The sequence below is a fragment of the Miscanthus floridulus genome, chromosome 12 (assembly GCF_019320115.1).
Source record: "Miscanthus floridulus cultivar M001 chromosome 12, ASM1932011v1, whole genome shotgun sequence".
Taxonomy (NCBI): domain Eukaryota; kingdom Viridiplantae; phylum Streptophyta; class Magnoliopsida; order Poales; family Poaceae; genus Miscanthus; species Miscanthus floridulus.
In genome coordinates, this window is record NC_089591.1 from 3,366,443 (window position 1) to 3,427,390 (window position 60,948).

Below are 60,948 nucleotides of genomic sequence, written 5' to 3' on the forward strand. Positions count from 1 at the left end.
ATCTTGGGTACTTAGTGCCAAATGGATGGTGAATATGTTTAGGATTTAGTTACGCCAGGTGGGTCTGCCACATTACACGGCTAACAAGGTTCCATTGCCGTGAAGCGGCATTTTATTACAGCGCGGTGGTAGCTACTATAGCGAAAATCTATAGTGTAACAATACTTTAAACTATAGGCATGCTAGAGTGCGGTCGAAACCAAGATCCAAAGACTCCTTCGCATGATTCCTAGTCCTCATGGTACGTCTCTTCGTTGTCGTGGTAGTCCTCCTCAGCATTAAAATATGTGAATCAACAACGGGGTTGGTGGGTGGATGGTGAAGGCTTGTGTGGTGGACGGTTGGTGGTGTGGTGGATGGTAGTTGATGGTGGAGTAGTGGGTAGTATGGTTGAGTTGAATATAAAGTTGGGTCCTAGGTGAAAGGTCCTAATGGCTAGAGGGGGGTGAATATCCTATTAAAAATTTCTACAACAACACTTAACAAACCGGTTAGATAATTATGAGGCGAAGCAAGTGTTGCGCTAGCCTACTAAAAATGTAAGCCACCTACCACAATTCTAGTTTATATAGTTTCTATCCACACAATAGCTATGACACTACACTAAGTTAGTGTGCTCTCAAAAGCTAACTAAAGAGCCACACTAACCAAACTAACAAGCTCTCACAACTAGCTACACTAAAGAGCTTGACAACTAGTTTGTGGTAATATAAAGAGAGTGAGCAATTTGTTTATACCGCCATGTCGAAGGAGTCAATCAATCATAAGAATGAATACCAATGAAGACCTCATAATCAAATGATGAACACAATGATTTTTTACCGAGGTTCACTTGCTTGCCGGCAAGCTACTCCTCATTGTGGTGATTCACTCACTTGGAGGTTCACAAGCTAATTGGCATCACACGCCAAACCCTTAATAGGGTGCCGCACAACCAACACAAGATGAGGATCACACAAGCCACGAGCAATCCACTAGAGTACCTTTTGGCTCTCCGCCGGAGAAAGGTCAAGAACCCCTCACAATCACCATGATCGGAGCCAAAGACAATCACCACCCTCCGCTCAACGATCCTCGCTGCTCCAAACTGTCTAGGTGGCGGCAACCACCAAGAGTAACAAGTGAATCCCGCAGCGAAACACGAACACTAAGTGTCTCTAGATGCAAACACTTAAGCAATGCACTTGGATTCTCTCCTAATCTCACAAAGATGATGAATCAATGATGGAGATGAGTGAGAGGGCTTTGGCTAAGCTCACAAGGTTGCTATGCCAATGTAAATGGCCAAGAGAGTGAGCTTGAGCCGGCCATGGGGCTTAAATAGAAGCCCCCATGAAATAGAGCCGTTGTACCCCTTCATTGGGCACAACACGGGGTGACCAGACGCTCCAGTCATATTGACCGGATGCTGGACCTCAGCATCCGGTCACGCGATGCATGCCACATGTCCCTTCTCTTCAAATGTTGATCGCCCAATCTCAACGGTCAAGTGACGACTGGACACGCTGCTGTGAAGTGATCAGACGCTGAACCCCAGCGTCTGGTCATTTCCAGTAAGCATCCAAAGACAACCTTTCATGACTGGACACACCCAGCGTCCGGTCACTCGATGACTCATCTATCCACTGCCACATCAGCAAGACCGAGCGCACCCTATCAGCGTCCGGTCACTAAGTGACCCAGCGTCCGATTAGAGACCGACGCTACGTGCCCCCTACTACCACTGACCAGATGCGCCGGTCCAACCGAGACCAGCGTCCGGTCACTTACAGTGACCTCTGTCTTTTCTATCTAGGGCACTTCCGCCGGTGAAGTATCTTAACCCTTGCTCAAATGTGCCAACCACCAAGTTTATCACGTTGTGCACATGTGTTAGCATATTTTCACAAACATTTTCAAGGGTGTTAGCACTCCACTAGATCCTAAATACATATGCAATGAGTTAGAGCATCTAGTGGCACTTTGACAACCGCATTTTGATATGAGTTTCACTCCTCTTAATAGTACGGCTATCGAACCTAAATATGATCACACTCTCTAAGTGTCTTGATCACCAAAGCAAAATAGCTCCTACTATTTATACCTTTGCCTAGAGCCTTTTGTTTTTCTCTTTCTTCTATTTAAGTCCAAGTACTTGATCATCACCATGGCATCACCATCATCATGTCATAATCTTCATTTGCTTCACCACTTGGAATGTGCTACCTATCTCATGATCACTTTATAAACTAGGTTAGCACTTAGGGTATCATCAATTCACCAAAACCAAACTAGAGCTTTCAATCTCTCCCTTTTTGGTAATTGATGACAACCCTTTCACAAAGATATAAATTGAAATTAAATTGAATCCATGTTACTTGCCCAAGCATATTTACCATGTGTAAAAGGATATGGACAAGTTTCATGAACCCCAAATGGTAGCAATTGCTCCCCCTACATATGTGCTAAGAGTTTGGATTATAGCTTGCACATATGCTTAGATAGGAAATATAGGAGACATTGTCTACCAAATGATGCTAAGGTATAAAAGATGGACCTTTGAAGCGTGATACCAATCGGAATGCACCATTATACCATCCTTAGCACCATGGTTAGCTCAATACCACTTGGAAACACTTAGAAATGAAATCACTAGATAAACTTATGCATGCTAGATTTTCATTTCATCATTCAAACCTATAACTAGCATACACCACACAAGCATGAATATTGAAATTTAAAACTTGTGCCATGCAAGCAAACATATGAAATACACATTCAAATGCACCATATAAGTTCATGAGCTTGCTCCCCCTACTTGTGTGCTCTAAATCTTAATTGATCCCTTTCCTTTGTCATATCTCTCCCCCTATGTCAAGTTCTCCCCCTTTGTTATCTTTTCATAATCTTAGTACACTAATATCTTTGTTTTTCTCCCCATGTACCAATATCTTTGTTTTTCTCCCCCTTTGTCATCAATGACCACAAAGGTTCAAAATATATATAGGTTGAGATTATCAATGTCAATCAATGGGGTGAGGATCATTTTTCCAAATTTGGTTCAATCTAGAATACTTGCCAAAGACATTTAACTCGGTTTGATCCAAGGACAAGCTTCTTCACACCTCCAAATAAGGGTTATCTTGTACCATGAACACTTAGAGCTTATTTTCTAGATCAAACACTAGGTTTACAAGCCCACAAACATGTCATATGCTACCACTAGATCAAAATAAGCATAGAAGCAATAGTGGTACCATATAATCATCAAATTCATTTGATTTTCATGAATGAGCCTATCAAATGTGAAATATGTCTAGATGCACTAAATATGTCCTTAGCAAGGATGTATGCCATGCCAATCAACTTTTACCTTAGATTGTTCGAAGGAGAGGCATGTCATATAAGTGGGGGTGCATCAACACATATTTGAGAAATCCAATATGTTCAACTCATTCCTTAGCTTGCAAAACCTTTTCTCATCTAATGGCTTGGTGAATATATCAGCAAGTTGATCTTCGGTGCCAACACTCTCAATGCAAATGTCCCCTTTTTGTTGGTGATCTCTTATGAAATGGTGGCAGACATCAATGTGCTTTGTTCTTGCATGTTGAATCGGATTGTTTGTCAACTTGATTGCACTCTCATTGTCACATAGCAATGGCACTTTCTTGAACTTGATTCCAAAGTCACTCAAAATGGCCTTCATCCAAAGTATTTGTGCACAACAACTACCGACGGATATGTATTCGGCTTCGGCGATTGATAATGCAACACTATTTTGTTTCTTTGATGACCATGAAACAAGTGATCTTCCCAACAATTGACATGTGCCCAAGGTGCTCTTTCTTTGAACCTTGCATCCCGCATAATCCGAGTTGGAGTAACCAACTAGCTCAAACTTTGCTCCTTTTTGATACCACAAACCAACATGTTGGTGTATGTTTCAAGTACCTCAATATTCTTTTTAGTAGCCTTCAAATGACTTTCTCTTAGTGAGGCTTGAAATCTTGCACACATGCATACACTAAACATGGCATCCGGCCTTGATGCGATCACATAGAGTAGGCTTCCAATCATAGACCGATACAATTTTTGATCCACCATATTTCCACTTGCATCACTATCCAAGTTGCCATTTGTTCCCTTTGGTGTGCTAATGGCTTTACTATCATTCATGCCAAACTTCTTGATCATGTCCTTGATATACTTGCCTTGACTCACAAATATAACATTCTTCAATTGCTTGATTTGAAGACTAAGGAAGTAACTCAACTCTCCAATCATGGCCATCTCAAACTCATTAGCCATCATCTTTCCAAACTCATCACAAAAGTCTTGATTGGTTGATCCAAATATGATGTCATCAACATAGATTTGCAACACAAACAAGTCTTTTCCAATCTTCTTGACAAAAAGAGTGGTGTCAACCTTGCCCATCATGAACCCTTTAGAGAGTAGGAAGTCCCTCAATCTCTCATACCATGCTCTAGGTGCTTGCTTCAAGCCATACAATGCCTTCTTCAACTTGTACACATGGTTGGGCTTCTTGTCATCTTCAAAACCGGGAGGTTGCTCAACATATACTTCTTCATTGATGTAACCATTGAGAAATACACTCTTTACATCCATTTGATAGAGCTTAATGTTGTGGGCATAAGCATAGGCTAGCAAGATTCTAATAGCTTCCAATCTAGCAACCGGGGCATATGTTTCTCCAAAGTCAAGACCTTCAATTTGTGTATAGCCTTGTGCTACCAATCTTGCTTTGTTCCTTACTACTATCCCATCTTTATCTTGCTTGTTTCTAAAGACCCATTTGGTTCCAATCACATTGTGTCTCTTTGGTCTCTCTACTAATTCCCATACTTGATTTCTTGTAAAGTTATTTAACTCTTCATGCATAGCATTCACCCAATCAACATCCTTCAATGCTTCATCTATCTTCTTTGGTTCAATGGATGACACAAAAGAGAAATGCTCACAAAATGAAGCCAATCTTGATCTAGTTTGCACACCTCTAGAAATATCACCAATTATAGTGTCCAATGGATGATCCCTTACAACATTGGTTGGTTGGAGGATTGGAACTTGATTGCTTGCACTTGCTTGATCATTAGGTTGAGATGATGTACTAGCCACTTGATCTTGTTCATTGTCATGAGAGCCACTTGTACTAGCTTGATTTGTATCATCTTACACATTTGAGTTAGAGAGCACTTGCACTTGATCATCTTCATCATCATTTACTTGCCTAGGCCTCAATTCACCAACATCCATGTTCTTCATGGCATTTGAAAGTTGAATGCCTCTAACATCTTCCAAGTTCTTATTCTCTACTTGTGAACCCTTGGTTTCTTCAAATTCAACTTCATGAACTTCCTCAAGAGTACCACTATCCAAATTCCAAACTCTATATGCTTTGCTTGTAGTGGAATAACCAAGTAGGAATCCTTCATCACATTTCTTTTCAAACTTGCCCAATCTAGTGCCTTTCTTCAAGATATAGCATTTGCAACCAAAGACCCAAAAATATGCAATGTTGGCCTTTCTACCATTCAAGAGCTCATATGGTGTCTTTTCTTTCAATGGGTGACAATAGAGGCGGTTGCTACAATAGCAAGCCGTGTTGATAGCTTCGGCCCAAAAAAATTAACTAACATTATACTCACTAAGCATAGACCTTGCCATATCAATGAGTGTTCTATTTTTCCTCTCAACAAGGCCATTTGATTGTGGAGTGTACTTGGCCGAGAATTGATGTCTAATTCCAAATTCATCACACAACTCATCAATTCTAGTGTTCTTGAACTCACTACCATTCTCACTTCTAACTCTCTTGATGGTTGTTTCAAACTCATTGTGAATGCCCTTGACAAATGATTTGAATGTTGCAAACACATCACTTTTGTCCACTAGAAAGAATACCCATGTGTATCTTAGTATAATCATCCACTATCATAAAGCCATATTTGTTACCACCGATGCTAGTGTATTGTGTTGGCCCAAACAAATCCATGTGCAATAACTCAAATGCTTTACTAGTGCTCATCATGCTTTTCTTGGGATGGGTGTTTCCAACTTGTTTTCTGACTTGACAAGAGCTACAAAGCTTATCCTTTTCAAACACAACATCTTTCAAGCCTCTAACCAAGTCATGCTTAACCAATCTATTCAATTGTTTCATTCCAACATGACCAAGCCTTCTATGCCATAACCAACCCATGCTAGACTTAGTGAACAAGCATGTAGATAATCTAGCTTCACTAGCATTGAAATCAACCAAGTATAGATTCTCATATCTAAAGCCTTTGAAAATCAAGTTAGAGCCATCTACACTTATAATCTCTACATCATCTACACCAAATATGCATTTGAATCCAAGATCACACAATTGAGCCATGAATAGCAAATTGAAGTTCAAGCTCTCTACTAGCAACACATTAGGATATGCTCATATAATTGGATATTGCAATCTTACCAAGCCCTTTGACCTTGCATTTGCCATTATCACCAAATGTAATACTATCATAACCATCATTGTCATTGGTGTTGATTGAGTTGAACATTCTTGCATCATCGGTCATGTGTTGAGTGCACCCACTATCAAGAACCCAATGCCTTCCTCCAACTTTGTAATTGACCTACAAAAGAAGATCAATTCTATTTAGGTACCCAAACTTGCTTGGGTCCTTGAAGGTTAGTTACTAAGCTCTTTGGTACCCAAATGGCTTTCTTCTTTGAGCCCATCCATGGTTTACCAATGAACTTAGCCTTCACACCATTTGTACCCTTAGTAAGCACATAGAAATAATTAATCTTAATTGAGGATACATTAGCATTTTTGCTCTTGTTTTTGCATTCATGCTCTTTATGACCAACTTGCTTGCAACTAGTGTAAAACCAACCATTGTTCTTCACAAAACTAGTCTTGTGAGGAGCAAAGGCCGCCTTGCCTTTCTTAGGGGTATAGCCCAATCCCTCTTTGTAGAGAGAAGCTCTTTGGCTACCCAAGCACATAAGCAAGTAGTCCTCACCACCATAGGCCTTAGCCAAGGTGTGAGTGAGCTTATTGACCTCCTTCTTGAGGTTCTCATTCTCAATCATTAGTGAGGCATCACAAGTGATACCATCACTACTAGATGAGGTGGAAGTAGAAGTACTACAAGAAGGGTTAGTGGCAGCAACAATGATAGGCATAGATAATGATTCATCAATTATATCACAAGTTAAGCCTACATTGCAAGTTTCAACATGCTTCTTTTTATTTTGCTCATCAAGCAAAGAGGAATGAGATTTTTCAAGCTTCTTGTGAGCCTTGCCAAGCTTCTCATGGGCTTCCTCTAGCCTCTCATGAGTTGCTTTGAGCTCATCAAGGGCTTGCTTAAGGGCTTTTACCTCCTTATTCAAGCTCTTGCATTCCCTTCTCTTAATGTCAAAGTGTTCTTTAGCATCTTCTAGCATAGTCAAATAATTCATCTTTAGAAGGTTCATCATCATCACTATCACTATCATTTTCATTATCATGTTCATCATCACTTCCATCATCACAAGTTTGTACCTTAGTGGCCTTAGCCATGAAGCATGATGGAGTGTTGAAGAGAGAAGGCTTCTCATTGATTGCAATGCTTGCAAGTGCCTTCTTCTTGGTGGTCTTGTCACCTTCACTATCATCATCATCATTTGAGGAAGCATCACTATCCCAAGTGACCACATATGAACCACCCTTCTTCTTCTTGAAGGTCATCTTGTCCTTCTTCTCTTTCCTTTCCTTCTTATCCTTCTTATTCTTCTTGTTGTCATCATCATTGTTGCTATTGTATAGACATTGAGCAACAAGATGATCTTTGCTTCCACTATTTGAAGCACCTTCTTGACTCTTCCTTGTTCTTGGATGAAGATTTCTTTCTTCTAGCATGGTAGCCCTTCTTCACCATAAACTTGCCAAATCTCTTGACAAAGAGAGCCATCTTCTCATCATCATCATCATCCCATGAACCATCATCTTCACTTGATGTTTCTTTCTTTGCCTTGCCCTTGGATGATGTGGCCTTGAATGCCATGCTCTTCTTCTTCTCATCCTTCTTCTCCTTCTTTTCTTCCTTATCATCATCATCTCTATATGTATCATCGGTCATTATATCTCCCAACAATTGGTTTGGTGTCATGGTGTCCAAACCACTCCTCACTAGAATAGTGACCAATGTGTCAAATCTTGAAGGTAAGCATCTCAAGAACTTGTGGGAGAAGTCCTTGTCCTTCACCTCTTCTCCAAGTGCTTTGAGATCATTGACAAGAACTTGAAGCCTATGGAACATCTCCGGCACCCTCTCATCCTCCTTCATCTTGAAGCTTGTAAACTTCTCTTTAAGAATGTATGCCTTTGCACCCTTCATGGCTTGAGTGCCTTCAAATGATTCTTCCAACTTCTTCCAAGCCTCATGAGCCATCTCAATATTCTTGATTTGCTCAAATGTTCTCTCATCAATTGCATCATGAATGGCACTTAGAGCAATGTCATTGTTTTGGAGAAGCACTTCTTCGACCGTGGTGGGATTCTTCGGATCAACAATCTCAATTTTGGTTTCTACCACCTTCCACACTTTTCTATTGATTGACTTGATATGTGTGGTCATCTTTGATTTCCAATATGGATAATTTGTGCCATCAAATTGGGGTGGCTTCTTGGTGTTGTTGATTTGAGCCATTTTTACACCGAAGGTTGTTAAGCCTCAAATCACGGTGACCTCAGCTCTGATACCACTTGAAAGGTCCTAATGGCTAGAGGGGGGGTGAATATCCTATTAAAAATTTCTACAACAACACTTAACAAACCGGTTAGACAATTATGAGGCGAAGCAAGTGTTGCGCTAGCCTACTAAAAATGCAAGCCACCTACCACAATTCTAGTTTATATAGTTTCTATCCACACAATAGCTATGACACTACACTAAGTTAGTGTGCTCTCAAAAGCTAACTAAAGAGCCACACTAACCAAACTAACAAGCTCTCACAACTAGCTACACTAAAGAGCTTGACAACTAGTTTGCAGTAATGTAAAGAGAGTGAGCAATTTGTTTATACAGCTATGTCGAAGAAGGAGTCAATCAATCACAAGAATGAATACCAATGAAGACCAATCACCTCAGAATCAAATGATGAACACAATGATTTTTTACCGAGGTTCACTTGCTTGCCGACAAGCTACTCCTCAGTTGTGGCGATTCACTCACTTGGAGGTTCATGAGCTAATTGGCATCACAAGCCAAACCCTCAATAGGGTGCCACACAACCAACACAAGATGAGGATCACACAAGCCACGAGCAATCCACTAGAGTACCTTTTGGCTCTCCGCTAAGGAAAGGTCAAGAACCCCTCACAATCACCATGATCAGAGCCGGAGACAATCACCACCCTCCGCTCGATGATCCTCGCTGCTCCAAACCAGTCTAGGTGGCGGCAACCCCCAAGAGTAGCAAGCGAATCCCCTAGCAAAACACAAACACCAAGTGCCTCTAGATGCAAACACTCAAGCAATGCACTTGGATTCTCTTCCAATCTCACAAAGATGATGAATCAATGATGGAGATGAGTGGAAGGGCTTTGGCTAAGCTCACAAGGTTGCTATGCCAATGTAAATGGCCAAGAGAGTGAGCTAGAGCTGGCCATAGGGCTTAAAGAGAAGCCCCCCCTAAAATAGAGCCGTTGTATCCCCTTCACTGGGCACAACATGGGGTGACCGGACTGCTCTGGCCATATTGACCGGACGCTGGACCTCAGTGTTAGATCACTGCGATGTGTGCCACGTGTCCCTTCTCTTCAAATGTTGATCGCCCGATCTCAACTGGTCAAGTGACGACTGGACACGCTACTATGAAGTGACCGGACGCTAAACCCCAGCGTCCGATCATTTCTAGTAAGCATCCAGAGATGACCTTTCACAACCGGACGCGTCTGGTCATGCTCGACCAGGACACACCCAGCATCCGGTCACTCAGCGACTCCTCTGTCCATCGCCATGTCAGCAGGACCAAACGCACCCTGTCAGCGTCTGGTCACTGAGTGACCCAGCATCCGATCAGAGACCGACTGCTGCACGCCCTCTGCTGCCACTGACCGGACGCGTCGGTCCAACCGAGACCAGCGTCTAGTCACTTACAGCGACCTCTGTCTTTTCTGTCTAGGACAGTCGGTGAAGTATCTTAACCCTTGCTCAAATGTGCCAACCACCAAGTGTATCACCTTGTGCACATGTGTTAGTATATTTTCACAAACATTTTCAAGGGTGTTAGCACTCCATTAGATCCTAAATGCATATGCAATGAGTTAGAGCATCTAGTGGCACTTTGACAACCTGCATTTCGATATGAGTTTCACTCCTCTTAATAGTACGGCTATCGAACCTAAATGTGATCACACTCTCTAAGTGTCTTGATCACCAAAACAAAATAGCTCCTACTATTTATACCTTTGCCTTGAGCCTTTTGTTTTTCTCTTTCTTCTTTTCAAGTCCAAGTACTTGATCATCACCATGGCATCACCATCATCATGTCATGATCTTCATTTGCTTCATCACTTGGAATGTGCTACCTATCTCATGATCACTTGATAAACTAGGTTAGCACTTAGGGTATCATCAATTCACCAAAACCAAACTAGAGCTTTCATTAGAATAGTATTACCATTCTCGCCAGTCCCTGAGTTAGTAATAAGGATTTATTATTCACATTAGTCTAGTTTCATTACACATAAAAGTAAATCTAATCATAAGTGATCTCATCTTGGTGGTTGCCCATTCCAAGGACATCGCTATTCGAATAGATTCAATATGCTCTACAGAGGGTGTACAAATTTCCCCACATGATAAGCGCAATCCCATCCATGATCAGTGGACAGAATAGGCCTAACGAGACCCGTACCCAAAAGTATGCGACCTTAGATGTTTATATAATTCTACCACTGACTTCTTAGGGGTTGGAAATACACAACATTTTGGATGACCACACAACATCCAATTCATTAATCCTGGATGATACCGTATCATCCGATCAATAATATAAGGGGCTAGAACACCACCAAAATCAAGGGATTAACATGGAGGATTACATAGCAACCACGCCAACAGGACCATGAAAGACCACATAGCATCTGTGTTGTCTCCTGATACTCTGTTGCCACTCTGGCCTCCTAGTAGAAATTATACTTCTATCTAACAGGGTGTGGGATCTAGCCTACCCATATATACATGTGGTTGTATGGATGTCTGACCAGGCGAGATGGCCTATGAAGCAATCCTATGTGACTGAGGTGAGTATCTCCCAACAGGAACCCTCACTAGGCGATCCTGCCTAAGGTAACTTATACTGCATAAGTTACCCCTTACTCGCCCCCTATCGAAATCTTGTTTAGGTTTATCATTTTATAGTTTATGTCATCATAGTGATTATCCTCAAGTCTTTCATATCTTAGAGCTCATAAAGTATCACGAGATGCTTTATCATATTATCCATATCATAATTATATTAATCGAGCTCATAATTCATTATATTCCATATATTCAAAAAGGAAGGATATAATATTAAGTATATTAATGGAAGGGTGGAGGTTCATGGTAGAGATGGTAGGGTACGGTGATGGTGGCTGGGGTATCTAGGACTTGCCTTCATTGTTTCTCCTTCTGGTTTGTCCACGTAGTCCAGGGTCCTCACTTTCTTGGTACTCACCATCTATTGGTTGATGTTTAATAAATAATCTACTGCTAAATACAAACATGAAATAAGCAAACACATGCAAGCATAGAACAATATGGTGGTACTAGGTTGAATAAATAGAACTTGATTTTAGAATATTTTTTGGAGTGGTTTCACGTAAAACGGAGTTTGGATGGAGAAGATATGGTTTTTAGAAGTTTAATATATAGTTTGTGAATTAAAGAGAATTTTAAATACATTTTTGGTGTATGGAAAACGTGTGAAAATTATATAGGTAATTATTAGGTGCATGTAGTTTATTTACAAAATTTTTGGGAATTTTTCTAGGCTTGGAAATGGGATTTATAACCTCTTGTGTACACTAACCAGGTACCTATAGCATTTTCTATGCTATGTTGTGTGTGTGACATGTGGGCCAGCAATATGGGCCAGCCTAGCATCAGCATGGAGATAGCGAGGACGGCGTCAAGCGCCTGGGCCCATGCGACAGAGAGAAGAGGGAGGGGGAGAGGGTGACGGAAGGGGATGACGACCATGGAAACAACATCTTCGCCTAGTCCCACTCGGCAGCAAGAGAAGAAGGGGAGAGAGAGAGGAGACAATAGCCGAACAACAATGGTCGGCATGGCATTGGGGCAGAGGAGAGAGTGAGGGCTCGGCGGTGTCGGTGAGCGACGCAGAGGGGTGGACGACGTTTGGGAGGCCGAGCCGCAGCCGGTGGTGGGTGTTTGGCATGTCGGTGGTGGCTCACAAAAGCTCTCTCAATGGCTCCATGCATTGAAAACAGCCTTAGAGGCCTTAACTCTATTAACTGACTATGTGTATGTGAGCGTGGAGGTGCAGTGCATATGCTAGTGGTGGTGTATTGCCCAGCCGAGCCTCACTGAGGGCTAGCCATCATCCATGGTAGCTCGGCGGGGCTAGGCACTCAGTGAGCAAGTAACACAGAGGGAGAGAGAGAGAGGGAGAAATAGGTGTTGACAGTGCAAATCCCATGAAAATACACACTCAAAACATCCATCAACAACCTTGGATTAAAAGGAAGAAAGACATGTCATGAACATAGTTTATCAATAACAAGTTCCACTTGTGCCTTGAGATGTGTTTATGTAGGAGATGACAATTGGGAGAAAATGGGCCCAGGAAGGCTACATAAGGGGGTCTCCCAACCCCCTATGGGCCCACCCCCTTGCCAAGGTGGTAGGATCCAAGAGAAGCACCCCAAAGCCATTCTCAACCTTTTGATCAACTTTGTGTTTTCTCTAAACGACTCAAGATGAAGTCACATGGATTCATGGGCCCATAACGAAAGATCCAGCAAGAGAAAAGTGACAAAACTTCACTATGACACATGGGGACACCTTCTAAAAGAAGGAGGTAGGGCCCACAGGTCATAGTGGGGTCGTTCGACCCCCCATGTACCCTCCTGGCTCCCTACTTCACCCACCGACTTCCTGCATGCCTCCATGCATCTCCTCAATCTCCATCCTTGATCAATGACAGGTTATAATGACTGGGATAGCATTAAGAGGCACATGGATTGCTGACGTGGCACTAGAGTGACCCCTACTCCACCTCCACTATAAATAGAGGGTCACCCCCCTCTCCATCATGGTGCATTCAAGCTACAAGAGAAGATTAGTGTAGTTCCACTCTCTTAGTAGTGTAGTCTAGTGTGGGAGTTAGAGTCGAGTCGAGCTTGCTCGGGGTTTCTAGAGTTGTCTTCTGGAGAGTCTGGTATAGCTCTTGTACCTTTCCTTTTCTAGTAAGACTCTTGCTTATTTAATATATTACTCTTACTTTACTTTACTTAGTCTTTATTTTGTGCAATATTATACTAGTTATAGTATTGTTGTGTCTTGTCTTAGCATATAGTTGCTATATGATAGATTGTGATCCTGTAACCCACACTTGTATGCGATCATCGCCTGTCATAGGGTGCTCTAGTTGGCCTGATATCTCAATTAGAGTAGTGAGAGAAGGTGTCAGTGTGGTGCTTATACATTATCTTGCCTTTGGTTATGGCTTGTCGCACGGATAGCTGTGGTAGATAGCAGGAGGTGACAGCCATGTCTAGTCTCTGAAATCCACCACTGTGTGGAAGGCAAGTTCTTAAAAGGTAAGGCCACCATAACATGATAGCCGCCATGGATAGGGTTTCACTCCCTATTGTTTCGCCTATCGCCTAGCATACATGTTGTAAGGTAGCGATCTATTATATAACAATTATGTCTGAGTTAAGTTCATAGAGGTAAAGTTTGGATCATAGGAGTTCTTTACTCACTCATTGTCCTCCTGACCAAGCTATACTTACTAGTTATCTTTTAGTTATCTTTATCTTAGCTTGTTGTATCATCACCTTCCTGTCATATTTCAATTACTATCGATGAGATATGGTCAGTAGTCTACCGAGGGGTATACCCACGGTAGTAGATTGATCGGTGGAGGTGCGCATGATAGGAACTAGATGGTGACACAGGCGTAGAGATAGTGATTTAGACAGGTTCAGGCCATCGAGATGACGTAATATCCTATGTCTTGTGTCTTTGGTGGATTGTATTAGTTATGAGTTAATTTCAAGGGGTCCCTACCCACCTTATATAGCTTGGGGGTAGGGTTACAAGTCAGGCTGGATCTAACTCTAATCGGCTACATGATAAGTGTTTACAAGGAATATCATATCTAATATATCCGATCAGATCTTCCTTCATCGCCAAGATGTCTTCTCGTTGCCATGCAGTGCACGCTAAGCAAGGCCGAGCACCGTGGGCTTTGATCTTATGGGCTAGACCACCCCTAGCAGCGTGGCCCATGTGTCGCCCTATGGGTATTTGGGGTTGTACCCCCCATAGCTAGTCCCTGAGCACCTTGTATTCAGCTGAGCAATGCCATCTTGATGATGTTTGAGCAGTATGCCTTAAAGCCGATCAGCAGAGACAAGTGTCCGACCAGCTTAACTGGTCAGGCCAACCTCAGATTCATCCAAGTGAGGCTTTGCCAGAAGGATGTAAGGAGCTCAAGTTTAAATTTTGAAAATTCTTCACCTTAGGTGAAGTGTACACACTTAGGATCCGTTGGCGAAGTTAGATGATTACTATCTCTGACTTTGCTAGTACGGAGCCTCTTAATACCTGGCAGAGAGGCTAACTAAGTACCATCCATGACTTAGTCAAGAGATGAGGATAGTAAATCACTAATTGTAAATACATGCACTGCAAGGTGCAATGTATACACTGTAGTCCTCGAGCCTGACAGTAGGTGGAGAATACACCTGGTGACAGGATCAAAGAATTTAAAGTATCAACAAATAGTTGGTCAGATGACTAGTCCCAAGCTTAGCTAAAGGTATAAATAGCACACTCACCACTAGGTGAAGTGTACACACTTATTCTCCGAGCCTGCTGTAAGATAGAGAATCATCTTGTAGCAGGGTCCAAGAATCGATTAGAAGAAAATGAAAAAACATAGTGAAAAAATGGAGAGTGCTTAGCACTTAGCCATGGAGAGAAAATGGAGAGTGCTTAGCACCTAACTGTGTTGAAAAAATAGAGAGTGCTCAGCACTTGACCAGTGGAGAAAAATTGGAAAGTGCTTAACACTTACCCATAGAGAAAAAAATGGAAAGTGCTTAGCGCTTACCATGGAGTAAAAATAGAGAGTGCTTAGCACTTAACCGTGGAGAAAAAAATGGAGAGTGCTTAGCACTTAACCGTTTTAGAGAAGAAATGGAGAAAGGTTAGTAAGCAGGCCCTTCCTTTCAGCATGGCCCAAGGCCCACTTAATCAGCCTAGTGAAGATCTACAAGGAATTCAGAGGGGCGAGAGCCACATGGCGTAGTGCGGTTTCCCAAAAACCCTGAAGACAAAAGGTCGGGTCGAACCTGTATAAATCTGCCTACCGTGGTGCACTCCATCCATTTCATCGATGCTTCTTCTTCTTTGCATTCCTGCCTCTACATCTAGAGCCACTCCGCCATTGCTTTAACCAAATCAAATCGCAAAACTCCTCCCAAACACCAGATCTGATCCGATGGCGCCAAAGTGGAGCTGCAGTGAGTTCGAAGGAGGCATTGGCGGTAGGGAAAAGGACTCCAAACTAGGCACACCATAATCAAGAGTGGGTCAAATCGATGAGCTCAGAGGCAGGAGATCAACAAGTTGGTGTTCGATGGCATTCTCCCTGATAGGCAGACCGCTGGGTGGTGCCCTGCCACTGTTGAGCCATTTCCCACTCCAATGACCCATGAGCTCGTCCTCTTCAAGGCGTACTTTCTTCATGGATTTGGAATTCCCATTCATCCTTTCCTTCGAGATCTAGGTTGGCTACTATGGCATCAGTCTATGCCACCTGCACCCGAATAGCATTTTTCACATCTCCATTTTTATTCACTTTTGCGAAGCTTTCCTTGGAATTTGCTCCCACTTCAATGTCTTCTGGTATTTCTTCAATCTGTGGGCATACGCCGGCCCTAGGTCACCTAAGGTGGTTGGCAGCGTATATGTGCAACTGAGGGATGGAATGGCGAATCGGTACATCAATGTGTCCGCTCAACACTTCTCTAAAGGGATGGAACTCGAGGTGGTTCTACATCAGGGATCTAGAGCCATATATGCCGTGTGAATTTGCTTGCTATGTGGTGGTTAACAAGAACTGGTCGGCAAGATAGAGCAGTAATGATATGGCCTAGGTGCGAGAGCTCCTGACATTATGGAGGAAATCAATCTAGATGGCATCAGAGTGGCCACTGAACTTTATCAGCCAATAGACCTAGTCATGCAAAGAGAGGATACATTCTGCATACGAGTATGTAGGGTTAGCTGACACCACTCGAGAGGCGCCCGAAGAATTGAGGAGAGGATATCACATGTCGCACTAGGGAGTTCTTCGCTTCTAGGATGAACTTGAGGAATAGAGGGCAACAGTCAGCGTACAGCTTGATAAAACCCCCATCAACGGTAAGAAATTGCTCAGTTCTTCATAGTGCTCATTGTGCATGTTATGAGGTGTGTCCATCATGCTTTGAAAGATTTGTGAGCAAGACCTGAGCCGTGTACTTCTCCAATGTCCTATAGGACAGCTAGCCGATGGCCATTGACAGTGCGGTCAAGCAGTCCCCAACATCAAGCAAGTCCGAGTATGGATGATGACTCATTCGAACCTAGCGAGGAAGAGGAGGCAGTCCCTAAGCACTTGGAGAAAATGCGTGGGAAATGGCCTGATTGCTGAGGAGCCGGCCAGGAAATGAAGGAAGACTAGAGCTTCGTCCCACAGCAAGGGCGGTATCAGCGATCAGAGAGGGCCCTACATGCTACAAGTATTGGGGTCCCCCTCTGATGACGACGATGATGATGAGATGCTCAGAGCGGGGATGGCGCGCAAGGTGGCCGCTACTTCAACCACCGAGATGCCTAGCCCACCAAAACACGCTGGGTGGAGACAATTAGAAATCGATGGGCACAAGATGCCACCTGGCCATGAAGGGTCTAATCATGAAGTCCCCTGAGCCTGCTTGGGTGGGTTCTACAGGAGAGGCACACATCACACGCCCAGGAGACCATGGGAGCGACCCCGCCGCCCTTGAGCTGTACGACAACCATGGGGGCATCGACAGTATGGTGTTGTGGTGATACTAAGTTGTGATGATTATAAGGATCTCTCTTTTATTATCATTCCTAGCTACCGCTTTCCCTTGGGATAAAATAAATATCGATACCTTGGAATACTCCTGGGTGAAATGCTACTAGTGGTATATTCTGTGCGCTTGTGGAATTATCCAATAGACATAAGAAATATCAACAAGCATTTTTGGTGCCATTGCCAGGGAAAGCATCAGCATATGAATTTTAATAAAATTGAATCCAGAAGTTACCACCAATTTAGTTATCAATTAGTGTTGGGGCTTACCCCTGTCTTTGTTTCTCTTTATTGCGAAGCAAGACAGTGCATGAGCGATTTCCAATTGCCGAGCAATTTCATTGAAGATCTTGAGCTATTGTTGAGGAGAACTAGATGTTGTCAAGTTCCTTCTCAAAGGTTCATCTTGAATTTGGACCCATTCAAGGAAGGATGCTCAACACCACCACTTAAGGAAGCTATGGCTTAGAAGATGATCTCCGAGTTCTCAGCCCCGTCGGCTTCTAACGTGGCCACAGGACCTCAAGTGAACCTAGGGGACACCACCTTTGAGCTCAAGCCAGTGCTTATCAATATGGTGCAAGCCAACCCATTTTGTGGGAAGCCCCATGATGATGCTAATCCCACCTCCAGCACTTCATGGAGGTGTGTGGTACCTTCACCATCAAGGGAAAGGAACTCCAATGGATAGTAGTTATGTGGATCATGTAACCGCGGAGTCAAAACTATGATACACTGTCTCGCCGCCCTAGAACATATCAATCATTTTCATATTGATCATGTCCACCCAATCGTTACGTGTAGATAAAATCGCTCTAGGTGGTGATGTAGTCTTTGTCCACCATGTTTGCATTTAGATCTAGAAAGATGATGTCGAATCAATGTATGAAGATCTTTCTCAGCATCGCCAGAGTACAGGGACACATATCTCAGTCTAGAATCCATACATTGCCATCTCCGTTAACCTCTTCCATTCCACCACCAATGGGCAACAGATAATCTGCAAACCATGGGTCACTCTAAGCCCTCATGTTGTGGACGAGCTTTAGGTGGCAGCATGGATTCCTAAATATATGACTTTCGTAGAGAAGCACCTGACTATTTGAGCTCTAGATCCTTTCTGCACAACAGGGAGGACCTGTCTGAAATCCCCACCAAGGACAACAGTCTTCCCACCAAACAATAGATTTGACTAGCCCATTATATCCCATAGTTTGTTGTCTAGTGCTTCCACATTTTGCCTCTTTGTCATAGATGCCTCGTCCTAAATTATGAGAGTTGCTTGTTGCAGCAACTTGGCAGTACCACTCTGTTTCATGAAGCTACAACAACCGCCCTCTTGAAGAGTGAGGGGTATCTTGAAATGCAAGTGGGCCGTCCTCCTGCCTAGCATTATGGCTGCTATGACTCCAGATGTAGCTGTCGCCATGGCAAGCTTGTCCTAGCTGCATAGTTTTGCGAGAAGTGCCCTATAGAAAAATGTATTTCCCGTCCCACCAGGTCCATCCACAAAGAACAACCCACCTTGTTTGCTACAAACAGCGGCCATTATCTCATCATAGGCAGACCTTTGCTCAGCATTGAGTGAGTCGCACAATAGCACATCTTCAGGATTCTGCTCGATGCTAGCTTCCTCAAATATCTCACGAGGAATATGGCTGGCATTGTCATTTGAGTGATCAATATCTAGAAGAGGAAATAACCTTATGTCCTTCCCCATAGACTGCAGCATGTTTCTAATGTCTATCAAAACCATTTATTGCACTAGATCCAGGGATGGATGATTGCGGCTGTAGTCCTCTGACATTGCATTGTAGTGTTTTTCTCCACAACCCCATCACATCATGCGGCTCGCAGAATACCAATATTGTTGCAAATAGCCTCCGTGGAGGGGAAGGCATCTGGAATAAAGTAGCTTCAGTTAGACATTCATCTAGTGTATTTTCTTCTTCAATTAGACCCCTCCTTTCTGTAGCTTCATGGAATGAAGGTAGTAGCACGCCATAAACCATCCTCAGATGTTCGTACGAGGTAGCACCAGCTACATTGTTCAAGAGAACACGAAGAAAGTAACATTCTCCCTCAGCGGGATTAGCCGAGATGACTCTTCCAACTTGAAAACGGAGTTTTTCCTTTTCTGCCTAGAATTTACCATCAGACTGCTAGGTAAAATACTCCGAGAAGTCCCAATACAAGATTCCACGGGCTTCCTCATGATGCCTGTTTGCATTGAAGTATGATGTCAGCATTGACTCTTCTACACCTGGCCTATTAACGATCTGTTTGACCTTATCCCATTTATGAATTGCCACCATGTGTATGTCGGGTAGATGAAGCTGCAGCTAGCTATATTGGTGGATGGTTCTTGCTCAAGTCAAAGCCATATATCCTCCGTAGTGCTTCTGGAGGCATCATCCACCGGGCATCTCTATACTGCTTGATCTCATCAATGTTCCCTTTCTCGTTTGCTTTGTCGGCCTCCCTCATCACCACCGATGCCCTGTCATGTCCCTTGTATATGTACTTGAATAGATACTTTATTGATTTAATGCTCTCCATAGGCCTCAACATTGATATGGCAATTGAAGGTACATAGCAGGCAAGGGTTGTAAGTCACGACCCATTGATTGTCTAGATAATGGCCTCGAACTTTTAGCGTGCGGCCATCATTGCGTCGCTGATAGATGGGGTATGAATCCTTTCCCTGTGATGTTACCTCATAGAATGGGCATGGGTAACATGTTCTTGCATGACTTGTGGCCCACCATGCATGGACAGTATGGATTTAGCGTCCTGTAGGGACCATGCATCATATGCTTTGTCACCATCTTGTAGAGTTCAGGGTACTTCTTCTTGTTTGGTAGCTCTGCATTGATAATCATGTCATATTGCTCGGGACATGTGAGCTTGTACTTCCATTCCATTATCAACAAGAAGTGTGCATGCGGCAAGCCCTTCTTCTAGAACTCCATTACATATACATAGGCCTTCACCTTCCCAAATATGTCTTTCTCCATCAACATTTTCCTCATCGCTTCTAACTTTGCTCTGAAGACCCATGTGACAAGATCTGGGCGGTCCTATGGTGTCTGGCCTGGATAAAATTCATTCTTGATATCATCTCAGTTAGGGTTGCATGTCATTGTGAGGAAGATATCAGGTTTACCATACTTTCGCACAAGAGCCATTGCATCCATGTATCGGCGCCTCATATCACAGGGGTCCTCCGATGAATGACGAAGATAGGACAGTGTGCCTTCCAACATTCTTAGCAGATCCTTCACCCGAATGCATGCTATCCACTAGGCCTTGTTATAGGTCAGCCCTCAAAGTATCCTAATTGTTCCTCATGTAGTCTAAACATGAGCTCTCAATCTTGATGTAGGTGTCGACGGCAAACTACTGGAAAAGACAGTCGGCCATAGAGTATTGGATTAAATATCCCTGGCCGCATCTAGAATTTGTAGCAGTAGTAATCGCACATGGAGACACATGTATTCGAAATAGGTTCTACAAGGAGATATTGTTCGAATTAGTATCATGCATTAACAGAAAAGTGTTTATATTGCATTATTGAAAAGAGCTCAAGTTACCTCCATCATCATCGTCACCATTCTCGGCATGCCTTTTGTGGATTGCTCGAGCTTGCTCAACTTGAGCCATAGTCACACCCACTTTCGAAATCCAATTGTGCCACCTAAGCTCACCCCTTGGAAAGAACAGAAGGTATGACAGTGCGTCGTAGCATGCATTATATGAGCGGATGTTGTGTATAGACTGACCCTTCCCTTGCAGGAGAACACTATGCTCGAATTGGCCATGACGCTCACTCCCCTCAACCTAGACAGCGGCCACCTCTGATGTCAGTGGCATGTTATATGTTCTCTGGTCAAGTCGCTGGTCAAGGTTCAACTCGACCTGGTAATCCTCTAGATTTTCAACGTGTCCCATACTCCTTAGATGTTGAGAGTAGGGATTCCTATTATTTATGGCAGGTCATGGCACTAATATAAAACAACATAATAAACATAAATCAAGAAGTATCACTCTATTATCTACCTGTTTGACAGAAATTTTCACATAGTAAACTATTGTGTCCAATTAGTATGTCTGATTATAGAATGTCTCTGAACCACTGAAGTAGTGGTAAAAAAAATTCTAGTGGCATTGGTTGTCATTACCGATGGGGATTCTTGTATAGAGTTGTAGTCGAAACCTTACAAAAGATTTCCACTGAATTATGATGTCAATTTTCATGACAAGAAGATAAAAAGACCAATGAACAACCGACTTAGATTGATAGAGACTTGCATGATCAAATTAGTTTGCATCACATAAAACAAAAGTTAACAATAATTAACACAGCTCCATCAAACTGAAATAGAGAAACTTCGAGCCTAAAACCAAATTGAGTCTGAGACTATGAAACAATGGTGGGTGAAATTACCTGATCACCAGGGATCGAACTGACTGCTTGGAACTAATACCTAGATGCTGTATAGGAGATGTTGCATGAGACAAAGAAGAGAAGAACATGCACAGGGTGAAGCTAAATTGTCGGTGAATGTCTTCACTGGTGGAGTTCTGCTATATTAGCATTGGACGCTGAAACTGCCCAAGAGGAGCTAAAGCCTTTACAGAATTGTAATAACCACCAAATAAATTAGTATTAGTAGGTACTGTATGCTTAATAAAAAATAATGAAAAACTAAAAATGATGTGGAGGCCAATGTGGTTTGTCGGATAGTAGCCAAAGAAAAAAATATGACTTCTTCAACTCTGATCCCACTGTCATTATAGAATGCAAAAGCAATCAGAAGAAGGGTAGCCTTTTCCGCTCTAATCCCACTACCATCACAGGAATGCAAAAGCAATCAGAAAAAGTGAAGCTCAAAAGCAATCAAAACTTGAGTGTTTGAGATTTTTTTTAAGAGTGAAAAGGTTGCAGCATTCAGAGCTTAAACTAAAAGACCTTTTGTTGCTGCCCTCAGGTTAGACAAGGCTTCAACAATCTCAAACATCAACACACAATTCTCATTTTTTTAAAGATCCAACAGATATAAAATACCCCAAACTAAACTAACTAGAAATTGTGAAAATTATGAACATATTTAAAATGCTTGCTAAGGAACACGATCTTACTCAATGGCAGACACATGTTGTTTAACTATTGAAGCTAGAGGAAAGGTCAGCTTTGTTGAACAAGTTGTCTCAATTGGTATGCTTGAGAAATGAATGTTCCATTTGACTGTGTTTAACACACCCAACTCCCCCAAGTTCGTCATATAAAAAAATGCTTAGAAGAAGCTCAGCTCAGCCATATGCGTCCATGGAATCCACACCTTGGAGCATTGACGAAGCCCAAAAAAATAAGTAATAAGGTAACTGCAAGTATTAACTGAAAGGTCTCAACTTTTCTAAGCCCCACAAAGCTTGAATTCAGAGCTTCATAATTCTGCTGTGCACCACTCTGAGAACAAAGAAGGACACAAGCGAGTAACATTTCAATTGTCTGGAACAACAACACTTCCACCACAAGTTGATCAATTCACTACTTTGTCAGCAACAATGTACCACCAATCCCACCATCACGATAGCCCAATTGCTTCCACCTCAAGTGGATGGATTCAGCACCCAGTTCACCTTCTCGTCAGTCACCACATACCACCAATCCACCAACACAGGGCGAGCACCAAACTGAATGAAGTAGCATCGAATTGGTCGAGTAGAGTGATAGGAACCTATACCTCATTGGCTCATCATGCGGTGATGACGTCTTAACGTCCAGCTCCTACCCCGTGGCACTCACTTCGGCCTCCCGATCCAGGGACGTCCTCGGCGATGGCGCCCTGCTATGCCCGCTGAATCCTTCGGCATCTGCGCCCCCACCACAACTGATCTCATGGCCAGAGCTCATTAGATTTGGACGCGGAAGTGAACATCGAGGGCGAGACCCGGTCGATGATGCACGAACGTACCTCAGAGGTTGGCCTTGATGTCGGTGAGCAAGCGGACGGTGGCGGAGTGGATGTTGGTGAGCACGCAACCCTAGCCCCGCGGTCAGGTGGCCGGCCCGCACTGAGAACCGGTGGCCTTGCGCCTTGGTGGCCACAAGACTCACTGGGATCACAGAGCAGGTGCAGCAGGCGAGGGCGGCTGCGGCTGGCGACGGTGACAGCACGGGTGCGACATCTAGCGGGGCCGGTGGGCAAGGGTGAGGGTGAGGGCGACGATCAAGGCTGCATGAGGCACAAGGGCGAGGGCAGTGCTGGTCGCACCGATGTTGGGTGGCGCACGACGTCGGGCGGTATCGCAAGGGGAGGGGCAGACCGACGGAGCGACGATTGTCGCACGAAATGGTGGTCTTACTTTCTTTCTTTTTAGCTATAGGAGATACTCCCGTAAATTCGATTTTGAGAGACACATTTTTTTGTCTCCGTCAATAAAGTAACCACTTCAGAATATCACCTGGGCTTTTGAGACAAGCACAATTTTTAACTGCCTATGTAAATAAAATGACATGCCTCCTAAAATCTATTTTTGTTGTAGTGCCCTAATTAGTTAAGATTTACTCTCCCAAAATTCTATGTGGTCATTTTTGTATATAGAATATTATTCCTTTTTTGTAGTGCTTACACTCATATGGAAATGAATTTGAACGAGCCGAGGTAGCTAGACGAGTGTTACAAATAGATTTTTTCAATCTAGTGTACTCCTATGTTTATATTTTACATCAAAGGCGCACACATTATAAACCAAGAACCATAATGACTTTATTTTCTTGGAGTGCTTGGTCTATGTTTTTTTAGATCAAAGGCATTCACCCGGCTTTTATTGAAAGCTTAACGAAAGCCCAAGATCCTGCTAGGGATACCAGCTTACAGATTAAGCACTAAACCATTCATAGAACTCTACTAACTACATAGCAAAAGATCTAACACCAGACCTCTAAACCAAAACATCAAGTTTGAACCCACCAACATTCGGACAAACATTAGAAAGCAATTTAGACAAACACATGCCAAAGTTACATTGCCACAGTGGCATTAGAAGCAACTAGATTTATCATTTCGTTCGCCACAGGCTTCAGTTTAGGCTTCAAAAGCGGACGTCAGGATTTCACCACCATCAATGTCTTGTAGATGATTGCCACCAGGAAAGTCATCGTCTTCTTATTAAACACCACATCATTGCGCGCCTTCCAGATAGTGCACCTGCACATAGGAACAACAGTTACCTGCTATTTTTTCCTCTAAATTTGGTCAAGATCTCTAAGAATAGCGATGAACAACTTGTTGGCGACAACGGCCAACTGAGACATTCATGAAAAAAGGACCATAAGAATATAGCAATGGGGCATTGGAACAGAATATGGTCCGACATTTCAAGTTTATCATAGCTGAAACATTCTTCCGGTCTAGACCATTTCTTCTTCTTCAATTGTACCCCACACTGGATTCTATCATGTGTGGCCATCCATAAGAAAATTTTAACCTTCAAAGGAATATTACATTTCAAGATAAGCATCATCTGCACATCTTGAACCCCTCCAAAGGTCATCAAATTATAAAGTGAATTTGCCAAATATTGCTGAGATCTCTCTAAAACCCAAAACACCTCATCTCTACCATCTGATAAAGAAACTTCATCTAACAACATCATCAGATTTCTCCATTCCTCCCACATGATTCCATTCAACTGCCTTCTAAACTCTAAAAACCACTGTCCTTCTACACATGTCCTCTACCACCTCTAAATTTTGACTGAACAGCAATGTGGATCAGATTAGGGAAAGTTACTTTTAGTACACAGTCTCCTAACCAACAATCATTCCAAAACCTTGTTTGCATCCCTGATTTTATCTTAATGCACCTTCCCATTTGAAACCACTTTCTTACATCTAACAAAGATTTTCAGAATTGCGAGCCCTTCCTATTTCTGACTTGAAAAATACTTTTGTGGCCTAGATATTTGTTTCTCAATATGTTACAACATAAACTATTATCTCCTCTTTCAAGCTTGTCAATCCATTTGCCAAGTAAACAAGTGTTCATAACTCTGACATCCATAAATCAAGACCTCCAAACTATTTTGGCCTATTTAGAGCTTCCCACTTAACCATATGATACTTCCTTTTCTTACTTGTACCTTCCTAGAAAAATCTAGATCTAATAGAGTCCAACCGCTGAAAATTGCCTTCATATAACTGATACACACCCATCGTGTACATGGGTATGCTAGACAGGACAAGAATCAATCAGTGTGGATTTCCCCCTTGATGACAAATACCCACATTGCCAAGTTCCTAGTCTTTTCTCTGTCTTCTCATAGACATAGCTCAATTGCGCTTTTGATATCTTGTGACAACTAACTGGCATTCCTAAATATTTCATCAGGAGAACTCCACTTTTGCATCCCAACATCTCTGCTGCAACATTCATCTCCACAGTAGACAGTCCAACTGAGAAAATCTCACTTTTCTCCAAGTTTATCTTCATTCCTGACATAGCCTCATAGCAAGAAAGAATCACTCTAACATTTCGCAAGGTTTGCAAATCAAATTGCAGGATTAGAATAGTATCATCAGCATATTGTAAGTGTGTTAACCCTCCTTCAACTAAGTGTGGTACAAGCCCCTTAATCATCCCAGCAGCACAAGCTATCGATAACATAGCAGAAAGGGCATCTACTACAAGATTAAACAACAGGGGAGACAGGGGATCACCCTGTCCGAGTCCTTTGAAGCTTCTAAAATAGTCCCCTCTTTCACCATTCTGATCAATGCACACCCTCCCCCCTCTAACAACTTTATTCATCCATTGAATCCATTTCATATCAAACCCTTTTCTATGAAGTACTTCCTCTAAAAATTCTAATTAACTCTATCATACGATTCTTTCAAAATCCAACTTGATGATAACCCCACTTGTTTTTGTATCTTTAAGTTCATGCATCACCTCCTGTAGGATCACCACTCCCTCTAAAATATTTCTTCCAGGTATAAAAGTTGTTTGAAATTTACTCGCCACCCTGCCAACCACTGTTGAGAGCCTTATAGTAAGTGTTTTGGTGATAATCTTCTATATTATATTTAAAAGGCAAATCGGTCTAAATTGTTTGACACTAGTCGCTAGTTTAACCTTGGGTAACAAAATAATAACTCCATAATTTAGTCTACATAGCTCCAATTGCCCATCATATAATCTATCTAGCATTTCTTTGATATTCCCTCTTATCATATTCCAAAATGCTTTGAAAAATTCTATTGAAAAACCATCCGAACCTGGAGCCTGTATTATTTTTCATCTCCTTAATCACCACATCAAGTTCTTCTAAAGAGAAAGGTCTAGTCAAAAATTCATTATCTTCTTGCTATATTTGCTGATAACTCGGCCAAAGGTCCCTGTCCAAATACATATCAACCACATCTTCACTCCTAAACAATCTCTTATAGTAATCCGTAATATGATCTCTAAGGCTGCCAGGCTCAACCACTTCTTGACCATTCACCTCCAACATTGAAATATGCATTTTCCTTCTCCTGCCATTAGCACATTTGTGAAAATAACTAGAATTTGAGTCACCTAGCTAACAGCCATTTCTCACCACTTCTTTTTTGCCATTGTAACTCCTCTTCTAACAACACCTGGTTAAAGGTATGATCTAAAGCATATCTTTCCTCCCACTCCTATGAGACAGTTCTCTTTCCTCACTCCCATCATCCAAGATGGCAATTCTTCTAATAATTTCTTGCTTTTGTTTTCTTCTCTGGCTATCCAAATTCTGACCCAGCCCTTTATAGCTCTCCTCAATTTACTTGAGATCACATGCCAATGATCTAGAGGATCATATTTAAACCTGGAAGGCCATTTATCTCTCACCCATTCCCTAAAACCCTCCTGTTGGAGCCAATGAGCACTAAATCTGAAATAATATTAGTTGGCCTGACACGTTGCCTCCCGTGTCCACTATGAGAGGATTGTGATCTGATCCAAGCCACGGGCCAGTTACCACCGACGTCAGATTGAACTTATCTTCCCAGGAATTCGACACCAAAACTCTATCAAGAACACACATAATCGAAGGATTTTGTTTGTTCAGTCCAAGTAAAATGACTTCCAGTCCTATGTAGTTACCTGAGAGTTGTATTATTGATCATTTCATTAAATGCCTCCATCATCTGAACATTCACATTTCCATTAGATTTTTTCTCAATTCTTCTCACCAAATTAAAATCTCCACCCAGAATCATAGGGCATTCCAATGACTGAACTTTAGATTGAATCTCTTCCAAGAACTCTAACTTTCTATCATCATGAGCAGGGCCATAGACATTGAACATCACCCACTGAAAACCATCTGCCTTCGTGGTAAGATTGAAACATTGGTAAAAATTACCCACATCTTCATCTGTAACTATAGCCAACTCTTTATCCATGCCCATGAGCAAACCACCTGAGTGCCCAAAACAAGGCAACCAGGACCAAGACATATCCTTCTGACCAATGAACCTCTCTAAATCTCTATATCTAAAAGAAGACTTATGGTTTCCTGTAAACAGATACAATCAAAAGAATGTTTATTAACTAATTCTAAAAGCATTTTCCTCCCCCCTGTATTTCCCAGTCTTCTAATATTCCAATACAGAATCTTCATCCTTGATCTCAATGAGATAAATTATTCTCTGTGTCAGCACCACCCCCCATCAACTCTAACACCGGGGGGCTCAAATCCATAGAACTCTCATTCTCCAAAGGAACTCTAATTATTGTATCATTTTGGATAATAGAACTCGACTCAATCTTTTGTTTAGTTTTTTGCAAAGCAATGAAAGCATCTTCCTTAGCTTGTATCAAAGAAATGTTAGCAATTCTAGAAATCTCATCTTGCCCCGGTGAGAAACCACATACTCTAGCCATAGAATCTAAGGAGCAAGTATTCAGTAGAACAAGAAGATGAGGGAATGAATTTAATACCTTTTGCATCAGCTTGTCCTAGCTTTTAGTTTATCTTGCATTGCTCCCTCTTTCTCTTGAATTTACAAACTGTGTCTGGTATTGAAATTAACCAGGCCACTCTTGACTAGCATGAGTTTCGAGACCCCACAAGATTCATCTGGATAAGTCAAGATTGAGTCCAAAGTCTTCGTCATTACAGGGTCTACTACTTTGTCCTCATCATTGAAGACTAGCACCCCATCAGATACTACACCTTCCTATAGAGATGTCTGAACCCCATCAGATGACACATCATTTTCAAGTTCTAGATCACCCTGCGGATTTAGACTAGTAGCTAAATTATGCATATCTTGAAAAATGTTAGATTTTGCCATCAACCTCTGATAATCATATGTATCATCATTAGGTCCCTGAGAAGTCATCTCTAATTCTTCAACAAGTGGACCAGTACTCTCAGAACTACCCATAGCAACTTGCCTTTGATGACTAGAAGAACCAGACCCATATTTCTGACTAGTATCCCCTAGGTGTAGGTTTGCCCAATTCCAGCCATCCATGGCTCTCCTGTGATTTCGGGTCTTCTTCATCATGTAACATCATCCTCTTCATCATCAGGATCATCATCTGGCTTGGATGGTGGATAATTCTGGAGCTTGTCTAAAAAATACCAAGTTATCTTCCTACCATTCTTGTTAATAAACACTTTAGATGCCCCACCTATCTTATTAGGATTTCGGCATGACACCTTTACCCACACCGCTTTCCACTGCAAAGACGGAAAATGCACCTCCTCTAGGATCACCAACCAACCTAGGCAAGCTCCATAACAGCAAACTCAGTTCTAGCAAATTTGAGGATGCCAATAGCTCTAACCCACATAGACTGAAGAACCTGAAACACCTCCGGATCCATATCTAACTCCTCAACCATAGCCATGATGTCAGACATAATAAACTTGATTTTTTTCATCTTGATTAACAAATTCAAAGCCACTTTGGATGGTAGATTCACCAGAAATTCACTCCCCGAAATGCGCTTGACATCCCAATCCCAATTAGAATCCATCAGATATTGCAATTCAGTCTTAACTCTAAACTTAGTACCCCTTCCTTCCAAAATCGACACAATAGCTCTAATTGGTCCCTCTGTTTCAGGTTTAGCTTCTACCTTAGGCTCAGGTAGATCTAGAGCATAAAAAATCTAGCCAGGCATACCATACTGCATAGAGTCGCAAACCCTTGTTAGATTTCATCAGAGAGCATTGGTTGGACTTATGACCTGACTCACGACAACTATTACAAAATGGTGGTTTCTTACAAGTAGAATGATGGTGGCCATAATCATTGCAATTGAAACATTTCATAGCAAGACCTGAAGACTGACTTGCACTCGAACTCCAATTCTGCTGAACATTATACCCCTTCCTTCGATCTTTGGCGGAGATCTTCTTCAGTCATCTGACACACATCTCGCTCTTCAGAATGATCTCCCATCCTCTTGTGATTCTGGACCTCCCACTGCTCCTGACCTCGAAACTGTTGACGGCCCTGCTTTGGATCCCAGTACCCTTGATCTTGAGAAATTTCGCTGATCACGCCCATCCCGAGCCTAGGAATCCTAACCTTCACACCTTGGTCCCTGAAATCCATCCCGGCCAGTATGCCCATCTCTAAATCTCTCCCCATCTTTAGTATTTCTAAATCTATCACCATCTCTAACTTCACGACCTTGCTGCCGCTTGTCCGTGGTGACCTCAACGAACGACCTTCCGTTCGTCATGTTTGGACGGACACGACGGAGATACTTCACCTGAGCCCCAAATTTCCCTGATGTCCCTCACACTCACCGAAAATCTCTCTGCGGCTAGATCCCAAACCCTAGCGGAGGCAACCCAGACCCATGACAAGACGGACTTAGCAATGCGACTGCGACTGGGTGGAGGAGAATAAGAATGAGAGAATAGGTCCTCAATATATGGGCCTAACTGGGCCGGCCCACCTATTTTTTTCCTTTTCCTCAGCCTTGGTCAGTTTCATCTTCTTCCTCACATTCTCCACCCTGACAGAACTCTCAATATCTATTCGAGCTTTAGAACTCAACAATGGCGGCAGACTCATTTTTGTGCACATCACTGGCAGCTGCAATTCCTGAACAATTTGCTCTATTGACTTCTGTACATCTCCGCCACCCAGTGCAGTATCCGGTTTACTGCTCCATGAGAAATGGATTGGCAAATTCCCAGTTGCAATCGAATTCGAATCCACCGCAACAACTGGAGGTAAATTGCAATGACGAAGGCGCTCAACTCTATCCAAATCACTCAATTTGCGAATGCTTAGGTAGTGTTGGAGATTTCTGCTTAGAACTCAATGGCGGAAATCGATCAAAACTCAAACAATTTTCCAAATCCACCTCTAACTCTTTCCGACTGTTAGCACCTGCCCTTTGAGAACTCTGCGGAGAAATCGAGTATGGCGGAAATGCTAGAGTAAGCCTGCGATTCCTCATGAATGATGCAACAAACCTGCGCTCGACCTTCTAGAATGTTCTCACCACAGCGACCACAACTCTCATCACAAAAGCAGGGGAACGAGAAATTACCATGGTCAGCCGACACCTTCGAACCCCGAGTCCAATCCCCCGCGAAACCGCGCCGACGACCCGCTAGTTCGTCGTCGGTGCTCACTGGAGTAAACGCTGGTTCTGCCCCCTCCACTTCCTCTCGAATATGTTTGGTTGCAGTTCCTTCTCCCTTCACGTGGGATGCCCCTGGATCCACGCGCTACGGCTCCTCCTCCCTCCTCCTCGAAGAGGCGAAGCAGATTACAGCACGGGAGACGGGCCGGAAGAGGCGCTCACCGGAGCTGGCGGCTGCCGATGTGGCAGCGTCCCGACGGCGGTGGCGACCTCTCCTCTCTCTTAGTTTTCTCTCTCCTCCGCTCCTCGGTCGAGTGGCGCCTATGCACACTTGCCCTCTACTCCACTTCGTGCTTGGTCTATGTAATCAACTTATTCTAGATGGGATGATGCTTGAGTCTACTCCACTTCGTGCCTGCGTAAGATGTCTTCTACCTTAAACACAAAGTTGTGGGGGCTATCTGTTCGCCGCAGGCTTAGTTTTTTTTTTATTGTTTTACTTATAAGCGGCCTATATACGTGGCGATAAATGAGAGGCTGTATCGTGGGCTCCAATACTCCGTGTTGTTGTGCGGCCGACGACGCCTTTGACTTTGGTCAAAATAAAATAAAAAGAAGAAGACGCCGCCTTGACTGGACAAAGTAGCACACCGCCGACGATGGCGGCCGTCAGGCCGTGGCTACCATGGAACCGAACACCGCGAGCAGTATCACCCACCACGAGGTGCCCGTCTTCCATCCGTCACCCCCGGAACTGTCGAACCTGTCCACCGTACCGTCAGGTTTCCAGCCACGTACGCCGACGAGAATGTCTTGGATCGTGCTAGCGAAGAAGCCGACCATCGCTTTCTCGGTGGTGCGCTGTCCAGCGAGGCCGAGGCGCGCGTCGAGGAGAGCCACGGCTAGCAGATAGCTCGTCCCAAATGCTTAGCTTACCTTGGCCAAATCGCTTTGCCACGCTTGCCTTTTAGTTTGACCAATGGGCACAAGCAAAAAAAAAAAAAAAAAAAAAAAAAAAAATCAAATTCGTCAATTAATCCTCATGCATTGTCAACAGTTAGCTAGCTAATGCGCTTGCTTTATGATTTGGTTTGGAGGCGGTCTTGAAGTTCAGTGTCAGGTTCCTTCACGCGAACTGCAACACTGCTTGCTTCGCCGTTCTAATTTGTTCGTGGTAGATCAACTAATAATTAACTAAGCATATCTATTTTTTTTTTTCAAACAGCATGTTGTATAGGTCGTTGAGTTTAACATAGTTCTCGTAAATCTATTTGTGGCAGTGTTTTGTTACTTTAGATATCTTTATAATATGGATATGGATGGGTTAGCTTTTGTCTTCTTTCCGCCTACTTTAATACAAGGATGTATGGTGGTTACGCATGCACCATCTATCGGTGCTTTGGGTTCGTGTTCACTTAATCACCAAGGGCATCTCGCCATGAAGTGATGTTGGGCGTATAATTTCATTCTAACCCCTATTTAGGCTATGTTTGGTTTTCTCCTCCTAAACTTTAGTCACCTGAACCCCTGTTCGCTTTGCTGAAAAGCCATGGCTAAAAGGACTGTTCGTTGATTTGTTGTGAGAGAAAAACACTGTTCATCCACTGAAATAATACGGCTTATAAGACAAGCGAACATGGCCTAAACTTTAGTCACTGGGGTTTGGTTTGGGTGAATAAAGGAGATTAAAAGAGGTCTTTTAGTCCCTTTTAGTAAGGGTATTTGGCTCTAAAATGGCTAAAATGTGAGGTTTAGTCTCTCTTAGCAACAATTTAGTGACTAGTTGACTAAAGCTCATTTAGTCCCATTTAATCATAGTGTTTGAGTGAAAAGTGACTAAATGAGACTAGATTTAGCTGACTAAACTTTAAACATGCCCTTAATGAAACGAACGCTCAAAAAAAAAGGTTGCCACGCATGTATACTTCAAATAAGGCACTTGTGATATACTCAGAGTATAAGTCCAAAATTCAATCCAGAGTTCTGAATTCTGAAATTGTAATGACATGGGCTTGTGATATCACAAGTGCCGAGCACTTGCGATAATAATAAATAATAATATAACATGGGCTTTTTATAAGCTAATGGCTCCAGTCAAGTCTTGTGTTAGTGCAAGAAAAAGAGAAAACAGGCCCACTTGGCCTGCCATGCAAAAACATTGCTACTTGCGCACGCGGGCTAGCGCGCGTTCCTTTTGCATTTGCGAACCCCTATAAGTGGGCCAGGCCTGCTTGCAGCACACCTGCTCGTCTCCCTCCGTCACGCTGTGCATGCAGTGCGCTGCAAAGCCTTTTGCTTCCAGGCCCGCTCCTCAGTAGCGTGAACCTTGAGTGGTGGTGGTGCCACTGGTGTGTGCCTAGTACAAACTCTTATCCGATGAAACTCAAACTCTTTTTCCAATTTTGAAAGGACGAGATCCTTCCATTTTGTTCCAAAAAAAAATCTTATCCGAGACTAAAAAATATTACATTATTCAAGTGATACATATAGGAACCATAGAAAGTTACTATAGTACAAGTTGACTCAATACTGAATTATTAACCTCAGAACATCAGAAATTCAGATATATAAAAGCTTGAGTATCTGAAAAGTTGATTCGGAAACCTTTACTCAAGCCTATTCAGTGTACCAAAAAAAAAAAGAGTCAAATCATCCTTATGTACTATTTGGAACAGAAATGAAGATAGGAAACATAAAGCATTTCATCCAACTCTAGCACACCAGGTGTTGTATTTTGGTCCATTCTGGTAGTTATGCCATATGGAGAGTGGATATTAAAGAAGATAGCAGCAACATGTGGTGTTCATGTGCAGGTAAATGATGTGTATACAACATGCATGCTAGGAAGCATCTCCCCTCATAAGGTGCTTAACTAGTCAGTGCAGTGTACCACATACACATCATCATCTTCCCCTGTAGTAAGTTGTATCTGCGCTGTACTGTACATACACATCATCATCATAGTACATGATTTCAGAAGCAATACAATCATTCTCTGGTTGGCTGCAGTCTGTTTTCCCCAATGCAAGGAATGATCCCCTCCAATGAAAATTCCATTATTCTCCTATCCTTTCCAGTGGTTTGCTACTGGACAACCAGTACGCCATGGGCATACATAACAACAGCTCACTCACTGCCCGTCTGCAGTCTGCTACACTGGGAAGGGAACCAAGTGCGCACACCTACCTACCGGTGGTTGGCAAGGAGCTATCATCTTCTCCTCCTCGACCTGATGAATTGGATCATCTGCGCCGTTGCTGCGCCTTTTCAGGTTTGTGTTGCCGCACCGGAAAGCTAGCAACCTGCACTAGGTTCTGATCCCTGCAGCCGCTTTAAGTATGGATCACGTATTGTTCTAGCACTGGATATGCGAGGGGGAGGCGTGTGATTGACGGTCGAGCTTGGTTGAATCTGATTTGCACAGGGACAGGGACAGATCAATACCAACTCCAGTACTGCATTGCTTTCTTTATTCAGAGTTGTGAACCCACCTCAGAAGAGGATTGTTCTTGCTTGTTCCTCAACAGCCTTTGCTACCATCGTTGACAAGAAACTTGCAGCGTCAGCCAGCCCCCATCACTCACTTTCACTCGCTCGCTAGCAGTGATAGTTATAGTTAGTAGCCACTCTCATCGACCCTCTCCATCCCCACACAGCGCGAGCGCGGCCAGGGATCGATCAAGGAGAGCCACTGGCCGCAGCAATGCCGACGATGCGGCGGCGCAACCCGGAATTGGCCGTGAAGGCGCTGGAGGGCATAGTGTCAGCCAACACCTTCTTCACGGTGGCGGTGTTCATCGGCATCACGGGCACCATCACGCCGTCCTCCACCATCCCTCCGGCCTGCGTGGCAGGGGACGACATCGCGCGCAACTTCTTCCTGTTCGAGATCCTCGCCTTCGGCTTCTACCTCCTGTCCAGCCTCGTGGCGCAGGGGATGAAGCTGACCATCACGCTGCTAGCCTCCGACGACTTCTACGGCGACGGCGACGCCCAGAAGCCCCCGCCGTCGGACGACTGCGAGGAGATGCCGGCGTGGCGCGCCGCGGGGCCACGGGAGCGGCGCCGCGCCGTGCTCAGGTTCGCGCAGCCGATGATGCTGCTCGCCGCGGGCTGCTCCATCATGGGCACGTTTTTCCTGCTTCTGTCCATGGTCGATGCCATCCAGCTCAAGTTCGGCATCCTCTCCTGCGGCATCCCGCTCGCCGTCGGAGCCACCTTCGCGCTCTCCGCGCTCGTCGTCGGTGGCCTGCTCTTCTACGGATCTACCGTCGCATACGCCCTCACGCATTACCTGCCCTGAATACTCCTCTCTCGGCCTCTCTGCTCTGGGATTGCTCAGTTAATCAACAATAGCTTCTTTTATTTACTTTTTTCTCTCTTTTTCTTTCACTTTTTGTTACAAGCAAGCAGTGAGTAATTATTAACAGTGGATTCTTCACTTATAGTCGCCAATTGTACTCAGAACACAAAATTTGACAATGTGGAGTAAGTACAATTTGTTTGAACTTCGAAGCAAAAAATGGTGGCATATAGCCGCTGTAAAAATGCAAAAAGAATATATATGGTTACAGAAATATCTACAAGGCATATAAATAAGTGGCACAATAAGATGGAGATCACTTGGACATGAAGAGATCTCTGCATTGTTGTAACGTGTCAGCAGGGCTGGTAACTGCAAATAAAAATGACTGAATCAGCAGTGAAGTAATGTCAATTGCGATGTGACTACTAGTATCATCACATTTCAGTAATGGGAAATTTGCCCTCAAGTTTGACCAGCACATCACTATTCACTAGAGAGCATAGCAACTAATTGGATTTTGCAAGCTTTGAGTATTACTAAAATGATTCACATCCAAGCAGGCCAATAACCTCTCCAGTTGAGTACTGAAATATGATTTTGTAATTTGTAGTGATGTTCTCTTTCCATCCCCCTTCTTTTTAGAGAAATTTTACTAGTCCCTCACAAATATGCGACATTTTTAATACTGACATGATCCCCCAAACACAATGCTTTTTGTCACAGAATATTTAGAAAACAAAACAAAAGTACAATTTTAAAACTCCATTTTGAGACAAATCCACTCACGTTATTTTCAGATATCCAAACTCAAACACATAAGTAATACACAACCAAAGTTTGGATTGGTTGAACCTCTAAACGTCATGTATTTGTGATTGGAACTAATAAGAAACACACAAGAAAAGTGGCGAGAGCTCTGCCATTTAGTTACAATGCAAGAAACACACAGGAAAAATTCCACCCTGAGTTATGTCCAATTTTGTCAGGTAACATTGTGAATTCATAAGCATCAAAATCTGAGCTTTCGCCATGCAACCAGCATATACCTGTATGCCCAACTGTTCTGTCAGATACAAAAATCTCATAGTCATTGCCACCCTGTTAAATCATAGATTAAATTAATCAGATGAATTAGCAAAAATTGGCCATGCTACGATTGTGCTCGTGGCTACTAGCAAGAAAATAGGATTCCTGCATCGGTGGCTTGGAAACAAACATATCAAGACACCATATATAGGCCATACAAGACACAAGCACAAGTAAATAAAGTAGATATACCACCTTGTAAGTCTTATCCCCAAAGAAATGGATTTCCTGAAACTCCTCAAGATATCTCAAGCAGTAAGTTTTGTCCCAGCCTTGGGGAAATACCTGGCATTTAGTGTGGAAATAGTAAATACCATGAAGCCTAATATTTTCTGGAAAATGTGCGCAAGTCCTAGAGACTCACATCAAAACTAATCTGCCCACCGATAGAAAATGACAGGTTCAAGTGTGTAAACTTTTCACGAAGCACGGACACCATCTTAGGCCGGATGTTATGCACCTGGAGAAAATGTATTTGAATGATACCATTCCATGCATGTCCGACTACACAAAGTTACTAATGTTTAGTAGGTGATGATTTATACTGTACCTTATCATACTTCTCAAATTCATCACGCTCCTCCTGACTGCAATTTCTCCCTATAGGAGACACGTTAATCATCCCATTTCGGACCTCTATGAATGTACCCCTGAGACAATAATCACAATCAGTGATGACTAATAAGACAATATAAGGTAGTGCAAACCAGAATTATTCTAATCACTGACCTTTTAATTGGGATATCCAAGTCAGCAATGTAGTGAAGAGTGAAGTTGATAATTTCCTGGAAAGAACACATCATCTTCAGCAGATGCCTGAGATTGTATCGGTTGGGCAGTGCAAGAAAGCGAATATGCTACCACCTAGACTCACCTTCAGCTTGTCTTCTCCGAGAAATGATTTCAAACTCTGCAGAGTGCAAAACAATAGCTTGGTCAGTGTGAGAGCCTAAAGGAGTCAGATATTTAATTCTAGTAGAGTAGCAGGCACAGTAAAAACATCTGGTTTGTGTTAGTTGTCGGTGTTAGCTCAAGCAGGCATTCAACAATGCCCGTAGAACATGATTTTGCTTTGCCTGGTCATGCAAGCTTTGAGTGTTACTAAAATGATTCACATCCAAGCCTAATATTCGCCAACAACATGATTTTGCTTTGCCTGGTCAGTCTCAGTTCTACTTCATTAATTATACTACTACTACTACTTCCTTCTTGATACTGAATTTGATGGTCTGAAATTCAGAGTTGACCGATACATATAACTGATATAAGACAGTAGAAATAAGGTGCACGCAAACTTACTTGAGTTCCAATTAGCTCTCCGTTCTTGTGTGCAACCAGGCCATTTTCAGAGAAGACGTAATCGTAATCAGTAAAAACTGCAACGAGGGGACTTGAACGCAAGCTCATCAACAATGTAATTTTGCAGTGACGAACAGAGAGGACCAACTAACTTGATTGTATAGGCTCCATACCTGATTTGCCGAGCTGCTCGGTAATCTTGACCAGATCAGATCCACCCACCACGCCGAGAGTCACGTGCTGCTCCCAAAATCAAAATCATAACGGAGATTGCATATATGCGCAGCAGCAGCAGCTGATGCTGCTGTAAGGGGGGTGGTGAGAGAGATGTCTCAGTTGTCACCTGTCGCAGCTGTCTCATGAACTCCAGCATCTCCGGCGTCACCGGCTGACCAATACAAGAAGAAGAAGATTCATGCGCGGCGCGGGGTTAATTCGCAAAGCTAAAAACGCCAGGGATTGATTCCAGGGAAACTCGCGGGACCTTGCGGGGCGCGGTGAGGGTGTCGTCGACGTCGAAGAGCGCGAGGACGCCCGCGTTCCTTCCCTGCGCAGCCATCGCCAACCGCAACAAGCCGTCGCTCTCCTGTTTCTGTTTCCCCGGAGCTGGAGGCGATTGGACGGGCGCCTTTGGACTAGACTCTGTCTGTCCTGGCTTTGATCCGGTCCCATGGCCTCAAAGGTCAATTTTAAAGGTCATGGTCGATCAATTTCACCAAAAGATCGTGATCTTATTATTGGCCTAATGGGCAATCTGTACTATTACGAGACATGAAAACTATTCACACTTCCAGAAAAGATAAAATACAAGATTGAAAAGTATCATAATAGCACGTTAAGGTTATTAGTAATGCATCAAATTAAATAAATTTACAAGTGAACCATGATATCAATTTTTTCTATTTTCACTTTCAAAATACAATATTCTACTTTCAAGCAACCTATTTTGCCATCAAACACACATTCTCCATTTCTAAATCTTGGCCGAGCACATACACACAAGAACATGATCCTAGGGATGTAGTTCTTGTTTTTGCAAGTTCGATGTGGCTCATCTTCCTCGGGTAGCAAGTAGTACCTCTCTGATTTCTGATGGATGTAGAACCACTTCTCATCAATTCCTGTCCAAAAATAAAAGAGCATGCTGAGAATGGAACCTAATATGCATGCCATGCTCCACCGGATACAATGAAACAATTCATGTCCAAAAAGAAAAGAACATACCGTTGCCATGCTCCAACGGAGGCTCGTTCAGATCAAAAAAAGCGTCGCCGTCATCATCTTCATGCTCTGCGAGATGAAACTCTGTTGCCATCGCCATCTTCATGCTCTGCAACATGAAACCGTTGATGTCGTTGAGATCCTACGGTAGGTTGCCGTCGCGCACACAGAAACAACAAAACAAAACGGAACTAATAATAGATGGTTACCGCTGTCGTCGTTGAGATCCCACGGCAGGTTGCCGTCCTCTTCTTCTTCTACACGAACGTTGAGATCAAAGCCAGAGAAGTAATCAGCCATTATGCCGTAGTAGTAGATGTGCAAGGAGAACAGCTAGTCCATGGCGGTGTAGTAGCACCAAGCAAGGCAGGGAAGGCAAGGGAGTAAATGGCATTGGAGAAGAGGGAAAGCAAGTTGCCGCATAAATAAGCCAGTGGCGTGGAGTACAGACAGCTCAAACGTCGGTCTTCTCATTCGAAACAAGCGCATACCATCAGCCATCCGAGCGCGCAGACGAAATAAGAAAATCAAACAACCTGAAACGTGCGCCAAGCGAAAATGCAGGCCCCCAAGCGACTCCAGCTTCCATCCGCGCGAAAAAGGACGCGCCACACCGGTGGAACAGTGGCATGCACGCCCATGCAAAATTCCCATGCAAAATGAAGGGGGCAACAAAAAAAAATGTGGCTGCCAGGGTTCGAACCCGAGTCGCAGCACTCATCCCTCCACGCACTAGCCAGTTCGGCTGAGTTACTTTCTCATAAAGATAGCACCCGCAAACATATTTATTAGGGGCAAAGATGAAAAACTAACCCCTAATTAATCATGCTTGGTTACCGCAATCATGTCCTAAACGTTAGGTTTTTTTTGGGTATGGAGGAGTACAAAATTTGTCCAAAAAATAGGTCTATAATATGTGAGAAAAAATGCTAAAACATATGATGGCTGTAGTTGTGGTAATGAACCAAACTATTAAAAGGGAAAGACCAGCGTTTGGACGCTCGCGCCGCACGCCTACGCCACTTCACGTGGGGCCCGCATCGCTCCGTGTCCTACGCTCGCACCATGTCCCACGCTGCTCCGTCTCGATCTGCGCCCACACAGTATTCCGCTCGCGTCCCGTCCACATCCACACGCATGTCGGCAGGCCAGCTGCTGCACTAGGCGACTGCTACAGATGGGTCCCACTTTAACATGTGCAACACCAGATCTACTTTTACAACATACTCCGAAACAGTTGAAACACCAGAAAAAACTTAAAAAACACGTGTAGCCATTGCAAACATTCAGATGAAACTACTTGCAACATACGTATGAAAACATTTGAAACACTTGCATATATATGAAACATCTAGATTTACTTTTACAACATCGATGAAACACTTGCAACATACGTCTAAAATAGATGAAACATTTGAAGCCCACACTTGAAACATACATGTATAGTCATTGTAACATGTGCAACATCCCGATCTACTTTTGCAACAGTGATGTGAAACACTTGCAACACACCTCTGAAACATCTGAAACACGTGAAACATACGCTTGCAACATGCGCTTTTCAGCCCAATATCACCTTGCTTCTTGGACAAATGGAGGCTCATAGTTACAGAGCCCGACGCCGGTGCGGAGGTCGGCGACGCGCATGGAGCTCGCTGGTGCCCCAGCGGAGGCACTGCGCTGGGCGAGCACCTGCCTAAGGCGCAAGAGGAGCGCTGGGCGAGCACCTGTGAGAGGAGCAACTAGCGAGCACGGCGTCCTGCTCGGCGAGCACCCCCGTGCAGCACCCTTGGAGAGCGGACAATAGCCGATGTGCACCCCCTGCCTAGCGAGCACAAGCACCACCTGCTGCACCAGCAGCCGGCGAGCACCCCTTACTATCAAGCACGCGAGTTTGAGATTGGGAGGAGAGTCACAGGCTCCACGATAGAGAGACGGAGGAGAGAGAGGGGAGATAGAATTGGAGAGGATAAGTCCGACGGGAGTAAATATTTGTGTGATGGTAAAATACGTGGACCACGTGAGGCCACATATCGTCTGTTCGTCTGGGCACGTGACGAACTGCCCGTGGTGGAGCATTTCCGCTATTAAAAACTGTGACACAACCTAACGTGACAAATTTTAGTCGTGAACCAAACATGCCCTTATCCGTTTTTAATATTGACATGGTCCCAAAAGCAAAATGTTGACTAGTGCCTTTTTTTTTACAAAATATTAAAATACAAAGAAGAACTAAATATACTTTTAAAACTATACAAATCCACTCAAATTATATTCAAATATTCAAACTCAAACACATGATTTGTTAACAAAAAAAACTCAAGCACATGAGAAGTTGAATTCTGATCTCAAAATTTGTGAGGTGATAGAGGAACCAAAGCGGTTTCCCCAAAAGTCGCCATCAAACTCAAAACACATCACTCCAGTACAGTCCACACTCCACAGTGGCGCACGCGCATTCCACACTCCAGTGCTTCGCTTCAGCATGGAGCCCAAACCCTCGCCGCTGCCGGCCGCAACTTCGCGCCGCCGCGGGGCAGCGACCAAGCGCAAGGAGAGGGCCGCATCTGCAGCGCCCTCCGGGTCCCCGCCACCGAAACGCCAGGCCCGGGATTGCGGGCCCGTCGACCCGCCGTCCCTCCCGCCGCCTCAACCGCGCAGCCGCCAGCCGGCACGCAAGCCGCGGCGCAAGCCCGCACGCAAGAAATCGACGCAGCGCTCCGTGAAGCCGCCGCCGCGCGCGCAGGAGGCGGAGGGTCCGCCGCTGCTGCCGCCGCCGTTGCCGCCACCACGGCCGTCGCTGGCGTCCACGTCGTACCCACCTTCGCCGGTAAGTTCCCGCATCCGGACAGTATTTAGATATGGGATACCCCGCTTCCTAGATTCGTCAATGTGGCCTTGTTGGTTGGCAATTTGAGTTAAAAAATTAAAGATTTTGGTCGCACGTGGCCTGTAAAGAGGAATTTTCCATTCTAGCGTCTTGTTTGGATTCGACTGCTAGAGGCCGCACTCCCGTGCCGGTTTGCTTATATATGCAATAGTCAACGAGCATATGGTTATATCTGAGAACATGTTCGGCTGGGCTGCTGCTGAATGGGCTGATCAGCCCAGCCGTTCTGCAGCCCATGTGCAGCCGTTCGGCTGACCTTCAAGGAGGCTCGGCACACGGCGGCCGCTAGCTCGCCCTCTCAAACGCTGCCGCCCGTCTAGGGTTCCTCCCCTCGCGCAGTCGCTCTCCTCCTCGCGGCCAGACACGGGCGGCGGTGGCGGCGGCGGGCGGGAGGAAGTGGAGATGGACCAAGTGCGTCAGATTTTAGAACAAGATGGTTTTCCAGAGGGGACCGAGGAGTTCCTAAAAGCCACGTACCTATGCAAGAAGAAACTCAACCGCAGGACGTTCCTAACCATGAAAACACCCGATGGTCGACTGTCTTGGATCAACTTTAACTGGGAAAACAAGTAGACAAATGGAACTGCAGCAACGCTGATGTTTAGTCATCCTTCGTTTAATTTCTTTGCATGTGTGTTCATATGTTTCAATCGATGTGTGTTTGCTTGTTCGAATTCGTTTCATGTACCGTGAGCATTTGGCATGAACTCTTTGTTCTTTATGTACCGCATCATAATAAACTTCTGCCCGGTGCCCTGTGTTGTAATAATCTTTGCCTCTGCTACAAATTTATTAATGTGAGCTTATTATTATTAGTGTCGGATGTGTATGGGATCTAAAGTTACATTTTGCAGTGGAATCATCAGCACCACAATGATGGAACGCAGACTCACCAGGAGCAGGGACGCCTGATAATGAACTACAAGCGCAGCATCCAGGTAAACGCAGTAGGGGAGGACTGGTTTTCAATGTTGTAGTGGTGTTCTGTTTGAATTGCTTGCACTGGAATAATTAATTTGTAGCGGACATATTATGATAGTAATGTTAGTAGTGTAGGTGACTGATGTTGCATAAATGTTTTGTAGAATGAGTAGCACTGAACATTCCGACGAACAGCCAAGCGTGAGAACAACTTCGAGTGATGGCCCCAAGAAGAAACTCAAGGCAAAAATTGTCAAGTTGGCGGGTCTTGGAGCTGCTCTTGCTGCTGTGGCTTGTTCCAGGCAAGGTCCTGTGACGAATCCTCAGTGCCCATTCGAAGACATGACCGGGCGACAATGGGTGGAAGCAAATTTGCAGAACGAACGTAAGTGCTTCGAGAACTTTCGGATGTATCCTCACTCTTTCATGAAGTTGCACAATGAGTTAGTGCAGTATCATCGGCTGGGTAGTTCACAAGACGTGGAGTCGTATGAGTCACTAGCTATGTTCCTGTGGGTGTGTGCGACAAAGCAGGCAACTAGACAGATAACCCAAAGATTTGGGAGGGGTTTGGGCACAGTTAGTTAGAAGATGGGTGAGGTTGTAGACGCCATGTACTCCTTTGCCTAGACGGCTGTTGCGGTAAAGGATCCGGAGTACAGAAAAATCCATCCTAGGTTCGACGAATTCAGACCCTACTTTGATGGGTGCATAGGGGCTTTGGATGGAACACACATCAAAGTGAAAGTTAGTCGCAAGTCACGGTTGGACTTCATGAATAGAAAAGGAGAAGTTACCATGAATGTGTTAGGGATAGTGGACATGGACGGGCTTTTCACATATGTTGGTGCGGGAACTTCTCATGACATGTCGGTTCTAACGTATTATATGGGGCGACCAGATTACCCGCATCCCCCAGCAGGTAAGATTGCATTATCGTCGAGTACGTTGTCAGTTTGTAAAAGTACCTTTGTGAGTAATGGGTGAAATGACGATGAATTGCAGGAAGATACTACCTAGTGGACTCTGGATACGCCGTGTGCGCAGGATATTTGGGGCCATATCGGAATACAAGGTACCATCTGGATGACTTCAGAGGCAGAGAGGCGGAAGGATATATGGAGAAATTCAACTACAAGCATTCAAGGCTTCTCAATGTTGTGGAACGGTCGTTTGGGAAGCTGAAAGCTCGGTGGCACATTTTGGAAGGAGTCCCAAATTATGTGAGACATAAGCAAGTGAAGGTGGTAATTGCATGTTTTGCTCTGCACAATTTTGTGGAGGGCGAAAACGAACGAAGGGCTGCGGCGACGAATCTTCATAGGGCTGTAGATTACAACCTGTCAGCATGGGCGGCATCAGTTGAAAGTGAAGATATGTCAGAAGTGCGAGATTGGATCGCTATGGGACTATGGGCTATGTAGTGCACAGGTATGTACACTGAGGCTGCTGTGTGCTACAAGTATTGATAGATGTAGAAAATGAGTGGTGCTGTAATTTAGTTTATGACAATCTGTGTGGCTGCAGGTAATAATGCAACGGCAAAGGTGTACGTGGAGTAGAGGATTGCATGAAGAAGTTTGCAGATTTGGACCGAGCTTTTGGTGAGTGCTGTGCCTTCTATGCCAATTTGCAATATGTTGTAGTTGTGCCATTAGTAGAGTACTCAATGTGTTGTAATGTTGTGGTATTTGAGAGGTTGTATGTAACTGTATGTGTTTTGTGGTTTAAGGACCTGTAATGGCAACAAATGTGGTACTTTAAGTCACTGTAACGAACTGTAGGTTGTAATGGACTGCCATGTCTTATGGCTGTAATTAATTGTTAGTTTAAGGCAAGTATGAAATGATATTTGGTATGGTGGGAGTGCTGCATTCCCGCCAAGATTGAAATGGAAATGGACTCTGCAACATGTTTGAATGGCAGTAAATGTTAGTTTGAATTTGAATGTGCTGATGCTGGGCTGCTGGTGGCTGATTTGGATGTGTGGCTGATTCTTGCTGATTTATGTTACTGTAGAATCAGCCAAAATCATCTGGAAACTATACTAGCCGAACACGTTGTGAATTTGTTACTAATTATCATGCTGTCATTTCTATGCTTTTTTTTTCCATGGTTGAAATTAGGCTAGAACTGATCTTCTGCTATTTAATACCAAATAAACGATTTTCACATGACATTGCATATGCCCAGAACCGTAAGTACATTCATGTATTGCGTCATTCAGCCAGGCTATGGAAATTATCATATTCACAAAACAGCTACCAGACTTCTTGCAATTCTACTTATCTTTTGAGAGCTGTTTTCTGAATATTGCCTCTTCCATAGGCTATCTCTGTGGCACAATACATACAAATATACCAATCCTTCTCCAATGCAGCGTCATCCCATAGTGCAATTTCAGCCTAATAAATTGGCTGATTATTACTTCGCAACTTTTATGCCTTTTCTTATTCTTTTTTATTTTTAAAGAAATCTTCTTGTTGTTTGTCTAGTGCTCCTTTTAGACTGTACTAACTAGCTGGCTTTTTTCCTTCTCACTTCTTACATACAAGAATCTAGTTGCTCCACATCTAAGCCTTCGCCCATGATTAGGCTATTCTAGCTTTTAGTTTTTTTATAACATCTATCAGCTGCAGTCGAGTTTACTAAATTAATTCTGTCCTCGTGAAAAGTGAAAACATTTCTGCCTCATTCCTCACCTTTTCTGGTAAATCACACCCTCGAAACAGTAGTAAATGTGATACATTTACTTATCTTTTTCACGAACATGATGTCTTGGCAACCAAATTTTAAGGTCTACCATGTTAACATGTTTGCAAGGAAACACTTTTAATTCTAGTGTCTAGTTGTGGTTCAACTGCTCGCAGCTACATTCCCGTGTCAGTTTGTGTAAAGATGCAATAATCAAGAAGAAAATGATTCAACTATTTTGATCCATTCATTTCTCTGAATGCTCGCTTTTGCTCTTCTCCTTGAATTTGAATTAGGCTAAAACTGATCTGCATCGGCCATATTCTTCTTGATGCTATCCACAGTAAAAGTACAATGACTATGCAAGTTGTTTCACACCCACCATTTTCTACGACCATCTTCCATTTTATAAACCTGGAAAATCATGTGTATTTCATTTTCTGTAAATGTCCTACTTGTTTGGTAATTGCACAATGACTTTGCTTAAACCAGTAAGCATGTAATATAGTTTTGACTTTTGAGGGAGTTTTTATTCAAAATCCTGCACAGTTGCCAATGTCAGTTATATATCGTTTTAGTTTAACAAATGTGTAGCTTGGCAAACTTATGGGAATACTATTGCTATAACATACAAAGTAGAAAAAGTTCTGTTGGTGCCATGAGAATGGAGCAATATCTGTTATAATTTGAGGCTTTGATCTTATCATCTGTCATTCGATAATGTCTGAAATGTTCTGGAGCTACAGTACATAAAATGCTAGTCCTTTTTTAGCGTAAAAATGCATCTGATGCCCTTGGATTGCATTGTACTTGCGTATTGTACTGTATTATTGTTTGTCTTCTTTACTAGTTTGCTATTTCCTGAAGGATGGTTTTCGTGGAAGGAAATTCACCCCATCGAGAAGCAAATGTTGGCTACATTTTTTTATGGGAAATCAGAGAGACGGACACCCGAGATATACTTGGGGATTAGAAACATAATCATGAACAAGTTTCACTTTAATCCTGAAGTGCATCTGGAGTCCAAAGATTTGTGCGAGTTGTCAATTGGGGAGATGGATGCTCGTCTGGTAATCTTGGAGTTTTTGGCCCATTGGGGCTTAGTTAATTTCCACCCTTTTCCACCAGTTACGCAGGAACGCAAACTGGTTGAGAGTAAAAGTAGTGCTGAGATAGAGGATGAAATTTCTCCGGTTGATAAGTTATTTCAGTTTGAAACAGTTCATTCGTACCTGGTACCTGTTTCAAAGAAAGCTGAAGCAATATCTCCAGTTCAGTTCACTAGCTTGCTCTCTGAGCCTACACTAGCTGAAGATGCGATAGGTGCAGCTGAGTCTTCTGTTGAGTATCACTGCAACTCCTGCTCAGTTGATTGTTCAAGAAAGCGCTATCATTGTAGGACTCAGGTCAGTTTCACTTCTCCAAGATAATGACTTGTATCGCTATGTGTTTTTCTATAGTGTTTTATCCACAAATGTTTGAGAATTTATTGTGTTGGGTGTTGGAATGTTAGTTGTACATTGTTATGAGCTTTGGAGAAAACAAAACAGGGGTTGCAGGACAACACAGAGAAACAGCTCAGCAAATAGGATTGAATGAGATATATGTGCTGTGATGGGACATATACTTTTGTTTCTTGCTTCCTCATAGATGATGGTCTCATGTGTACATTCAGTAGTTCCTATAAGATATTGTGCTGTCGAGTTGAACTTAGATGCCTGTTTCTTCTTTCTTATTTATGATGCCTCCTTGTTCCTCCTAGGTTGTGGTGGAGTTTGTATTTTCAAAAAATATTGAACTAACCAACTAGAAGATAAAGATATTTAGCTAATTGATGATTGTTCGAATCCAACTAAAAAATCAACCTAAACAAAAATGATTTGATCTGCTGTTCCTTCCGTGTGTTCTTTTAGCCCATATGGCCAGTTGGCTGTCATACCTTGACATATAAAATCGGCATGTACAATCTGTGCTATTTGAGGAATATAAGGATGAATAAACAACCTAGTACGCTTTCCATTAAGAATTAGTGAATTACTCCATGCACTGGATCAAGGTAATGAGAATCAGAATAGCGATGATTTTTGCTTCCTTGTATTTCCCTGTATCTATAAAAAGGGCGTACCCAGTGCAGAGAGCTCCCGCTCTGTGCGGGGTCTAGGGAAGGGTGTCAGTGGTAAGCCTTACCCTCTCCTGTGCAATGCGAGGAGACTGCGACCGGGACCTTCCGGTCATAGGCGGTAAGACTCTACCGCTTGCACCAGGCCCGCCCTTCATTTCCCTGTATCTATATGTTTGCTTTTTTATTGACATATTGGCTGGTGAGCTGACAGTTATACTGAAAAGAAGTTATGCCAAGACAGGCATGAAAAGAAAAAAATGACTGTGGCTAGACAAAAGCATATGCTTGCTGCAATAAACATGTGAGTTACCTTGCTCTGTTAGTATCCAAGTTCTCGCTTCTTCCTTGAACCTTGCTTAGGAGTGGGATTGCTGTTTTCTCTTTATGTTCCAAATTGCACGCACTGTTCATTCCACACCCACTCAACATGCTAGGATCACCAAAATCGAGACCCCACATTTTGGGAAGTTGTGGTTGCCATGGTTGACCACCAACTGTGGAGTGAGTTGCTGGGCTAGTGGTTGAAGATGAAGCTCTGGAAGTGCTACGCAAGTCGCAAGATGCTCCCAGATACTTTATCCTCTATTTGAAAAACCAACCACCTAGCTCGCTTAGGTGACTTGTAGCTGCTATGGACCACCCTACCACTGTGTTATGAACTTATGATTAAAGGATCATTAGAGATAAGCATCGCTGGGAGGATTGCTGGGCGGCACCGGCTGCCAGGGGAGGATTAGACTCTCGGGAAGATGTTCCTTCCTTTATAGCCCTTAACACAGACCATGTGCCTGCCTTTATAGAGCTAGGCATGTAACGTGCACCCCTAACACTAACAGTATATCTGACAAAGTAACCATAATTCGTACCTTATCTAACTAACTTGGATAAGGCCTAATCCTATCTCTTGTGTTGCACATAAGGGAGGACTGGGCTGTCCCTGGTCCCTGCCTCACACCCACAATACACTGTACCTCCACCTGGCATTCCTAATTGGTGATTGCCGCTAGGTTCCACCCCATTGCCTACCTAACGCCTGGTGCCTTTTTGAACATTTTAAGTGGCATATATAACTGGTCGATTCAAATCTCATTATGTTTTATTGAGAAGTTATGCTTGCGCAAAGCTGCAGCTGAGTAATTCATGCTAATTGGTTCGACAATTTTTCTTTTTAGTTAAGCAATGATATATGTTCTTAGTCTCGCATAAATTCTATGCAACTGGGTATCATACTTTACCTTGTGCATTATGAACAAAACAGATGAATGTTGGGGTGTTGTACACTTGTATCCCAAAAAGGGGCAATCTTTGGCTTTACATGAGGCAGCTTAACCTCAGTCTGACTACTTTCGGTTACATTACAGTATGTTCACCTAGTGGTTTCACTGCGCATATTTTAGATGACTGGCCATGCAACCATCTTATTGTGGCACCTTTACCCTGTCACAAAAGACTATTTAATTATCGTTACTGTCTGATATATCTGTTATTTATTTGGGGTCCAATACTGATTAATTTCATCTTAATCATTTCCAGGTAGACTTTGATTTTTGTTCTGAGTGCTACAATGAAGGAAAATTTGATGAAGGCATGTCAAAAGCTGATTTCATCCTTATGGAATCTGCAGAAGTTCCAGGGTCTGGTGGTTCTAACTGGACTGACCAGGAGACATTGCTTCTTTTGGAAGCGTTAGAAATTTTCAAAGGAAAAGAATGGGGTGAGATTGCTGAGCATGTTGCTACAAAAACAAAAGAACAGTGCATGTTATACTTCCTTCAAATGCCAATTTCTGAACCATTTCTAGATGGTGAAGATTTCAATGAAACACCCCAGAAGATCACAGAACAGGATTCAGAAATTGGTCCTTCTGATGTACCTGACGAAATGGATGTAGATGGCAATGCAGAAGGAAAAGAGAGCACTGATGAAAAAGCTTACAAGAAAGCAAATTCTATTTCTTCAGAAACAAGAACAAAATTAGCTGACCAAAATGTTTCTGCGAAAGAGGATACCATGGATGCAGGTGATGATGATCTAGTTGCTTCCATTGATGATGAATCAAATAAATCTTCATTGATGGATCCTGCACATCAGAAAAATTCTGCTAATGCTGATGTCTCTGGGGAACACAAATCCAACTTTGTCATTGATGTCCTGAGATCTACTTTTGAAGCAGTTGACCACTTTCTGGGCCAAGAGGACTTGGGTTCATTTGCTGAAGCGGGAAATCCTGTGATGTCCCTAGTGAGTACACGCTTCTGAGTTTGTTAATCTTTTACTACATACATGACAAGAGCTCTCTTTGATGCTTGGATAAATAACTTGCAGGCTGCATTTTTGTCTTCTCTTGTGGAACATGATGACGCTGTTTCTTCATGCCGTAGTTCGTTGAGAGCTATATCAGAGATATCTCCCGCTCCAACTGGCAACTGAGCACTGTTTTATTCTTCCAGATCCACCAAGTGACCTTAAAGTTCCAACTTCCACTTTCAGGTAATGTAACTTATCCTAAGACACTTGTTTGGTGTAGACCTGCAAGTGCCAAATTTTACTGATAAAAAATTGGAATTGCAGCGCTTGCACAGGCAGTGAGTGCCAAGAAGGTGCTGATACTACTCAAAATGTGAATGGTAATGATAAAGACAGCAGTGAAAGGGAAGAAAATGATTTAGGTCTTGAAAAGGAGAATGCTGCATTCACCTCACAGAAAGAGCACCTGGAATTATCTGACGCAAAGGAAAGAGGTCCTGAGGCAGAGGCCAAATCCAACAGCACAAAGGATTCTGATAATCCAATTGCTAAGGTGGACAGTAGTGTAGCATCTGATAAGATGAGAGATGGGTGTAATGCTAATGCCATTTCATGTTCTGCTACTTCAAATAGTGCAACTGAACCTAGTTCCATACCTTCCCAAGAAGCCAGTGCAGCAAGTACAAAGGACACAACTAACCCTGAACAAGTTGAAGGGGACAAACCAAGTTCTGAGGAATTACCAGCTGATGTTTCACCTTCACAAGGGAAGATAGAGCCCAAGAAGATTGAACATGCACCTGCTGCCTCATCTAGTGTACAACAGCGTGAGTGCAAACAAGCTGGAAATGGCAACACTGAAGGTACTTCATTCAACCTTATACATTATTTTCTCGAACTGGCCTCATATATTATATTGTTTTCATTACACGCCATTGAGGAATCTGCCTCAGTCCTGGGGTTCCAAACTCCTCCATGATACCATGACCAGCAACAGATTTCCTAGCCTCCATGGGCATGAAGAAACTGGTTATCTGAAATATAGGATACAAGATTCAACAAGTTAAAAATATTTTTTTTCTCCCAGTTTAATTATTCTGCTGCAGCTGGTGTTTATTAATTGACTTCCCATGCCTATAGAATGTTCTCCACTCTCTAGAAACTAAACTTTGACTAAGATGGAGTTTGTGATAGATTACTAGTGACTACAACTCATTGTCATATGAACGTAACTGTTTTAAGTTGCAGATGTAATTGTATCTTCTGTGTTTGAAAAACAATCAACATATTATAGATTGCATGACTGATCATCAATACTTACGGAGTTTAACTCACATGTTGCATGAGGGCCTATATTATGTGGCAGAGGGAGTCATTGTATGTTATATGTAGTTTATGGTGCATGGCTTTAGCCTCTGTGCTCCATGAGCTCCTTCGGTAGTTCACCTTGGACTTAGTTTTGTAGAGTCATGCTGGTCGTGTTCGTTTAAAATCTAAAATCTTAGAGTGTGGCATGTCTGTAACTTGTCTTTTTATGTGTGCATTCTGTATGTTTGCGAGTGGTCTTTTTGGCTTCTCCTCTGTACTTTTTATTCTCTTCTCAATGCAATGGCGTGCAACTCTCTTGGGTTGTTATATGGAAAGCGCACTGTAAATGCAGCTTAACTTTCTTGTCATTTCCCTGAGGTATATGGATTATAAAATAATTTCCATTATGTAGAAATAATTTGGTCATATGTCGTCACAGAACCTAAAAGCAATGAAAACATTGCGTCCGATGATGATCCCATAATAAGGCTACAGCGAGCAGCTGGTATTGCCATTTCAGCAGCTGCAGTGAAGTCTAAGTTTCTTGCGGAGCAGGAGGGTTATATTCGGCAACTATGCCATTTATGTTTTGATCAAAGTTTCAGATTCCAATGCCCCATTTTTTTCAGTTAGGCTGTTGGCATAGGTACTAGGTAATTTTAGAAGATATTTATACCCGTTCTCTGTTTCCCAAATGTTGTGTGCATTGCCTCTTCCCCCCTGACATCCTATCTCATGCAGTTTCAGAAGATAGAAACAAAAATGTCGTTTCTCACCGACGTTGAAAACTTGGTCTTACGATCGAGAGAATCAACAGAGAGGATGCGGAAGAAGCTTATGTTGGAGCGGAGCATGGCAATTGCTTCTCGAATGGGTGCGGCCGCTTCCAGAACAAACCAGCAGGGGGCTCCGGGGACTAGACTCCCAGTAGGGTATGCCTTGAATCCGCAGCTGCGGCGCCCTTGAAGCCTAGATGCTGTGCTGATCCAAGGGCCAGTTTAGTTCCAAAATTTTTGGCAAAATGGATACTGTAGCATTTTTGTTGTTATTTGGTAAATAGTGTCCAATCATAGTCTAATTAGGCTTAAAAGATTCGTCTCGTGGATTTCGTCTAAACTGTGTAATTAGTTTTATTTTTTATTTATATTTAATACTTTATGCATGCGTCTAAAGATTCGATGTGACGGGAAATGTGAAAAATTTTGCAAAATTTTTGGGGAACTAAACTGGGCCCAACCTTGAAACGAGTATATATATGATATGATGATGTAGGCCTGGCTTATGTAGGTGTGCTAATCCGCCTTGTATAAATGCAGTGTTACCGTGTCTATGGTAACTTCTAGGCTTCTGAGGTCAAGCTAAGGTAGTAAGGTGTGGCTACAATGAACCCCCTGTTCTCAGCTTGTTGCCATGTCATGGTTAACTTGTAGGGAGAATTTATGTAGGAATATATAATCTCACCCGTTACATCGCACATGCACGTGTTATTGGCAGCTTATGGTGTGGCGCACGTGGCTGGTGGTCACTGGCCAAAGCCGAAACGTCCAAGTCAGCCAACGAAGCGGGCCGGCAAGCGGCAAAGAGGAGGAGCGGAAGCCCAACCACCGAGCCCTCACCCTCTCAAAGAAAAGGAATCCAGCTGCCACACCGAGCCGGAGCCGGAGCCGGAGCCACTCCCACTCCTCACCATGAAGCCAGCGGCGCGGCGGCCGCCGCTGCTGCTGTGCGCGCTGGCGGCGGCGGCGGCGCTGTCCATCCTACTCGTCGCGCCGCCGCCGCTCGCGTCGCACCTCTCCTCCCTGCTCCTCGCCTTCCCGGCCTCGCCCTACGCAGGTAGCCCAAAGCTAGTCTTCCTCCTGGCCGGCCAGTCCAACATGGCCGGGCGCGGCGTCGCGCCGCCCCCGCCGCTCCCGCTCCCGCCGCCGTTCCGCCCGCACCGGCGCGTGCTCCGCCTCGCCGCGTCGCGGCGCTGGGTCGTCGCGGCGCCGCCGCTCCACGCCGACATCGACACCCACAAGGCCTGCGGGCTCGGCCCCGCCATGCCCTTCGCGCACCGCCTCCTCCTCCACGCCGCCGACTCCGACGACCTCGTCCTGGGCCTCGTGCCCTGCGCCGTGGGGGGCACCAGGATCTGGATGTGGGCTAAAGGGGAGCCGCTCTACGAGGCCGCCGTCGCCCGGACGCGCGCCGCCGTTGCCGCTGGAGGCGGGACCCTCGGCGCCGTCCTGTGGTTCCAGGGGGAGAGCGACACCATCGAGCTCGACGACGCCACGGCCTACGGCGGCAGGATGGAGCGCCTTGTCAACGATCTCAGGGCCGATCTCGGCGTCCCCAATCTGCTCGTCATACAGGTTAGCACGCGGATTCCTCTTCTTCTTCTTCTTCTTTACCCCCACTCTCAATGTGCTTCCGTCATGGCGTCAGCTCGAGTTCAGGACCAATTTTATTTCTTTATTTATGGAAATGGTCTAATTCCACATTGCTAAACCGAGCCTGAAAGTTAGCTCCTTTCTTACTAACAAACATCAGCGCCACTTCAGCTGTTCAGCATGATAGCCTAAGCTCTCATTTTATTAGATTAGATGATAAATAATCCTACTTTTACCGAAATCAACTGGCAAAGTCGATCACTTGTGTCAACTTCATTTCAATTTTCGAGGAACTCTGTTGAAAATCAGTTTAAATGGAGGGACATCTTGATTAGCACAACCTCAAAGTGCTCAATTTTGATTGACTTTACTAATTATTAAAATTAGTTTGCCCATTGGCCTAGTATGGGGAACAAATGCTGAACATGTCAGTCATACTTTCACTTAACTGCTCTTTTGCATTCATTTGAAAACAAAGCCGGATTTTAAAAGACCATGTCTAGGACATGCTCAGATGGAAATGTATATGTGCCCCTTTGAGTTCATAGTACTCAACCCACACGAAAGCATTTCAAAATGTCAAGAGATACATAATTGAAGACAAAAACATACGCCCCTTTAAGTTCATAGAACTCAACCCACATGAAAGTATTTCAAAATGTTAAGATCATGATTGAAGGCGCTACTGATTGATATGCGGAGTTCTATTATCATAGGTTTAGTTAACTCGATTTGTAGAGTCTAAGAATATGCAACATATAAAAACCTCCACACAAAAATGAGTGAATGACTGAAACATATGTGCTACTAAGGTTTCAACATAAGTAATAAAATGCTGCTTATGACTCACTGAAAGTACTCTAGTTGTGAATGTGCTAACTAGGTTACTAGGGCCACCCTTCTGTGAGCAATTGTAGTGTAGAAAGGAAACCATCATTTAGCTACCAAGTCTTCTTGATGCAACGATACGTCCAACCAAAGGTAGATGTCACAAAAAATGGCAGCATACCAGAGACCACCAAATTAAACATAATAACTCATCAGAAAAATAGCTCCAAAGCTGCCATTTGCATAGAAATTTGAGAAATTCTGTGGCTCTTGTCGAACTTCCTTTTAAAAATGATTGTCTTCCTCCAAGTAACACATTACAGTACACCCTACCTAATAGAAAGGTATGACTTCTTCATCACTATCATATTTCATGCCTTTGACTCAAAGTGGTTATATTTTTTGTCTTTATGATTAGAGCACGGGACTGATGGCCAATTCAACATTGCTTGAAAAAAGTATGATCTGAATGTTCTTTTTTTTTTGCCTCCCTTGAACAAGCTGATTTGAATGTCTAAGGAGGGCACTTTACCACTAGGAGCAAGGAGGTTGTTGCTTGTCACTCTTCAGTTTACTCTTTATATTATAATAGTGCATCTGATCATTGGGATGCTGGGCTCCACCGCTGCAGTTGAGATATGAAATGGAGTCCAGTAACAGTACTTTGGCCTAATGAAGGTTCAGTACATGTGATGTCATGGAAAAGAATATTCTCTATTATTATTTCTGCGTCTTTGCTTAGACACGTACATTGGGGTTCACACATTGACTGGGAAACGTTTTATATTTTAGTAAAGTTCTAAAAATCTTGGAAGAACGTGTACTGCCCTCGTTTCCCACATTTAAGCAAATCTTTGCTCTCTTACATCTAATTGCAGCTTCCAAATGTCTTTGGTCAAAAAATTGTGAATCTTGTGATACCTTTTTTTTTCCCTCTTGCATCAGTTTATCCCGAGTGAGAAACAAGAAACTAATATGGCACTTCTTAATTTCAGGTTGGTCTTGCATCAGGAGAGGGGAATTACACCAATATTGTCAGGGAAGCTCAGAGAAATATCAAGCTTCCTAACGTCATTCTTGTAGATGCAATAGGATTGCCGCTCCGCGATGATCAGTTGCACCTCTCCACAGAAGCTCAACTCCAGCTGGGTGACATGCTGGGACAAGCCTTTTTGAAATTTAACTCATCCATGGATTCAAGACAATGACGTCGATATCGTTATTGAACCTGTTGTTAGGTGTAGTCAAATGACAAATACCATTCTTTTGGAGTATTCTGTTGTAGATTATAGATCATTGTACAAGAGGAGTGAGTTCTATCCATGGGTGCACTACAAAATGTAATAAAGGGTAGGGCACCCAGTAGAAACTCAGCTCAACCAATTCCAGTGTTGTATATTACAGGACAAAAACAGACAGCCTCCATTACGCAAATACAAATCCACATCATTTGTGGGATTCTGATTCCGGTTAGGGCCCCTTTGGATCACATGCACAAACTTTGGTTATGTTAAGAAATTCAGGATCCTGTTCATGACTGTTTATATAGGGTGAAAGCTAGTACGATTGAGCTGTTGAGTCGTTGTCTCATTTTGTTTACTTATAGATGAGAGAAGTTAGTGCCATGGACGTGATTTGCAGTACCATTGCGAGCTTGATAGACAGATTGCCAGAAGAACGCAATGACAATCACCGATCCACGGCTGCAATGTTTAGATTTGAGCTTTTCTTCCGTACTGGTATACAAACACGTCTTTGCTTCTGGTTGTTTCTTTATGCAAGCGAGTACGCTGTAAAACCAGGTGAGATGGAATTGTTGGAGTTCAAATTTGCCACAAAGCAATAGACATTTTGTCAAAATCAATATTGCTAACAACACCCAACTTCGGTGTGGCTTTCTTCTACTAGTACCTCTAGTGTGCGTCGTCGTGACTACGCATAATGAAATGTCTATGCGTAGGACTCACTCCCACAAAAGAACCCACATGTATGGATACTATAAGTGGCAAAAACAATGTTGAATTATCTTGCATACTAAATCGATTAACAGGGGGACCTCATCTTTGGCCGTGGAGGCGACACCGCTTTTATAACCAGAAAGCAATGGTGGTAGGTGGGATCAACGGTGGAAAATCAATATTGTGATAGTTAGATGGATCTAACGATCGAAAATAACTAATACTGACGGGCCAAAACAAAAACCAACATTGAAATGCAAAATGTCATTGTCGGTTAGCCATAACGTGGTAGGGATATATCACTGCTGGGTTATAGCATAAGCCGGCAGTGATATGATACTTATCACTGTTGGCTGTAGCTTTAATATATGACTGCCGAGTGGTAGTCTTAGTCGGCAGTGATGAACGCCATCACTGCCGGGTGATTAGCTTCATGCTAAGGCCCCGTTTAGTTCCGAAAATTTTTGGCTTTTGGCTACTGTAGCACTTTCATTTGTATTTGACAAAAATTATCCAATTATGGACTATTTAGACTTAAAAGATTCGTCTCACGATTTCTCGGCCAACTGTGTAGTTAGTTTTTTTTTCGTCTACATTTAGTACTCCATGTATGTGCCGCAAGATTCGATGTGACGGAGAATCTTAAAAATTTTTGGTTTTTGGGTTGAAACTAAACGGGGCCTAATTTTTTGGATCGTCGCATTACCATGCAGCAGTGATTAGTAATCATTGGCCCCGTTCGCTTGTCTTAAATTTGGCTTGTTCGGCTTGTTTTTTCAGCCAGAACAGTGTTTTTCTCTCACAACAATTTAGCTGGAACAGTGTTTTTCAGCCAGTTTCAGCCAAAGTTCATACCAGCGAACGGGGCCATTGTTAGCTCAAGCACACCTGACAGTACGTGTTCAGGCATAGTGAGAGAGAGGAAGTGAGTGCTATGCTAGTGCTAGGAGAGGTGTTCCCTGTGCTGACAGGTGGGGTAGGTCGAGAGTGGTTGGCAGTTGAAGGTTTGCATGTACTAGATGTTACCGTGTTCTGACTAAAGCTCAGCTCCTGGACCGCCCGACAGTTCAATCGAATTGGCCATCAGTGCCAAAAAAAAAAAAGGAGCTAGTTTCGGACATATTTAACATTGTAGGAGAAGCATGAAGCGAATTAGGGCCCTAATTTGCTGGCACCTGCTTAAGTTACTCTAAGAAACCTATTAGGTGCTTAATTTCTGGTCGATCAAGCTTGCATTAGAAGAGGTAAACTACACTAAGGCCCTGTTTGGTTGGGCTTTTGGCTTTGGCTTTTGGCCCCAAAAGCCAAAAGCCCAACCAAAGGGGCTGCTTTTGGAGGGTGCTTTTTCAGAAGCAGCTGTTTTTCCATAGTTCATTTTTGAAAGCTGGGTTGACCCTGCTTTTGGCTTTTGGCTTTCTGCTTTTCGAAATTGGTGGAATAAAAAACTCTTCCATAGTTGTTTCAAGAGAGATAAAGATAAAATGTATATTTTATACTTGTTTAACCAAACAGCTTTCAGCTTTTCTACAGCTCACAGCCCACAGCAGCTTTTCCACAGCTCACAGCCCACAGCAGCTTTTTCCCACAGCCACAGCTCAACCAAACAGGGCCTAATATCGTCAGGGAAGCAAGCTCACAAAGAAAAATAATATCTAGCTCTCTAATAACATCATTCATTCGTGCGGCCGGATGCAATGGGATTGCCACTCCGAGATGATCGCACCTCTACAGAAGCTCAACCCCAGCAGAAGATGACGTGCTGGGGCTATTCGAAGTACAACTCATTCGCAGAGTATTCAGTGAATAATACAATGACGTTGATACCGTTGTCGAGACTGTTGTTAGGTGTAGAGTCATACCAAATCGACAAGTATGTACCATAATCGTTCTGTTGTGGAGTGTAGATCATTCTACATTGTACACGAGTCACTTCAGAGTGTAATATATAAACGGTGTCCGGCAGAAATAAATTTAGCTCAAACATACATTTCTCCAGTGTATTGCAGGAGGAAAACATGCACCTTCACTTGTGGAAATACAAATTAGCACGAAATTGACCAGAATTCAGGTCACAGTCGATGATCTGGAAAACTCTGGCGCCTCCTCCTCTGCTCTCTCAAAAATGTCACTGCATTGCAGTCAGCATCTGAACCGTCAAGCTCACACGATTGATGTGTCCGAACTGTTTGTTGATAGCCTATATACGGTGATCTTCCTCCTACCGTTCACCACACACTGCAATTAGCTTCTCGTTCTCGGGCAAAGAGCACAAGAGGCAAGATGGCGAGGCTCGCGCCATTATCGCTGCTGCTGTTCTTCCTTGTCATCATCACCTCATGTAAGCAGCATGCAGCTTAACCTATGCTGGATCGATGATGATAATCCGTTTTTGTTGCTACTACGATCCAGCTTATAAGTACGTACACTACGTGGTATATATGTATACACATAATTCCTATCCATCGGGTGCCTGAGTATTTTAGTCTGTTCAGCGACGTTGCTACCTGCAGTGGCTAGTAGAAATCCCGTTTCTTGCCTCTTTTGTTTATCACATCATCCGCCCTCTTGTGATTTATTAATTCTTTTTTGTATTATAATTATTATTAAAATTTTGTTCTTGTCTAACTATAGAAATAAATTGTTAATTATTTTTGTGCTAACAAAAATTAAATTTTGTCAGGTTTGTGATTTTATTCATTTCGGACAAAAAAATTGCACATTAGAACTATAGAAATTGCAACAAACTAAAACTGTAATTTTAGCATAAAATTTATGCAATAATCGTTGCCTGAAAGAAAGTTAAAATTCAGGCACAAAAATTTTAGCAAATCCCGCATGTATATCATGCATGCATGTGCTGCTGACGAGGTGCTTTCTTCGTCGGAGGTTGACGGCGGCGGGCCGGCAGCGGACGCCGTGGTGTGCGACACCATCTTCGACATCTGCGTGGGGTCGTGCTGGAAGTCAGGCAAGTGCATGCGCTGCTGCAAGCACCATGGCTTCGTCCACGGCAAGTGCAGCCTCAAGGACGGCGACGGCTGCTACTGCTGCCACAGTCCCGACCAGAAATGAGCAGCAGCAGCCAAGGTTTTCATTTTTGGAAATTAAAATTTATTAGGGGTCACAGATAAAGAAGATAAACATGATATATCGGAAATATTAGATCAAATTCAAATAAAATTTAATCTGAATTTAAGTAAATTTAAACAAAATTTGTACGACAAAAATAGATATTTTCTTATCGGCACCTACGGATAAAGATGATATATCGGAAATATCAGAAAATTTCGGCCGATATTGGAAACCATAGCAGCAGCTCACTCTATCGCCTTCCTCCCTGTCCATCGTATAGTCGATCGAGGTACTACTATGAGTCTACGACTACCCCTTCGTGTGTGTATATATATACATAGGACGAAGCTAAAATACACCTAGGTGCATTCTGTGAAGCGAGTGCACCTGGCATGCGAGCGCGAGCGGCGAGACGCACGAAGCGTAGCGAGCCGCGAGCGCGAGGTAAGTCAACGTTCCTGCATGCAAAGCTAAATGGAGACAACCAACTACGTAATGTCCTAAATGCTCAACCCACCCACCAGGAAGCATGCATGCAGGGAATCTTTTGTTGATTCGAAACGAAAAAAATACGATATCTTCTAAACCATATATCCAATTTTATTCTGTTTGAAGTAGGTTGTTAAAAAAAATATGCTTAACAAAACGAGATCCATGAAGACTGTATTTGATGAAGTTTTTTTAAATACATAATTACAATATGGTGTACTATGAGTTGTAAACACTTCTACAATACAATTACAACTTGACTGTAGCGTATTTAGCGTTGGTTGTAATGAATGCTGTATTTGATGAAGTTTTTTTTTTCAAATACGTAATTGCAATATGTTGTACTATGAGTTGTAAGCACTCTACAACACAATTACAACTTGGCTGTAGCGTATTTAGCACTGGTTGCAATGAAGGCTGTATTTGATGAATTTTTTTTTTCAAATACGTAATTGCAATATATTGTACTATGAGTTGCAAGCACTTCTACAACACAATTGCAACTTGGCTGTAGCATATTTAGCACTGGTTGCAATAAAGACTGTGTTTGATGAAGTTTTTTTTTCAAATACGTAATTACAATATGTTGTACTATGAATTGCAAGCACTTCTACAACACAATTGCAACTTGGCTGTAGCGTATTTAGCACTGGTTGCAATGAATGCTGTATTTGATAAAGTTTCTTTTTCAAATACAGTTGCTACTCAGATATGATTGCAACTCAGAATTGCAGCTTGGCGTGATTATAGTGACCAGATGCATATAATACACAAAGTTATAACTAGTTGTAACTAGGTGGTAGACAGAGTTGCAATCGGTAGTACATTGACATGCAACTTGTTTAAAGGATAAAAAATATATCCATATTGGATCTAGTTTTGCTCAGAATATTTTATTGAGTCGGATATAACAAACGGTTTGTCGCTCGGGGTTATGGTTTAAGAGAAAATTTGTTTCAAAGATTCGAACCAACAAAAAATTCCATGCATGGATGTATTCACTTGGGCGCGCTGGTTGCTTCAAGTTGGTACGCCCGCTGGCCTGGGTGCATTCTATATATAGGATGTACCCAGGTGTATTATAGCAAAACAGTATATATATATATATATATATATATATATATATATATATATATATATATATATATATATATATATATATATATATATATATATATAGAACTACTATCCTGTAGCTGGCTACAGAATAACTTATTC

General features: G+C 43.1%; 3 protein-coding genes and 1 pseudogene across 5 annotated transcripts; 3 read left to right on the forward strand and 1 right to left on the reverse strand.

Annotated features, from left to right (window-relative positions):
- Window positions 1-34,097: 34,097 nt before the first annotated feature.
- On the forward strand, window positions 34,098-35,363 carry LOC136496349 (uncharacterized). The gene is made up of 2 exons (XM_066492003.1): window positions 34,098-34,191; window positions 34,345-35,363. The coding sequence occupies exon 2, from the start codon at window positions 34,624-34,626 to the stop codon at window positions 35,221-35,223; it is 600 nt and encodes a 199-aa protein (XP_066348100.1). The 5' UTR covers window positions 34,098-34,191; window positions 34,345-34,623; the 3' UTR covers window positions 35,224-35,363.
- A 12-nt stretch (window positions 35,364-35,375) lies between these two features.
- Window positions 35,376-38,280, reverse strand: LOC136496347 (phosphomannomutase-like). Of its 3 annotated transcripts, XM_066492002.1 has the most exons (11): window positions 38,096-38,278; window positions 37,955-37,999; window positions 37,785-37,851; window positions 37,612-37,688; window positions 37,187-37,222; window positions 37,042-37,097; window positions 36,863-36,962; window positions 36,677-36,772; window positions 36,508-36,597; window positions 36,273-36,324; window positions 35,376-35,595 (listed from the first exon to the last, which is right to left on the reverse strand). In XM_066492002.1, exons 1-11 carry the CDS (start codon window positions 38,168-38,170, stop codon window positions 35,540-35,542), a joined length of 750 nt encoding a protein of 249 aa, XP_066348099.1. In that variant the 5' UTR covers window positions 38,171-38,278; the 3' UTR covers window positions 35,376-35,539. The 3 variants fall into 3 exon arrangements, with proteins under 3 accessions (XP_066348099.1, XP_066348098.1, XP_066348097.1); XM_066492001.1 differs by lacking the exons at window positions 35,376-35,595; window positions 36,273-36,324 and adding an exon at window positions 35,992-36,272 and having other exon boundaries at window positions 38,096-38,280; XM_066492000.1 differs by lacking the exon at window positions 35,376-35,595 and having other exon boundaries at window positions 35,992-36,324; window positions 38,096-38,280.
- Window positions 38,281-41,492: 3,212 nt separating this feature from the next.
- On the forward strand, window positions 41,493-55,717 carry LOC136496805 (SWI/SNF complex subunit SWI3D-like; annotated as a pseudogene).
- Window positions 43,466-44,067, forward strand: LOC136498352 (protein ALP1-like). The gene is made up of 2 exons (XM_066494295.1): window positions 43,466-43,565; window positions 43,649-44,067. The coding sequence occupies exons 1-2, from the start codon at window positions 43,466-43,468 to the stop codon at window positions 44,065-44,067; spliced, it is 519 nt and encodes a 172-aa protein (XP_066350392.1).
- Window positions 55,718-60,948: the final 5,231 nt, after the last annotated feature.

Coding starts and splice junctions, on each gene's coding strand:
- LOC136496349 (XM_066492003.1), top strand. CDS start 34,624: ATGCCGACGATGCGGCGGCGCAACCCGGAATTGGCCGTGAAGGCGCTG.
- LOC136498352 (XM_066494295.1), top strand. CDS start 43,466: ATGGACGGGCTTTTCACATATGTTGGTGCGGGAACTTCTCATGACATG. Junction 43,566..43,648: donor TTACCCGCATCCCCCAGCAG/GTAAGATTGCAT, acceptor GATGAATTGCAG/GAAGATACTACCTAGTGGAC.
- LOC136496347 (XM_066492000.1), bottom strand. CDS start 38,170: ATGGCTGCGCAGGGAAGGAACGCGGGCGTCCTCGCGCTCTTCGACGTC. Junction 37,223..37,611: donor GAGAGCTAATTGGAACTCAA/GTAAGTTTGCGT, acceptor TGCACTCTGCAG/AGTTTGAAATCATTTCTCGG. Junction 37,098..37,186: donor TCGGAGAAGACAAGCTGAAG/GTGAGTCTAGGT, acceptor TGTTCTTTCCAG/GAAATTATCAACTTCACTCT.